This window comes from Coffea eugenioides, unplaced genomic scaffold (assembly GCF_003713205.1).
Source record: "Coffea eugenioides isolate CCC68of unplaced genomic scaffold, Ceug_1.0 ScVebR1_23;HRSCAF=104, whole genome shotgun sequence".
Lineage (NCBI taxonomy): Eukaryota > Viridiplantae > Streptophyta > Magnoliopsida > Gentianales > Rubiaceae > Coffea > Coffea eugenioides.
In genome coordinates, this window is record NW_020862884.1 from 265,158 (window position 1) to 336,246 (window position 71,089).

At 34.7% G+C, this 71,089-nt stretch overlaps 7 protein-coding genes across 7 annotated transcripts in view; 6 read left to right on the forward strand and 1 right to left on the reverse strand.

Moving 5' to 3' along the window:
• Positions 1-875: 875 nt before the first annotated feature.
• LOC113756533 (probable BOI-related E3 ubiquitin-protein ligase 2) lies at positions 876-2,509 on the forward strand. Its single transcript, XM_027300172.1, has 3 exons — positions 876-1,072; positions 1,166-1,556; positions 1,688-2,509. Exons 1-3 carry the CDS (start codon positions 1,014-1,016, stop codon positions 2,336-2,338), a joined length of 1,101 nt encoding a protein of 366 aa, XP_027155973.1. The 5' UTR covers positions 876-1,013; the 3' UTR covers positions 2,339-2,509.
• A 22,390-nt stretch (positions 2,510-24,899) lies between these two features.
• Positions 24,900-26,608, forward strand: LOC113756554 (fe(2+) transport protein 1-like). Its single transcript, XM_027300193.1, has 3 exons — positions 24,900-25,520; positions 26,022-26,171; positions 26,292-26,608. The coding sequence occupies exons 1-3, from the start codon at positions 24,900-24,902 to the stop codon at positions 26,595-26,597; spliced, it is 1,077 nt and encodes a 358-aa protein (XP_027155994.1). The 3' UTR covers positions 26,598-26,608.
• Positions 26,609-32,644: 6,036 nt separating this feature from the next.
• Positions 32,645-36,533, forward strand: LOC113756555 (fe(2+) transport protein 1-like). The gene is made up of 3 exons (XM_027300194.1): positions 32,645-33,259; positions 35,598-35,747; positions 36,255-36,533. Exons 1-3 carry the CDS (start codon positions 32,645-32,647, stop codon positions 36,531-36,533), a joined length of 1,044 nt encoding a protein of 347 aa, XP_027155995.1.
• Positions 36,534-41,996: 5,463 nt separating this feature from the next.
• On the forward strand, positions 41,997-48,596 carry LOC113756534 (probable E3 ubiquitin-protein ligase ARI1). The gene is given in 4 exon segments (XM_027300173.1): positions 41,997-42,257; positions 42,564-43,273; positions 43,940-44,700; positions 47,868-48,596. Coding segments are annotated over 3 exon segments (1,566 nt in total). The 5' UTR covers positions 41,997-42,257; positions 42,564-42,850; the 3' UTR covers positions 48,250-48,596.
• A 2,665-nt stretch (positions 48,597-51,261) lies between these two features.
• LOC113756530 (protein argonaute 2-like) lies at positions 51,262-57,051 on the forward strand. The gene is made up of 3 exons (XM_027300168.1): positions 51,262-51,964; positions 53,044-54,253; positions 55,431-57,051. The coding sequence occupies exons 1-3, from the start codon at positions 51,316-51,318 to the stop codon at positions 56,890-56,892; spliced, it is 3,321 nt and encodes a 1,106-aa protein (XP_027155969.1). The 5' UTR covers positions 51,262-51,315; the 3' UTR covers positions 56,893-57,051.
• A 5,748-nt stretch (positions 57,052-62,799) lies between these two features.
• LOC113756535 (protein argonaute 2-like) lies at positions 62,800-67,528 on the forward strand. The gene is made up of 3 exons (XM_027300174.1): positions 62,800-63,719; positions 63,807-65,004; positions 65,595-67,528. The coding sequence occupies exons 1-3, from the start codon at positions 63,146-63,148 to the stop codon at positions 67,048-67,050; spliced, it is 3,228 nt and encodes a 1,075-aa protein (XP_027155975.1). The 5' UTR covers positions 62,800-63,145; the 3' UTR covers positions 67,051-67,528.
• A 76-nt stretch (positions 67,529-67,604) lies between these two features.
• The window catches only part of LOC113756532 (putative E3 ubiquitin-protein ligase LIN), a 5,077-nt gene continuing 1,592 nt past the window's right edge, over positions 67,605-71,089 (reverse strand). The window contains exons 2-7 of the mRNA XM_027300171.1: positions 71,056-71,089; positions 69,992-70,962; positions 69,731-69,878; positions 69,362-69,646; positions 68,680-68,989; positions 67,605-68,040 (exon numbers count right to left, since the gene is read on the reverse strand). The exon at positions 71,056-71,089 is cut by the window's right edge and continues 102 nt beyond it. Of these exons, the coding sequence (XP_027155972.1) occupies positions 67,910-68,040; positions 68,680-68,989; positions 69,362-69,646; positions 69,731-69,878; positions 69,992-70,962; positions 71,056-71,089 (1,879 nt within the window). The 3' untranslated portion in view covers positions 67,605-67,909. The remainder of the gene's footprint in view (positions 68,041-68,679; positions 68,990-69,361; positions 69,647-69,730; positions 69,879-69,991; positions 70,963-71,055) is intronic.

Sequence of the window (71,089 nt, forward strand, 5' to 3'; positions counted from 1 at the left end):
AAGTTACCATATGTATAGTAACGCTTATGAAATGGATCAGTGTAATAGATGTCCTATAAGTACTTGTTAAAATATAATTTTAGGTGTCATATTTTTTAAAAATGTAAAATTAATTAGGGAAAGTAAATAAATACAAGAGAGGGTAGATAAGATTAAATAGAAAAAATATATAAATATTATGAAAAGTAAATAAATATAAGGGAATGTAAATAACATTATATAAGAAAAAATATATAAATACAAGAGAAATAAATAAATATAACAAAAGGCAGGTAAGATTACATAAGAAAAAATATATAAATTGAAAAAAAAGTAATAATAATTAATAAGTATTAGGTTAAGTGAACGTTAGGCACATTAAAAGTGCACTATGGATACATATTAGAAAAACTTTTATAAAATTCACCTAAGTTACTATATATATGCACACACTTACCAATAATAATTATTTACACTTACATTTATATATTTTTTATTTAATTTTACCTACTCTTTCTTATAGTTATTTACTTTTCATAATTAATATGATGTTTCAAAAAATATAACACCTGAAGAAATATATCCCAACGAGTGTTTAATGACATATCCGAATCCATTTTCATTTATTTTCTCGTTTGGAAATTTCTCTGCCTCCATTTATTACTTTAAACCATAAAATCAGCTATCCTTTCAATTCACGGATATCAAAGCACATTTCTCATTAAATATTCACATTGAAGTTCTCACTCCTCAGTCGTCCAGTCTTCCTCTCTCTAGAATTCATTGACTTTTCCATTTCGCTTTCTCTCTCTTACCTTTTCCTTTTTTCCTCAAAAAAAAAATCCCAAAGGCTTAAATATAAACCAAATCCATTCCATTCCTCACTAGTCGCCACCTCTCTTGCGTTGCATACTCTTCTCTCCTTTCCTCTCTTCATCTCTCTGTTTTTTCCTCTCCAACAAAAACCTTCAAGAATACGAGGCAAATCCAATCTCACAAGAAGCAAAGAATAAATCTCCCACAACCCTCTTTTCATGGCAGTTGATGCAAGTCATCTCAATCTTCTTCCTCCACAACTCATGAATCCGAACAGGTACTTATCTTTTTCTGGGCTCTCTTTCTTTTTTCTTCCCATAAATTTGAGTGAAATGTTGAAAATTTTCTTCTTTGGTTTTTTTTTTTGCAGGGATTTTGCATTTTCCAATCAGGGAAACACTAACACCTTGGCATACAACAATGTTCATCAGATGGGCACAGGCTCCGGAGTCCCTTTGATTCCGGCAATTGCGGAAGGTCTCCTGCCTTTGCATCATCCAACTCTGGCTTGTGATTCTGTCCAGCCAAAAACATCTATGAATACCGATAGTGGACTCACCTATAACATGCCAGCCCCAAGGAAGCGGCCTAGAGATTCATTCGACCAGTTTAACAATGTCCCGGCAAATTTCTTCGTTACCTCCCAGCAGAAAAATAATAGCAATGATGTTGTAGCTCAATTTCCATCCTTCTTTGGAGAGCAGATTTTGCCCTTCATCAATCAACATCAATTGGATATCGATTCCATCATTTCTCAGCATGTAAGTGTTCATTTTATGTGTTTAGAAAATTTTTTTTTCTTCCTTTTTTTGGAGATTCATCTTTGTGGAATTAAGGTCAGGGGATTTTTTAAAAAAAATGTTTGCTCACTTGGGTTTTTTATGATTTGCAGACGAAGAAAATCAGGTTGGAATTGGAAGAGAGACAGAAGCAACATGCGAGAATATTAATGGCGGCAATTGGTGAAGGGGTGGTGAAGAAAATGAAGGAAAAGGACGAGCAGATTCAGAGGATGGGGAAATTGAATTTGGCGCTTCAAGAAAGAGTTAAGAGCCTTTACGTGGAGAATCAGTTATGGAGAGATTTAGCACAAACAAATGAGGCCACGGCCAACTCGCTACGTACCAACCTGGAACAAGTCCTGGCGCACGTTAGCGACGAGCGCCTCTCGGCCGTCGGAAGAGGCGGAGGAGCTGGTGTGGCTGTTGAGGATGACGCCGAGTCCTGCTGCGGGAGCAGCGATCACGGGAATGAAAGGGAGGCGGAGGAGGAGACTTCGGCGGAGCGGCGCATTTTAGCAGGCGGGATGTGCGGTAGGATTGCAGTTGAGGCGCAGGATAAGGAGGCTAACGTGAGCAGTAACAAGAACAACAACAACAACAGCAGGATGTGTAAGATGTGTGGGGAGAGGGAATCGTGTGTGTTGCTGTTGCCATGTAGGCATCTGTGCCTGTGTACAGTCTGTGGGTCCACCCTCCTTCATACTTGCCCTGCATGTAACTCTAACATGAATGCCACAGTGCATGTTAACTTGTCTTCTTGATCAATCATCAATATAGAATGAGAGGGAAAAAGGAAAAGTTAGCAGTGTAGTTTTCTTTTTAGGCCAAAGAGAAAAAGATCATCATATTAGGGGTTCATTTTGAAGATGGAAAAAAATAGTAGATAATGTAAATTTCTTTTGCCATGAGTAAATATATTGTTCATTCTTTAATTTCAAATTTTTTTTTTTACCTTTTATTCCTTCTCACACCCTTGCTATCGTCAACTCGGGTAAATAATATATATTGTTCATTCTTTAATTTCACTTTTTTTTTGTTGTTTTTTACCTTTCATTCTTTCTCGCACCCCTATTGGGAAATTGAATTTGGTCGAGTTGAAGTTGGCTTCAATCTTCTTAAATCTAATGATAAAGAAAATGAAATATCATCTTGATTTGCTTTCAAATTAGGAGAGTAATATGAAATTCAAGGTAAAGGTGGAAGTTGGCTAAAGGGTTTGCCTTAAGGCTAAAGGTGTTAATGTCAACAGCATTCATTCATCCTTTGAAGCCATCCTTTCTTTACTTTGATGGTCACCTGTTGATAGGTCATGAATGTCCAATAAAGTTAGTGTAGATATGTCCAACTTTCGCAAAGAATCCTACTTTTTCAAAATTTTCTTTGTACCTATTTGATTAAGTGGTCCTTAGGGGGGATTTTAAAAAATTAGGTGCCTAGAGGCATATTGGATTGGGGGCATTGATGATTACCCCCATTATGCTCACAGCAGCAGCAGCAGGAGGTGTGTTTTTTCACCAGTCCATTTATACTCTACCTAAAAAGATTAAAAAAGGAACAAAAGGGGAGGGGTGCAGGAATTTTGTGGGCTTGCTTGTAAAAAAATATCAAAACAGACCATGACTGGCCATTCATGGTGGAGGTCCTACAATTTGATGGGGCTGGTACAACTTGATATGATAACATTTTACATTGATTGATAGGTGGGATGTCAAAGCAAGGATGCGGAAAAGTAGAATTGATTTTGGTGTACTAATTCTAATTGGTAGCTCCATTCCAGCACAGCTAATGAAAAGAAAGTGGCCCAAGCAAAGCAAAGTCCCCCAACTCCTCCGGCATATACAGTGATGTGAAAGCAACTAATGGGATGTGCTAATTGTATTTTGATGTCGAAAGTCATGCCCCAGCTTCCTTCTCTTGTCTACTTAGGCTTAGCTAGCTAGGCTCCTTGTTTTTGTCCCCCACCCTTTATGCCATTAAAGTAGGCATCAATTTAATTAATTACGATGAATTTTCCCATGCATCTAATCAAAAGTTTATACGAGTCTAGAAATTTGTTCAACATTAAACTAAAGAGTAGTCATTTACAACTTGGTTAGTATCGTGTTTCTCATTTGCATGACAACTTTTTATAGAAGTCAAGGATTAGGTTTTTTTTTTTTTTTTGTAGAAATTGAGGGATGACAAAACTTGCCAACTGAATCTTGATTTTCGAACTAACTAGTAGCTAGCAATTCTTTTGGCTGTTGAGGCGCTTCTCAAATTATACCTAATTCAAAGCGACTAAATTCGCGTACTTCCCCATCTAAAATCCACACGTCGTCGTACGACAGATTTGGATAGCCATTATTTGACGAAAAAAAATCAGTATAAATTGCGAACGCTGATAATGGTATAAATCATTATCATCGTCATCATCAATGCATTAGGAGAGTGGATTTAGAATCTCAATTGTTTTTATCGTTGAAAGACAACTCTTTAAAATTTAGAATAAATAATGCACAAGCATTTGCTGTTTGTAGTAGTAGTACAAGACATATTTTAGAGTTAATAGGGGGTTATTAGATTCTTTTTGGTTAAAGTTAGTAGCTAGGAATTACATTTGTTGACACAGAAATTAGGGGATTGTGCTTCTAAGAATCTTCCTATAGCAAAAGACAATGTAGATCTCCTCTGGACAAAACAATGTGAGTGGAAAATGGGGGCATGTTCACATTGCCTTCAATAATGATGGCTCTCATTGAATTCCATTGACATGATGGCTAAACTAAAATCTGTAGCCATCTTCCAAGAACTTCCTTCCCCCTTCATTTATGTCCAAACACTAATCCTTTTTTTTTTTTCAAGCTTGTTCTCATTCTCAATGGCACATAGTACATATTGTTACACATGTTCCTTTTTCTTTTTCTTGTTCTTGTTAAGTGGTGAATAGAAGAAATTGGTGATAAGATGCTTGGTAATTCCCACTTGCAAAAGCAATTGTAACAATGACTAGAGCCACCCCTCTTACCTCTTTTGTCTTTCCCTTTTCATTGAAGCAATTATTAAGTATGCTGATTGTCACAATCATATGTTCCAATGTGGTCTAATTTATCCCAAGCACTAATAGAAAAAGTGAAATCATGATCACTCCACTCCCATTTTGTTTAATGTTTTTTTGCCTCTCTTTTCCCCATTTTGAAAAGTTAAGCTGAAGTTCCTGTTTTTTTTTTTTCTTGTTAATTTTTTTTGGAAGGTCTATAGGGAGGAGACAATCTACTTCATGTGCTCATATAGTACCAAAAGACCTGTAAGAGAGAACAGTTTTTACACCAGACAACATTCGTGTTTACTCAACGCAATGATATGAAAATAACTATTACATGAAAGCAATGCTACAGAATTCTTTTTCTTTTAGGGTAAAAACAGGCGGATTCTGGGGTGGTGGAAGAGGGGGGTATTTGAGCAATTCTACAGAATTAACTTTTGGTGAAAACCAGGTTCTGTCAACCTCTTGTTTCAAGTGAATTTATAATTCTTGTCTAATAAACAAAAGGCTTGTGATCATATCACAGCAGATATTTTAAATTAGCTCCACAGAAAATTTTCTAGATTTGCTGTTCAATGTTTGAGGGTCTTACACTTTTCTTTCTTTATAAAAACAATATTCTTCTTTTAACTTTTTCATATTTTTTTTATAACATATAAAATTCGAATCCTGAATTTAACAGCAATAACAGCAGGAAAGAATCAACGTTCAAAACAAGGAAACTTAGTGGATTGATAATGTCAGAAAAAACATATTGCTTGATGACATGACTATACTCGTCGTGACCAATAAATATCTCATCCTAATATTGTGAGCGTACACGCAAAAATTCAGTCTGGGATCACAAGCATTTGTTTAGAACAGCACTAAATGTACCTAAATGCTAGAATATGAGAGTCATTAATATTGCATTGTCAAAATAACTGCATTTTACTGGAAACGGTTAAATTCATCAATCCTATCTTCTATGCATTTATTTATAGGTATTTAAGAACAAAAGAATCCTCAAGCAATAAAAGATGTACATAACCATAATTTAAGTACATATACGTGCGGGTCCCGGCATAATATGGATGAAACAATGGAAGAAATGGTCATATCTATAACTTACATGCATTTCATTTGGTCAATAAATTTAGCACACAAGAAAGTGATCTACCAGTTTTTCCCCTTCCCACCCTGAACTGGATTCGCGTCACGAAGGTTTAAACTTAATAGTGAAGAAGACTCTAAGAGTCGTCCTCTAATAACTGAATCGACCCTAGTGATGAAAATTGATAGGCATATATTAATGTTTGGACTGTAAATTATTTGAGATATTTTTACTGTAGCATTTTTTTGTGATGTGATGTATATGAGATAAAAAAAATAATTGAAAAGATAAAAAGGTGTATTGAAAATTGTAATAATGATACAAACAAATATATTTTGCCAAATAATCTCCTGTCCAAACACACTCATTAATTGCTTTTAGATTGTAATCACCAATTCCATTTAGTCACATCACATACGAGCAGAAAGTGGAATTTCAAATCAAATAGTGAAAGAAGTTTTGGTGCTTTCGAATTCACACGAGGCTTTTTCCTTGTAGATATAATTTATGTAGATAAACTTCTCGCAAATTATTGCGCGTGATTGATTTTTTTTTTTTTTTTCAAATCATCGCCGTAATTGATAAGAAAAAAAAATCAAACATTATTTAATAAATAGCCGATCATTTTCCAAGTACGTTTGTAAATTTAGTTATTTAATTAATATTCATGCTTAATTATATAAATTCAGACAATCTTGATACTGTACTATTGCCACATTTTAGGATCAAAAGATTTGTTGGTCACGTTTTGTATAATAAATATCAGTAGGATTTAATTTGACAGGCACTTAATAAGAACTGAATGATACCCTGTATTCATGTCCAGATTTGAAGGTGGTTCTTGATATTCAGTGTCAGTATATTCATGTGCCAAGTGGCAGCCAAGGTCTGACACCTCAGACTCCACGTACAAATTGATTTGCACGTAGGCCCCACCACGTGTGAACACCATTGCATGGGATTCTAACCCCCTCTCGGGGCACAGGACCATTCCAACGCTAAAACCAAAGACAGGGAGAAAAAAAAAAAGAAGAAGAAGAAGGAAGGGTAAAAAAAAGAAACAAAATGAGTGGGGAGAAAAATGGTTGTCTTCTCTCTTTGTCATTTTTAACAAAACATTCCAACTTTTTGTTAACTTTCATGAACATTTTAACCTTTTTTTGTAGACTAGTCTCTTTCAAAATTTCCACCAATTATGCAAAAATAATTGTAAGAAATACTTTATTACTTCAATTTGTAATTAATAAAGTATGAAAAATGTGGTGGTAACTTGCAGTAAAGCATAAGAAGAGAGCTCTCTAAAGTTAAGAGGAAACATCTAATTGTAACCCAAAACAAAAACGAAAAACTATCAAACACGAAGTGTACGACTCATTAGATTCTCATGCATGCACGTTAGTAATATAAGTTATAATTCTCAACAAATTTTACTGTAACACATTTTATGATGCAATGCAGGCAAAATAACAAAAAACAGTTAGAAAACGAGTTTAAGAAAAATTTAATAATTCTTTTCTAAATAATTTGAAATCCAAACAACGTATTAAGGATAGTAAAATCAATCAGTACAAGTATCATAGTAAAATTTAAAAAGTACTATTCCTTTCTTCCTATTAAAAGTATCATTGCGACGAATAATTTGGAACAATTAAAATGTTGTCACCGTGAAGCCGTTATTCTTAAAAAAATTGGAATCCGAAATGCCACAAATAATTTAGTATTACATTATCTTATCATGGCCCTCTCGAACAATTATCCTAGTGAAACTAAAAATGTTCTCCTAAACTACTAGCATAGCATAGGATTTATCTACACACTAAAGGCTTAAAAAAAAAAAAAAAGAGAGGGCCAAACTAAAAGAAGAAAATCCACTTGTCAGTAGACTGCTGGTGATGATGATGACAGAATATATATATATAGGAAGGAAAGGACGAGCACAGATGTGGAGGGCCGTACATTGAACCACTAAGGCGTACTTTTTTGTTGTTGAATTTGTGCTGCCTCTGCCCCCCTAACCCAGCCCCACCCCAACCGGCATATAATAATAATAATAATAATAATAAATAAATAATAATACTACAACCACCCAAAAAAGAAAGGGGGTTAAAAAGCCTCTCTCTCCTATTAATTTAGTAAAAAAAAAGAAGCCCTTAAAACTCGCCGGTGCAGTTACTGTTACAGGACGAAAGCGACATGATGGGCTTACGTACGCTAGTGGGTGGGGACAGATGGGTTTCGTCAGGTCAGATTTCACAAGGACGTGAAACTCTCGGGTCTTTCTTTCTAACTTTTTCTTTGAAATTGTTTAGCTGCTGCCGCTGCAGCTACTGCTACTGCTGTTATTGTATTGCTTTATTTGCCCCATCTTTGGCAGGAGCGGAGACCTTGCCAAAGTCTCTCTGACCTCTAATGCCGACAAACTTGGGTAGATATCCAACTAAACTTTTTCCCCCCCTCTTTTTTATTTTTATTTTTAATATATAAATATTCATCATCCATTCCCATTATCATTTGTAGGACTATAGTACCTTCATTTTTTATGGGTTCGTGATGTTCTAGGTTACCAAGTTGGATTTTTTTCCCCCCTTCTTTAATGGATTAACCCTATTAAATTTGTGGATGGATCACCCCTAGTTTTTAACCTAAACTAATCTAATTTTTTTTTATTTTTGAGATATCTCGTTAAGTTTATATAATCTGATAAGGTTATTTTTACGATTACAAGGCAGTACTTAATTTAAAGAGTTACAATTTTTTTTTTTTATTCTTTTAGGAACAATGAAATTGAATATAATCAAACGGTTGTTTCGTGCACACTTATATCGTTGAATTTTATTTGAATGCATTTGGATAACAATAAAGTTGTTTCTAATAATCTTTTACTTGCATTACAGATATAATTTTAATTATTTTTAATTTGTCAATCACCTTATTATTTCACGTATAACACATCCCAAAAAATATTACAGTTATTCAAAAGTATTAAAAAAAATGTGTAGTAGATTGAACATAAACATCGAAATCCAATTTGATCTTTTACTTACTAATAAGCATAATTCATTAAAAAGGTGGTATTATTGAAGCATTTCTCAATTTTTCTTTTGTGAATCAGCAAATTTGTATATGATCACTATTTACAAGAGAAATGTTCATAGAAAGTGTCTCTATTTCTATCTCTATCTCATGGAAACAGTTGTGGTTGGATTGAAATACTACTAAATAATAGTAGTGTAATGAAAAACAAAGGCAAAGAAACAACAAATGAATCCAACTTTAATTAAGCTTTTGTCGGAACATAGAGGACCACAGCTGAGTTGGTGATACTGATCCAAAATATTAAAAGCATGTTCATCGCATGTAGGCTGCAGAAGCCAGAAGCAAGCAGCTACCACCACAATATCCCACGAACAAATCCACAGATCATACGCCCACAACATGCCACCACCGCTCCTCTCTTCTCCTCCTCTCCTTAATCAATGCAAACCACATTATTCATTGCTGTTCCCCCTGACGTTTGACTAAACTATGTAAACTTCCAAGATGATATTATCATTTTCACGTGAAAACAAACAATATTTAATATTACTTACTTTCTTTCAAGATTTTCAATCCCAACGCATGATTTCCAGGACACCTCCCCATCGGTCAATACATTTATTTCTTGGCAAACCTTCGATCTTATCAAGTCAAAAAGTGGTTGAAAAAAGAATTTTGATAATGTGTTTGGACGGTAAATTATTTAAGATAATTTTTTTAACATGATGTATGCGAAATAAAAAATAATTAAAAAATGTGTTGATGATGTAAGCAAGTCAGTGTGTGTAAATAAGGTGTAATAATTTACAATCTAAACACATTATTATACGCATTGCTGCGATTTTAATACTTACAGGCACCTATAGATATCTAAATCATTGATTACATTTTGTCGTAGGAGACGTGTAAACATGAGGGTCTAAAGAGATAAGAAAAATAAGATGGTACTAATTATAAGTTTGGAAGAATTGATAATTGGCAAAATTATCTATAATTTTCAAAATCACAGTCTCTGTAATCATCTTAATTTCTTGTATAGAACTTGCTTAGTAATTACGTGTGATATATATATATATATATATACGTGTATATATATATATATATTAACTTTTGTTTGAATTGTGATTTTTTGTAAAAATTTTTTGACATTTTTCATAAATATATTTCTTAGTCACAATATACGTTAAATCGTTATAGTATTTTTTTTTTGACAAAATAAAAAATCTTAAAAATAACAATTCAAAAGAGAAATTTGTTTGATATGCTTTTTGGAGAAGCATCTGGAGTCCTAATTTGTTAGTTTCCCGTCAACGTACAAATGCCCGTGGGGGGGTCCATCGTGTGTAAAAGGAAGAAAAGATGAGAGAATAAAAAGATGCCAGATAGACCCAAATATGTAATGATAATAATCGTTAACTGTATTAAATATATTCGAAAAAAGGAAGCCAAAGAAGATTACTAAATGATGGGGCACATGAAAGCGACATCTGATGACGCAGGAATTAATGGGAGGATCTTGGTACACCGTGGACCCCACTCCCAGATGGGGACTCTTTTGTCCCCTCCTCCATTCTCCATTTATTTGCTTTGCCTTGCCTCCTTGGATAGATATTACATATTTTCTCGTCAATTTTTTTTTAAGAATTAACTTTTTATGCACCGACTATGTTGTGATTTTTTTATATTAGTCATTATAAATATATAATATATGTATATAATTTAAATTTATATTATGTGATATAATCTAATTTTGTTAGTGTTTAAAAAAAATTTGTACGCTGGCTGACAATGTATAAAAAAAACTTACTATTTGCTGATTTGTGGTTAGTGAATCAATCAAGTAAGTGTACAATAATATTGCATGTCAATTGATTAAGTTAATCCCAATTGCAAGGTTCGCTTTCAAGGAAAGCGAAACCACAATAATTCTTCACAGGTGCACGTTTTGTGGTGGCAATAAACTATGTTTGTTTAGTAGTAATCGTATCTCAAGTGCTGATCTTGATTAAAAAGGATTGAACTTAAATATTTTATTCAAAGTCTCCGAGCTTTTTTTTCTGTATTAAATAATTGACTGTATCCAACTCTTAATCCACAATTTTTTTCCTCCTTTAATTGTTCTTTGGCTTGTCATTTTCATGGGGTAGTGGGATGGGCATGCGGGTTTGGTGGCCTAATTACTTTGACACTATCACACAAACACACGGTAGATTACATACTTGTACTGATGCCAAGTAAAACTAATCTACTTTTTATTTGTATTAGAGGCCATTTCAAATGGAAGAGTTAAAAAACTTGTTGATTGTCTTACTCCAAAGTTAACTACAATCTATGCTCGCAAACAAGAAGAGACATTTATGTTTGTCTACGAGGAATATCTTAATGAATTTGTTTTCTTCCTTATTTAATTATGAACATGACAAGTGATAATAGGTTGTTGTCTAATTGTCATTATTAGTGTAATGATGATTGTGAACCTACGTTTTCTCTAAATTGACTATAATATATATATATATATATATACACACACACATACACGTACACTAGACTTATAAGGACAAATTTTTAAACTTGATTCCTAATTATTTATATTCCTTGAAGTTCATTAATGCTTACACGGTTTCTTTTGCAATTTTTTTTTGTTTTCCTTTTTCAAAATTTTTTTAAAATGGTTTTTACCATAGTTTTGAAATATCTAAAACGTAGAATAATCACACTTTAAATCCTAATAACATTTGAAATATGTGAAAAAAAAAATCAACCTTTATGGAAGAAAAAATCATGAAGGCCTAACTCTTGCCAATTGTGATTGTTTAAATTTAATTCTCGATAATCTTGTTTGACCGTATGTAAATTAGGTATCGATGAATCGAGGCTTTGTTTGGATTGTGGCTTTCTGTAGAAAAATTTTTACGTTTTCTGTGAATCAATTTCTCAATCATCTTTTTGCCTCACCATATATCAAATGTATGATCGCGCTGGCTTCTACTTTTCCAAAATAATTAAAGAATGGACATACTAACTAAAAATGGTCATAAACACTCTGCATTGGCAACATTTTGCCGGCCTTAATTCCGGTCAACATGGGGTATCCTATCCTTTGTCCTATACTTTTCTTTGTTTGGAGAAAGGTACGATTCCCACCCTTGCAATAATTCCAAGGTCAACATATAAAAACTCTTGAAAGAGTTTTTGGGAACTGTGATTAATTAGCATAGAATAAGGATGTCGATTGCTTTTGTACAATGCACTAATTAATGACTCTAATCTCGTTGTTAATTATGCCCAAGTAGTCTGATTTCAAGGAGCAATTTTATATTGAAAGCATGCACCTGGCATCATGGTTGGATTGAACAATAATTAAAGGGCAAGAATTATTCAGTAGACAAAATCTGCACAATCCCTTGCTTTGAACCCTTGGGTTACAAGCCAAATGCTGCATAAGATGCTTTATTCCTATGATGAAGCTTGATTTGTCCAACTTTGCATCTAATATAATATGGGCCACTTCTCTTTCTCATTTCATCATATAATTAATTAGTGGGGTCAATTCAAACAGGTAGAAAATTGTCGAGGTTCAACTAATGCATGCTGAATAGGTTAGATGAGATCTAATTCCAAGAATTAATTGATTAGGACTTGAAACTGCATAGAAGTTCATGTACTACTACATTAATTGACACCGCCAATAGTGAAAAATGTTGATTGAAGATATAGACTTTGAAAACCCCCTAAATGTACGTTGTAGTTTCTTTTACGAGTAAATATATTTTTTTATACATTATTAGTGTATACTTTTTTTTTTTATAATAATAGGTTTAGATCATGTCATATAATACCAATTGAAATTTGAAATTCAAATCATGCATATGTGTCATACATTCATAACTATTAGTGTAAAAAAACATTATACTGTTAGCGCATAAAATGTTAATCCTCCTGGTTTAGATTTGAGGGCTACTGTATTTGTGACAAAAATTTATTTAAATGAAGAAGCCTTTTAGTTTCATCTTTACCCCATAAAACAAGCAATAATAAAAATCAAATGGATTAACATTATATATACTGTCAGCGTAAAGATTTTTTATATTAACAAATATAGATATATGACACATGAATAAAAAGTGAATTTAAAATTTGAACAATGATGGGTTGGCATTCATCTAAATTTGCTTGTGTAAAAATTTTTTATAGTGATAGTGTATAAAAATTAATCCGAAATCAAATATCTTTCTTTCATTTTATATTTCACCTTTTAACTAAAGGAAACAAAAGCAACGTATTCCTCCTATGAGGAAACAAAAGAAATACGCTCCTATGATTAACTAGGGTATTCTGCCTCCAAAAGTTCTATTTTTTTTTTTCCTTTTTTCCCCATGAAATTAGCAATGCATATTGTGATATGTTTTTAACCTACTGAAAAATAAATTGTTGATTGAGGTAAGATAAATTATTGAAGCCTAGAAATTCAAAAAAGAAGAAGAAGAAGAAAAGAAAATCTCTTCCTACTAAGAACACGTCAAGGAGGCTTGATCATGATAACACTTTCAAATTCATTGATTGCAATTTTCTTCCTTTCCCCTGTACATGGGCCCAGGCTGACCCAAAGAGTGGATCACAATTCCTTGCCAATAGCCCATGTATGTGTCGTCAACATTTGCTGAAAGTATGTGGGCCCATTAATGAAAAGGAATGGAAAGGTGTGTCACAAAAGTTGTCCACTTTTGTAGATTTTATCCTTTATTCCGAATTTATATTTAGTGGGGTCAAAAAGGATGGTTGGGCAAAACTAAGCATTAAAATGTTTGGATCCGATCAAAAAGATTATGGGGCCCAAGATGTGAAGTCTAACTAGCCCCTATTGTGTCAGTGTGGTTGGGGCACATATCTACTCCTCCATCAACTTTAGAATTGATGTTGCTTCTTTTGTTCTCCTACAATACATATGCCTTCCATGATTATAGGGACCACATTCAATTCATACTCCCAACTTGAGAGACTTCCATCATAGTCTTTCTTCCCCTTGCACGAAACTAATGGGAATGTGTTCAAAAACATATCACTAGTACATTGATTCCATGTGTTTTACATTAGAGGGGGGCTACATCTTATAGTGGCTCCACAACCTTTGGACAAAAATTTTAATTAGACTTTTGAAAAATCAAGAGCCCAATATAGAAAGATGGGTTTGTAGAATTGTGTTATCAAATGGTGGATTATATTTGTACTTGCCTCCTTTACCTATAATTATATTTTACATCAAGCAAAAACATATTATTATTATTCGGCACTCAGAACTTCAGGCTTATATATTTTTTAGCCTTCAAATCGTCACGCGTACCTCCTCAGCCTTCAGGTTTAAAAACATATACTCGTAGCTCTTCTATCAAGAGAATTATATCTTGGTGAAGTAATTATAGTTAGAGTATACGATTGAAATCGACGAAATGGTTAAAATTAGAGGAAAATTAATACAGGGGAGGAAGGGAATAAATCAAGACGAGAAGGGGCATGACCACATATATGTGGACTCAAGAGTAGTCACATGCAATTTTTTCACAAGTGCAGCTCATTATTTTGCCTATAGCAAAAGTTCCATTTTAAAGTGTAGAGAAAGTCTAAATAAGGTGTTAAAAGAGTCTTATCAATTAAATATTGGGGACTTACACATAATAATAAGAAAAGTGGAGTAAATGTAGGTAGTAAAAGTAAAAATCTAATAAGTTGCAGTAGCGTTGCAATTGCTGAATTTGGAATTTCCCCTTACTTTGAGAAATGGAGAGATAACGTGTCTGCCCCACATCTAGAATGATGATGACCCTTCCAAATTGCACTTTCCTTACTCAGAAATTGTGATGAGGCTGCCAACGAGCTCACTTTTGTTGGATTTTGGTAGTAAAAGGTAGGAGTGGAGATAAAGGTTGTGATTCTTTATATTTTGATAAGTTGAATCAAACCCCAATAAAGACCAATTATTAGATACCAAGACTTGGAAAAGGAAAATGGGGAAACAGTTCAAACTACTACTTATTTCCTAAGGCGTGTTGACAGACGACAGATGCTTGATGGACACATCATTTTATCCCACTAACAACATCCCAAAATTCTCCATTTGCTAAGCTTCCAAGATTTGCATGACATTTTAACTTAGGTTGTGGATTTGCACCATCATGACTAGCTACATGGAGCACACAACCAACTCACTATAGATGCTTGCTTTTTTTTTCTTTTTTTTTTTCTAACTATAATAATAACCTTAAATTCCTGCTACATAAAGTCCACTGCAACTCAAAGTCTTGACATGAAACATCATTTTAGTGGATTGGATATTCCCCTTATTGGCTGTGAATGTGTCAAAGAGGCATATATAGAACCTACAACTACAAGTTGCCCACAAAAAAAAAAAAAAAAAAAAAAGAAGAAAAGGGTATAGTGGGCAGCCATACCTTAAGCAGAATGAATGGACTTATTCCATGCATTTTTATAACATCGATGATGGTTCAGAATTATGGGGAACAAGCATCTACTTTTATCTTTGGAGAAACTTCTCTTTTTTTCCCTTTTTTTTGAGAAGCACATAGTTTAAAGAACATGGGTTGAGAGTGACTTATGTCAATTGTTTCCCTTCGTGACACACAACACGACTTTGCAATTGTTTTGGAACAAAAATAAACCAAGGAGAGAAAGAATGGTTGGGAAAAGAATTCATAACAAAAGGAAAAAGGAAAAGCAAAAGTGAGAAAGAGAGAATATGGGTGATGATATCCTTGGTGCAACAACAACCAATAGATCCTATGCCGAAAGATATTGGGAGGTGTTGTAAAAGAGAAAGCACCTCAGAAATCACGCAGTATCTAAGTTCCCAAAGAATCTTTCAACCAGCTAGTGAAAAAGTATATATAACCTCAACCATGAGCACCTCTTTATTCTTGTTCTTTTTCTTTTCTTGAATCACCAAGTAAAACCCTTTTTGAGTTGCTACAAAGTAAGCTATATTTGGCCATGGCTGGAATGCACTTAAGTCCATACACAAGATACCTTATCTGAAACATCCAATCAAAATGGTTCGCAAAGCTCTCAGAAATTATCTTGGTGTGTGTATATATATATATGTATGTATGTATATATGGCCGAACCCACTACAAACTTGTCAAATGAATCATAGCTATAACAGCGCACTATATAATCCTTTACGCTTTTAACTTTAATTACACTTGCAATGATTAATCTTTCACTTAAAGGTTATAGACTCTTTGCTCGGTCACCTAAACTGAACTATTCTTAAACTAGTTGGTTTGGATGCAAACTTGCATTTGTCATGAAAGTTATCCATATCGTATAAAATTTTCAACTTGATCATGATCCATAAAATTAACAATTAATACCACGCATGAAGTTAAACAAGAATCTAAAGTTTATGGCAGTCCCAAGTCATCCAAATTTATCTACACACATCAAGTCTCTCAAATATAAAAGCCTCATCTCTTTCTTTCTTTCTTTCTTTTTTTTTTTTTTAAATTTTGAGTAAGCTTTTTTATGCACTATCAGGGTACACTTTTTTTTTACATTAGAAGGTTCGAATCATAATGTCACATAATATAAATTTAAATCATATATATAAATATATGGCATGCATCTGTAATCGATAGTGTAAAAAAAAATCATTACACTGTTAATGTATAAAAAATTAATCTTTTTTTTATGAAAAAATCCTCATGAATCTTATTTATTTAATTGATATGTGTCATGTATCTAATGATAAAAATATATACAATATTAAGAATCACTCAAAAAAAAAAGAAGGAAAGTTATAAGACGGCTAGAGACGTGTAACTTAACAATACACGTAAACCCGAGAGAAGTTTGATGGGGACGAAACTTTTTTATCTGTTTTAAATAGAAGTGGTCTAAATGATGGCCCCCAATAAGTTGGTCATCCTTTTACTCGGATTGTCCTTTGAACATCAAAAGAGATTTCACGTGAATTGGAGTACAAAAAATAAAATATTTGGTGTAGCGTTAGTTGAAGGGTCAAGTCAAAAAGGCTTCATCCTTCAACTATAAACCGAGTGCAAGAAATTTCCAACAATTTTGTTGTGCTTGCATTTGAAATTCTTCCCAATTCATGAATGCCGTTCTCTCGCTATCAATGCCCACATGACAAGTGATGATAAAAGTTGTCTGCATTTGCTTAAGTCAGTCTTAGCCCAACTTTTACGATACGTGTAGAGAAAATTCACACCCCTTTGTCAAGCAATTCAAGTGTGTGTTGTGCAAGAACTTTTTAACCACCATGAAGTTGTTTTTTTATTTTTGTTTTTTTTTTGGGGTTTGGGGGGGGAAGGACGCAAAAAACAACCACAACAACCAAAATCTCGTTTGGATTGTGATTTTTCGCAGAAAAATTTTCTGCATTTTCTGTAAACACATTTTTTAATTACCTTTTTACCTCACAAAAATTCCTAATAACAGCAATTCAAACGGAGAGTTTGTCAAACCCCGTGTCTTATCTTATGCCAGAAAATATAACAATAATGTTGGTCGATTGATAATACTTGTAAGGAGTGGACTACAATTAATTTGATTTAAGTAATTTTGAGTTAATGGGTTCATGCTCAGAAAATTATTGAGCTAGTTTAAAACCAGGGTTGCTACAGAGTTAAATGGTTTTACTAATAAATCTTAGTGGTCGTTAACACATAAAATTGAAAATTCGAAAAGGAGGAAATAATCTTTGAATCTTCTATTCAATAGTAATTTTTGGTGAATGGCAACAACCCCTGGTAGAAAGCTTTCCAAAATACCGAGCGATGCTTTCATATCCATATTATTGAAGTGCAAGTTTTGGTGTAATGGTTAAAGTTGAAATTAGATTTTTTATTTAATTTTTTCCCTTCCCCTATGAAAAAAAGGAAAAACAAAAGCCAGAGAATATAAGATGATAATTAGCTGTGAGTTCATTATGGTCCTTAATCGTTTTTTATCTGCAAAACATCTGGGCTGTATACTTAACTTTGCTGATGAATACTTACCAATTTGCGATAAAATTTACAATCCAGCCCAAAGGGGAAGTCCAAATGGGTTGATACCCAAAAAAATGTAAGTTGGGCCTAGAAGTCCTGTACAGTGTGCACTCAGAGCTCGAGTTGGATGGATTGGAGCTTCACTGAGACGTCAAAGAATAGCCATTCCCAACCTTTTCTCCACACAGGTTGAACTTAAGAGCCCAAGCCCATCTTTTCTTTTATTTCAAGACTTGGGAAAGGAAATATATTTCCAAGCAGAGTGTGAGAATACTCAACAATCTTTGGAAAGTTTTTCTCTTTCTCCTTTTTTTTTTTTTTTGGGTTTTGCCTAATGAACAAGAAACTAATGCAAAAAGATATCTAGAGTCATTAATTTCTTAATTATTTTGATTTACCATTTGGCTAACGAATATCCTCGATGTTAATTTTTTAACAAGAGCGAAAAACTAATTTGGCGTAACTAAATACAGAAAGTGTAATAAATATGAGCGTGTGCATCTATACAGTAAATTAAATTTAATTCGGGTACGCTAACAAATATCCTTGGAGACATCCGTTAAAAAAATCCTCTGATTTATTAGGCTTTGATTAAATTGAAGACTTGGAACTTCTTAAAGATATGTGAACAAACACAAGTGCTTCTTCTCTCTTTATGATGGGAGAACAATTTTGTTCTATTCTTCAATTTCAGAAATACACTATCAATATCAAGCTAATCAAATGAACTTAAAGAAATTTTCATGTACATTTCTTGGTATTCAAATACCAATTACGAATACAGCCCACAAGAGTTTTGACAACATCAAATAATGGGTTGTAGTTCGGCGAGCAAAATAATAATATGTCTCCCATCTTGCAGGAAAACAAATCTGGATAGATAAAGCCAAGTCTCTAGTCCCTGGTTGTGTGTGCCTTGTGACAATTCAATCTATTAAATTTAACGTCTTAACACAGTCAGTGCCACAATTTCCACTTCTGCCAATTCAAAATAGTTGACAAACATTTTGAACTTGTTAACACTTAACGTCATATATGCATGTATGATGCAGCTATGAACAGCACATCAGAGCACAATAATGGAGGGGGGAAAAAGCTGTGTTAGTCTTGCTTCCAATGTTAGGTTTCCATTCTAACCAAGTCCGATGTGTTTTAGCCTGATTCTTTTGGCTGCTTTACACGGTATGATATAACAACAACATGCAAGTTCTAAAAATATTTGACACTGACTGTAGAAGATGTCAAGTCTAGACATCAGAAGGCAAATTCTTCCAGGGGATCAAGTTTGCTTAAAGACATAGCGACTGGAAACTTGGAAATCTTGTATATTTGGTACCACATACACTTCCACACATTGGTAGTTTGTTGATGTTTTGTTGTGCATATTCCTTGGAGTTGAATACTAATCATATCAACATCCACGCAGGACAAAATATCAAGAGCAAACTCAGCTGTGGATGATGCAAAAATTTAAGTGGCATGTCAGGATCAGCACTTGATTTCATATAAATTGGGTCAGGTTTTTCAAGAGCTCAACTGAGACCAGGATTTCCCTCTGAATTGCAAAAAAATTCAAGAACTCAGTACATGCATCAGGAAAAATGGTAGCATCACAACAATTGAAGCACATTAAGACCATCTAGAAATCATGCATAAAAATTTCAGAAAGTCTCCAACAAGTAACAACTCAATATGTCTAGAAGGGGCCACTTCCTGAGTCTCTGTCGTTTCTATTTCATTTTTCTTGAAGCCAAAAAAAGAGTTACTTGATGTCAGCAGAAACATCTCCCTCCAATCTGGGCAAGTCATGATCTACTTTGATGCAAGCTATGTTTGATAAACGCCGGTGATGCATGCAACATGATCTAGTAGGACGCAGAAAAGAAAATGCAGAAACAATTTAGGAGCAGGGAAAGTTTCTCCAAGCCTGCAGTTGAGAAAGATATTGTGATGATTCGAAAAAACTTGAGAAGCTTTACTACAAGTAATTGAACAAAACAAGTCACTAGAGTGACTCATTTACTCAGTTGACTGTGAGTATCTCAAGTTTCAATGAAGCTGGGAAACTCCATGGAATCACAGATGTGGTGAGTAGCAGGTAAGACGATACACAATAAATAGGGTTTCAATTTCAAGATGTCCCGTGAATTCTTTCTTTAACAATCTAAAATGGGTGCTGCAGATCATCAGATAGATGCAGTGATGAGAACAGAAACACAAGAGGTCAATATTACAAGAAATATGGACATGCTAATTGCTAAGTTTGTGGACAGTGGATATCAAGAAACTTGGACAATGCTCACATCAAGGGAAAAATGTGATAAAAAGTACTAAACAACATTTTAATGATGGTAAGCACAGGGTGATTAAAAATTCTGATTGACTGAAAAAACTGGAAAGGTGCATTAATCAAATGCTTTTAACAACTCAACAGGGTCTGAATCTGGTACCGAATAAGGCCAAATCTTACTCTGACAATGTGAAATCTCAACATTTGAAGTTGAATCAAGTGAGAGAAGCTGTGCAGCTGATATTCCAATCAGACTCATCCCAATGTTTGACACCGTCAATCGAGAATTACCACTGGTTAGTTTACCTGCTTCAACAAAATTTTCTGGTTAAATGGCATCTGCAAGTCATATTGAAAGCAGGAACCTAAGAGGCCAAATATGCATAATAGCATAAATTAATGAAGCATGCAACAAAAAATCACCAGACAGATGAATTAGTTATATAGCTTAGTCAACCGTAGTCCTAACATAAAGGCCATAGCTTATAGATAAGGAACACTTACCCTTTTAATCTAGTGGAAAATATATGCTTCATAATGCTTAAAGCTAGGGAACAAAGATGCTCTAATAACCTTTCTGTGGCCTTGGCATTCCAAAAAAAGGACTAATTTACGTATTTGGTCATTTCAAGAACCCTGACTTGGCTTCTCAAATTTCAAAAAGCAGCAATTTGAATCATTTTTTAGTTTATCTGGAAGGACAGAAGTTCTTTAGGAAACTGTATATTGAGACCTTCATAATACAGAACCTTAAACTGCAGCTGCATTGGCCTATTTTTTAGCCATGATAATACAGAACCTTAAACTTCAGATGCAGAAATTGGACGTTTTGTGGCCATGATGTATATCCATAGTGAGATAGTATGCTTATAACTGAAATTAGCTAGATCACTTTAGACATGTCTCTGAAGAATACTCAAGAAAAGAAAAGGGAAAAAAAGGAAACGGAAAAGGTCAGATAAGAAGGCTACCTTGATCATCAGATTATTCATCAACAAAAATTTTAGCTGTTTCTGGTTGGAGAGACCCAAAATATCAAAATTAAAAATAAAATTCAGAGAAGCGATTCTGATAATGGAGATGGACAATTAATCTTCCTCTTTCTCATCTCTCAGCATTATCTCCGGCATTTCTTTGTTCTTGGAGTTGGAGAGAGAGTTTGAGAGGGTTTGAGGTGTGAAGAGAATAGAGGGCAGAAAAAGTATCTGAGGGGGAAAAAAACGATGTGATCTGATAAACTTTTTCCTTTTTGATCCAGAGGTTAACTGAACCCAAAAAAAAAAAAGACACCGGGAGAAGAATCTATCCAAATCTATTCAACTTTGTTCTTGATACTAGGAAGCATAAACCGCACGATGTGCAGTAGCAACTAAGTGGTACATGCCCAGTTAAACATAAATTATGGAGGCACTTCTCCTTTGTTCCTGTTACTATAGTATATATATGTGTTATGAATGCAAGTCATTGTAGCAAAGCATTCTGAATTTGATACAAACATTATAAACAAAAAGCATAATGGATTAGCATGTTTTGTGAATAAAAGCCTGATCCCTGAAGCAGCTTTTGAAATCAGGGTTAGACAGAAAGCTTTGTCCAATCATCTGAAGATTAATCTATCCCAGCCATCATCCAAATATTATACTTGTTTGTGATATTCTTTTCTACATCACATATCCCATCATGAAACCATCTATTTTTTATTTTCCAATTGAAAAAACCGTTGCACTCTGGCATGTCTGCACAGCTGCAAAGCAACCCCAACCAGTCTCTAAATTCTCCAAAGCAAACACAACTGCAGAATCCATAGTCTAGATGGCTGGCCATATCAAAACCTCTCCTAAACATCTGATGACCAATAGCATAATGGCCATGATCCAAGGTTCTGTGCTTAAATTCTGTAACGCCCCATTTCATGAACCAAAAATCCTAATTCAAGTCATCAGAGGTTCTGCCGCAATAAGAACTTAGAGCAGAATTAGGTGTCTTTGCTCATATCAAGAGTTAAGACAAGCATCCTGCTCAGTGAGCCTAAACAGAAGACAGCAATCTCTTCTTGTACATGGTCAAAAATTAGCGCACAGTTTGAGCATCATTTCAATAAGAATCAAAAGGACACAAATGCAACTATAATGCTGACTTCCAATCTTAATAATGTTGTATTCCAATCTTCCAATCTTTCCTTAGTAAGCAATTCAAAGTTCAACACTATCAGTATGCAGAACCTCATATCTCTGTAATCACTTCCTGGAAATGCAGATCCAATGTCCCCAAACAACCTGTCACGTAGAATGATCAACCAGCATCCTATTGATCAAAACTAAATAAAACTGATACCGACTAAACCATTCGATGGTATGGAGTCAAATGAAGGATGCCTGTTTATGCCACCTAGCTGCTGTATTCAAGTTAAACTTTCTTCACTTTCCGGCTAAAAGAATCAAAAAAATGAACTCGTGAAGAAGTAAAAGTTCAATAACTAAATTTAAGCACAAAAGCTCTGTACCTTTTCAGTGACAAGAAGCATCAAGGATAAATGTTCTGGATTGGCATGTGAAAAATTTTTGGAACTTCAAGTTAGATGTTTAATACATTAGCAAATGATTGGAGCAAAAGTGGGACATAATCAGCGTCACCACTTGCATCAATCAAATCAAATTTCAGGCCTCATGATGAATCTAGAGTCTGCTGTCTAAAAACCTAATGTTACATTCTTCACTTTTAGATTAAAACCCCAAAATAGAATATAAGAGCTATTCACAAGTGTCAGAAAACAACAAAGCTAATTTGCAAAACTTTCATCCTCTGTAGATTTGTCAGTTCCAAAAGTCAGAACACGTCATTCAATTTTGATACTGCTGCACTAGTTAGAAAGAGGAAAATGACAAGAAGAAACAGACCTAAATTAACATTCTTCTGTATGTTGATATCAAAACCATTATGATGCAGCCAACAACCTCAGACACCTTTTTAAGTTCTTAATTGTAATTTTGCATCTCAAAAGATGCCAATGTTAGCAACAAGCTATTAACTTCAGCCAATTAATGTGTTCATATCTGCAGATAAAATGATGCCAGAATTTACCTTCGAGATTGATGAGGAACATTCTGAAGTAGACATCTAGTGCTGTGCAAATCAGCATTAGTCTCCTCATTTAAGGCATCAAGCAACTGTAGTTCCTGAATCTCCTCCTTCCACTTGTCTATCTGTTCCTTGTGGATTCCGTAAACAAACATGCTTCAGAAAAAAAAAATTGATACAACCTGATCTTGAAAACCTAATACCTATTTTTTACATGACTCACACAATTAATCTTTCTTCAAATTCATTAATAAGATCCTTCAGTATTGACTTCCCTGATTCCAGCAGCTCAGACACCTTCATCAAATGAAAATGATACCCAAAATAGAATTTATATTCAGATAAACTGAAACCAAGCCCAGCATAATTACTTGCAATCAAGGAAGGTGATCTTTTCTCCTCAACTGATTTTTTCTTGAAAAGACAGGGTAGAGCAAAGCTGCCAGATGAGTAAGCGATTAATCTTCTCGTGAAATGTGAGCAATCTCCATCAGTATTAGTTCAGAGCCAACAATGGTGTTGCCCTCGCCCTCGCCCTCAGTGTCTTCCCCTGAAATCCTCCTCCCAGTTGCATTCCTATCATCCTCTGCCACGCTATCCGTCTGTTTGGTTAAGTTACAGAAACAAAGATATGGTTTAACTAATCTGATATTAGCATTTTACAGATCAGAATGCCAAAGGTACAGAATCATACTGGAGGCTTCATGCACTTTGGCATCTCACCGTACTCTTCAGTTTCCATTTCACCTTGTAGTTGCAGTTACTGATTTACTATAGAGTATAGCCAAACTAAAACAGGAGGAAAAGAAAGCTAAAAAAAAGCTCAAAAGAACACACACTCAGAAACGTACAAAGAGAAAAAGGAAAGAACGGAATAGCCATTATTTCTGTCACACAAATTACAAAAACACAACTGATAAGGATACAAAAAAAAATTTTGAATAACCATCATAGAAAGAGAAACAGAGAAGGGTAATAATAATGGAAAAAAATTGAGTTCATTTCTCGGATTCGCACAAGAAAGAGAGGAGAAAGGAAAAATTACAGCCAGTATTCGGACAGAAAAATCAAATTAATAACCGGACAAAACAAGGGCCATCAGCCACTCAATCATACTCGTCCAATAAAGGATGCAAATCTGATATGATGCAGAAGAAAATGCAGAGGCCATTGAAAGGGAACTGATCCTGGTGTCAAAGGAGGAAGAAGCGGTGAAATCACTCTCAGTCTCACATCGGTTTTGTTGCCAACCTAGTACTCACGATCACGAGCAGAGCACGTGTTTCGTCGACGACGAATGATTGTGGCTGAATTCCTTTCACAGAACTAAATAAAAGACGAAGGAAAGATTCACAGATGACATGTCATCCCAGGAGTATGTAAAAGTGTGGTCTGACTGAGATATTGACAGATGACATGTCATCCTAGGAGTATGTAAAAGTGCGGTCTGACTGAGATAGGAATGTGTCAAAATCAAGGCAACACATTCCAGGCGCAGCCACTTTTGTAACTTGTCTACGCCCATAGAAAACCCTTAATTCTTGACAATATTTACACATCAAGAAACAGAAAAGAGAAAGAGTTTGAATCCCATTTAGAGGCAAATATGAGATTCTATTCTATGAGAAGTTGAGATCCCATATCTTTGCTTAATCTCTTTCCTACCCTATCTAAAACCCTATAAATGCTCTAGATTTTGCAGCCATTTCTCATAAACATCATAATTCCTCGTCACGTAGAGGTGTAGTACTGTAGTGTAGGACTAGAACAACAAAAAATGAAATGCACAAAATTTCTTGCAATCTCTCTTCTCCTACTCTCCTCATTTGCTATACCAATATTTTGTGCATCAAACACCACCACCACCGCACCGCCGCCTCCTCCACCACAATGCGGTGAGGCGAAAGTGACTGGATGTCACAACAGGGCCGAGGCCTTAAAGCTCAAGTTGGTGGCAATTTTTGCAATACTGGTGACTAGCATGATAGGAATTTGTCTGCCATTATTTTCTCGGTCAGTTCCATCTCTTCAGCCTGATAAAAATATGTTCGTTTTGGTTAAGGCATTTGCATCGGGAGTTATCCTAGCAACTGGCTACATGCATGTCATGCCGGACTCCTTTGATTGTCTAAGATCACAATGTTTACCGGAAAAACCTTGGAGAAAATTCCCTTTTACTACTTTTGTAGCTATGCTTTCAGCTTTAGTGACTCTTATGATTGATTCATTTTCCATGAGTTACTATAAGAAATGCATTGCTGATCAAAGTTCTTCAAAAGATGTCAAGGACGGAGCTTTGGAATCACAACATATTGGGCACGGTCATAGAAATCTTGAAGCTGCCGATGATGATGATTCTGCTGCATCCCAATTGCTACGTTATCGTGTTGTTGCTCAGGTTTGTGACAAAATAATCGACATCACTTGGTCAATATTTTGAGCTTCATCCTTACCAAGATTGTCATAGCATTTTGTCTCTTTTGTTCCTAGTCGATTTCTTCATGCTTATCAGTTCGAAAGTGTAACATTTATTTAAGAAGGGAAATAAAATCGATACACCTCACTAGCTGTTTAAAATTCGATTATAATGCAATGAAATTAAAGTGTTTAGGAGTGGATGGATATCAAATTGGGATGTACGTGTGATTGTATATCACTTTTCTTCAAGAATTGACAAGGGGGGAAAAAACTTGAACAGTGACCTGCATGCCTGAAGAACTTTATTAAGCTCACTGTTTCACTTTTGTAAATTTTCGATTTTCTTGCTGATTTAATGTATGTTAGAAACCATGAAAACCAGAATTTTCATGTCAAGAGCTAGCCTTGCAGTTCCCAGACTTATAATTTCGTCATATTTTTGCCTCTATCTAAACCATGTAATGTAACACGTATATTGTAGGTTTTGGAAGTCGGGATTGTGGTACACTCTGTAGTAATTGGATTGTCAATGGGCGCTACAGATAATCCATGCACAATCAGGCCATTAGTAGCTGCTCTTTGCTTTCATCAGCTCTTTGAGGGAATGGGTCTAGGAGGTTGCATATTGCAGGTAATCATCCCCCGCTGACAAATACCAAACAACAATATGCTATTTTTAGCAATGAATTCAGCTCAACATTTGATTTTTTTTTTCCTTCTAAAGTTTTCTTTTTTAAATCTATTTGGTTAGGCTGAGTATGGAGCTAAAATGAAAGCCATCATGGTGTTCTTTTTCTCGTCTACAACTCCATTTGGGATTGCACTAGGAATTGCTTTGTCCAATGTGTACAGTGATGACAGTCCAACAGCACTAATTGTGGTGGGATTGCTGGATGCATGTTCTGCTGGATTGCTGAATTATATGGCATTGGTGGATCTTTTAGCCTCTGATTTTCTGGGGAAGAAGCTACAAAACAGCATGATGCTTCAAGTCTGGGCTTATGTAGCAGTTTTACTAGGGGCTGGAGGGATGTCTTTGATGGCAAAATGGGCATAGACTTGCCTCGAGAGCTAGTGATTTTGTTTGAAAGCTTCTAATGTTTGTATTCAGGTAATCACTGATGCTATTTGCATCCAAAAAGAGCTCGTTTTGTATTTAGAATAGAGTACTACTTTTTTGCTATTTCAATCAGAAGTCTTCCAATTCTTTAATTTGCAAGCGTCCATAATTCTTAATCCGTATTAACAGAAAATTAGCCACCCACTGCTGTTCATCTTCCAGTGCATAAAAATATCAGCATTATTGCCTTCCACTCAATTCAAACAAAAACCCAAAGCCAGAAGTATCAAAAAGCAAACATAATTGTGATTGCAAAACAATTCAAACAAAAATTCCAAGCAAGAAGTAAGCCTTTTTTTTAATTTTTTTGGATAAATTTCACTAACCTCCTCTCTAATTTTTTGTAATATTTAGAGATGTCTCCTCTTATTCTCATAATAACATGGATCTCGCTTATCAATGCTTCTAACATTTATCATAGTTATGATTTACATTTTTATCTTTTACCTTGTTTAATGTCCTTTACATTTAAGGATGCCAGCGGATCGAGTATCCTAAAAAATTTTCTTATCAAACACTAACCCACTTATCTAAATCTTTTACCAAACTTTATCGGATTCAAACTACCTATCGAGTACCCTCTACCCACTAATCCGAATAGTTCAAAAAAAGAAAATTAACTTTTATCAAACTAAAATTAATTTATACACCATGGTAAATCAACACACTACATTGAGTCTTAAATTTGGACAGTACCATAGAACCTGCATATGAAAAATTAGGAGTTAAATGGACATTCTTCCATCTTTAATCACAATTGTCTCCATTTGAGAATTTTAGTTAAATCATACCTCTGGCTATTAGCAATTTCAGCAAATATTCAAAAGAAGATTTAGACAATTTTTCTCAGGGTCATTTCCAAACAATGAGTTTTATATAAAACATGACAAACAACACTTCACAAGATAAATAGAGGGAACAAAAATACAAACTAAAGAGAATAAGAGGGTTGTGGAATATTTGTAATCCATCAATAAGCTCTTATCAATACCATGCCCTAACAGATAATCCATTGCTCGTCTAATCGAATTAACTATTGGGTCAGGTACGTGTGGGTATGGAATATTACCGTACCTATTGCCATTTTTATTTACATTTAATAGAAGAAATTTAATGCCCTTTACATTTAATAGAAGAAAATTGTCAGTAGCAAGAGTTTTAATTCTCTCCAAAAAGGAAGAATAAATAGGAAAAAGAGTTTTATCATCAAAATTGAAGACCACATATATTTGTGATTTTATTTTAGATCCTTTTATGCTCACCTATCAAAATAAATTAAGAATATGCGCATGTATTTATTTTAATTCACAGTGAATTGGATTACAATGATATTAGGTGTGTCCAATTGTCCATTTATCAAATATCTTATTTCTTGGAAATCCGAATTCATCTATATTTACAACAATATTAGGTAATGGAATCAAGATGTCAACTTATTTAATGCCAAAGTTAAAAAAACATTGTGAATTTGCTTATAAAAATATAAGCATTTCATCTAAAAATAAAAGATAAAGTTGATGGAGGGCAACACTTATAGCTATACCTGGTCAAGTTGAAGGTTTGCTGCCTGGAAGCTCGTACAATTTATGAGACTATAACAGGACACTTTCAACATTCCAACCCTTATATTCTTAGAAATGAAATTCTTAAACAAATATCAGTATGTAGGATGTTAGGCAACTGAAACTACATGGGATTCTTGGGACAAATTCTGTGGGTGAAAAGGCCTGTTCACAAAGCAACAAAAGTTCATAACAAGGTGCAATTCTTTTAAGAAAACGTTGATGGTTATGTAGGTAAGAAAAATACTAAAATAAACAAAAAAGAAAAAGAAAAGAAAAAATTCGGTATGACTTCCAGTAAGACAGTTACCACTGTTGCTGGTGCAATTATTTCTGCTAGCTCTTTCAATCTCAAATCTGATCGTCAAATTGGCTGTGCTCTATAAGGTTGATGTATCAATTTTAGATATTCAATATAGTTGGTCTGAATTTATTAACTTTTTTAGTTTTTTGTGCCTTTTCACTTTCTAAATATCCATTTTTTATCTGTGATCTTCTCTCTCTCTCTCTCTCTCTCTCTCTTTTTTTTGGGGGAGGAAGATCTTCATGATATTCTTGAGATGATTACTTTATTGAGCAATGAGAAAAACTACGAATAAAAATACACAAACATAAACAATATTTTTCACGTTATTGCAGGGAGAGAATGATTTTTCAAAATGGCCTAAATATGACTCGGAAATAAAGAAAAAAATTTGCTTCTTAATCAAATGCTACAAACTCTGGCAATCTAACTTTCATTATGGAATACTAAATTGCTCTAATCTAAATGCAAAAGAGATCTCATCAATGTACTTCATCAACAGATTTGAAATATTGGGACCTCTCAGTTTCAACTCAAGTGAACATATTAGGTCAGAATGCCGTATTTTTCATTAATTGCAAGAAGTCAATTACTAGAAATGATTAACCTTTAACTATAAGGCTCGGAGGAGGGCTATTGGAATATTTTTCACTGTCAGATTCAATGTTCGAATTCTGTATCTAGCAGTTTGAGGCTTAAAAAATAAAATACTATAAGTCTGTAACTTTGACTCCTCTAAATTTTGGAACTTTCCTCCAAAATTAACAACTTTCCAAGTAAAGTAATCATGTTGCATTTTTATTTTTATTCTTATTTTGCGGTCATAGTCATGTACTCATGTTGCATAATTATGCTGCAGTAAATATATAGTTACACAGTTGTAAATGAACCAAGAAATGGCTCTGCCTTCGGTGCATGTGATACCCTTCGAAATTCCTACCATTAGTTCATGTGGAGATTTTTAACAAAGAAAAATTTCCTGAACTTTTTTTTTTTTAATTGTCTCCGAGTTCTTTAACTGATGTCGTTGATTTTAGTGCGTAAATTCGTTGTTCTAATACAATTGTGGCTGTCCTTTATCAGTTAGTCAAAGGCACATAACTTTCCATTGAGTTTAACAAACCTACTGTTGATGGTTCAAAGGCAAAAACAGGAGGAAGAAGAAAAATTTTGTGAGTTTGTCCTACTTATAACATCAATCCTGAGTTGAGAACACAATTTGCAAATAGCCAACAACTTTTTAAAAGAAATTCTAATCCTGTTCTAATTTTGTTTTGGGAAAAAAGTGCAATGAAAAACAACTAATTATGTATTATGTTGAGAAAACACAGATGCAGAGGAATTACATACGATGGGGAGAACCTACTAATCTTCAATCTTCTAAAAGTTGGGTATATGAAGAAGAAGAAGAAGAGCAATCAGATCTGCAAGAATTGTTAATGTGTAAAAAAAAATTGAAACCAATAGTCAGAAACATAAAAGTATAAAAACTACTCACCAAACACCTTTTTAAAAATTTATCTCTAGACATCGTATAAACATGAAAAGAAAACATAAACGTGACTTCAACATAATCCTCATCCAAAAAAGGACAGTTTAAGAATTAATTACAGAAAATTAAATTAATCAATTTACAGAGAAAAAACAAAGAAGGAACAGTATTACTCTTGCCTTTGGATCTAACTTCCTATGAACTTAGGTTTTTACGCATCTTGATAGACTTGGTATATGTGATTTTTCGTTAAAAGCATTATTTTTGGCGCCTTAGAGAGAGAGAGAGACATTACTTAGGGTTTTATGCATCTTGATGGCTTTAGTTTTGCAATTTTTTGAAAGCATTATTTTTGGCAACATAGAGAGAGATTATTTTGGCAGTAGAAAGATGAGTGCTAGTAAAAGATTTGTAATGGCTTTTTTTTTTAGAGAAAATGTGAGTTATATCATTTAACATGTGAATCTCTAATAAGTAACTTTCTAAAATATGAAACAATTAATGTATTAATTAATCAAGTAATTTCTTATCCATATTAACGAGTGCCCAATGGGCATTCATACGAAAATGGAACTTGTGAAGGCCCGTCCATTGTAATAGCAGTAATTAGGTTAGTTAACTAGATTTCAACAACGAAAAGGTTAATTATATATTGATATAAATGAAAATTCTAGGTGATAATTTACATTCCTCATGACTCGTGAGTGTGTAATTACACCTAATCCCGTGATTTTTGCAACAGAAAAGTTATTAAGTGAAATTGAAACCTTTGATTCTTTTGATTTGCCTCAAAAAAAAAAAACAAATTAATTATCCACATCCATACGTATTGGACATCAGCTAAACACGTTCCCTCTCAAGCTTCCCACACTCTCACTTCCGTTCAACCACCATAAACACATTAATGGAACAGCAAGCTCCATGCGCCATATTTTATATAAGCCAGATAAGGGACAAGAGTAGTACAAGCCGTACAAAAGGTACAACTTTCAGGAATCGGAATATAAAACTCAAAATCAAGGGCCATTTTATGCCATTGTCAAGCGTTTACTTTTAGGTTAGTTGTGTTTGATGGGTGAAGCAGTTTTGTTTATTGTCTTGATAATGCTAATGAATTTTTATAAGAGATAGATTCCTGGACGATAAGGGTTTCTTTCAAGAATGTAAAACTCAAACTGAAGGGCCATTTCATGCGATTGTCAAGCATTCCCTTACTTTGACTCGCCTTTGGTACGGCACAATGAAATAAATTCTATTACCCTGAGATGTAGCATAAGAGTATAAGACGTCATATATTTTTAATCTTGTTTTAGTATTTGTTTGTGCTATGCAATTTTTTAACTAATCCAACTTGTGGTGGGCATGCATTAATTACTAGATATGCTTTATGAAAGTTAGCCCTTCCTCATCACATTGACAAAACTTAAGATTTTAGTAATAGACAAGTTACAGTATAAGAGGGATAAGGGTTGGATTGAGTGGTAAGAGGGAAGAATTATAAGTAAAAGATTTTGAATTCGAATCCTCCCATTTAAAAAATTACAGTACAAGAATGACAAATACTTCTGACTTTAGGTCATCAACTTGTATGGAAATTCATTGCTAAGGAAACTTCAAATCAAAAGAAATTGAGAAAAATGTCAATTTAGTCCCTTACATTTTCAGAGAAATTTTTTTAATCCCCCACATTTAATATAAAAATTTTACCAATTTGGTCTTTGCCCAATTTTCTGGCCAAAAAATGCATGCCTACTTTATATGCTTATAATTCCCAAGGCAAAATGAAATACTCAAATTTCATTTTAGTTGTAGGTCTAACAAACCTACTACTAAGAATATGGCATAAAGAAATAGTAGGAAAAGAGTTTCAGTATTAAGGTCTTCATTGGTGTGTGAACTGATTGTATACCACTACTAATAAACACCAAAATATGCGATATTCATTAGGCTAAGAGCAACCCTCAAATAAAAGCTTTAACAATTGATTGATCAAAATGAGATTCCAAATTGCATGAGCAATATGTCTTACGTGTAAAGAGTTTAGTGGATGAAAATTGAATCAAAGGAGAGGTCCTTTTTTTTGGGTGAAAAGAAACGAATTATTTTCCCATTTTGACCTTGAAATTATGGTACTTGAGATAGGCATGTACTTTGTGGCTGGAAAAGTAAGCAAAAAATGAGCTCTAGGACTAAATGGAAAGGATTTTATATTTGTGGGATTATTTGAGTTGATTTTAAATATAAGGTACTAAAAAAGTTTTTCTCGAAAATTTGAGGGACCAATTTGGTAAATTTTCCTTAGAAATTCAAATACAGAGACAGCATACTAGTTGCTACAAGACTTTTTGTAAAAATATTTTTTGGACAAAAGTTGGTACAAGATTTTTAAATACTGGATTGGTAGTCAGACAGCTTATATGCTTGAATTACCAACTTCTAGTTTTCTTTAATCCATCAATGTGTACTTGAAATTTCAGAAACAAGATAGATTCAACTCATCTTATCATTGTATTATTTAAATGTACCAAATCAAGCGTCCAAATTCTGTATATATACAGCAGCTCGAAGAACCGCTGAGTACAACCAAGCAGAATTAATTCTTCCACAGTAATCAATTCTAGAGTCAATGGCCACTAAGCTCTCTAAGCTCATCTCCATTTTCTTCATCCTCCTCTCTTTCTCAACAACACAAGTCCTTTCAGTCGTCTCAGAAGAATGCGAAGCAGACTCAGAAGACTCATGTAACAATAAATCGAAGGCATTGCCCCTAAAAATCATAGCCATTGTTTCCATCCTTGTCACTAGCATGATAGGAGTCTGCTTGCCCCTTGTTACACGTTCAGTTCCAGCTCTAAGCCCTGATAAAAGCTTATTTGTGATCGTAAAATCTTTCGCGGCTGGAATTATTCTTGCAACTGGATTCATGCATGTTTTGCCTGATTCATTCGACATGTTAAGTTCCAGCTGCTTGAAAGAAAATCCGTGGCACAAATTTCCCTTTTCCGGATTTGTTGCAATGCTTTCTGCTATTCTAACTCTTATGGTGGATTCATTGGCTACTAGTTTCTATAGTAAGCAAAATAAAGGTGGAATTGTGATTCCTGAGGGTGCTGCTGCTGCTGCTGCTCAAGGAGACCAAGAGATGGCCGTGGGGAATCTCCATGGCCACCACCATGGATCTATTAGTATGAAAGATGGAGTTGAAGGAGCTCAGCTTCTGCGTTATAGAGTGATTGCCATGGTTAGCTTTTCAATCCACCAAGCCTTTTCTTAATTTCTTTCAATTTTGTTGTTCAAAACTTTTATATGCATAGAAAACATTCAATTTTTCATCCCAAAAAACAAATTCTATTTCTATTTCATCGAATAGCTCTTTTTGATTTTTTTTTTTAATTTTTAACAAGAGAGAGTTAAAATGAGTTGAGATTTAAGAAACGATTAATAGAAAATAGGAAAAGATCTGAACCCAAGAATTGAATAGCTTGTTATTTTGACAAATAAATTGAGAGCAGATGCCATTAGTATTCTTGCACCATAAATACCTTAGTTAAAGATCTTAAATGGCAATGCAAGAAAAAAAATAGAATGATTGAATTTTTGGGGTAGGTTTTGGACTTTATGATTGTATAATAAGTGCTTGCATTATTATTAGATACTACTACAAAAGTGAGAAGTATCCAAAGTCAACTAGCTTAGATTGGACTAGAAACGTACGGTGTGAATGTTGATAAGTACTTATCACCATTGAACTTGCGCGTTGACTCGCCCGCTGTATGATAATTGCATGAAATTCATCGCTTTAGTTGTTTGTGGGATGCTTGGACAAGTATTACGTATATTTGACCGGTAGCATAGATGGAATCAGAAAATTCATCTTGATGGGGCGAATTTGAATATACCTAAAATTTAATGTATAACATAAAATATTTTTAAATTTTTATGGGGTGGGAGGCAGAATTTTAAATTTATAAAGAATGTTCTGTCAATTTCTAATTTTGAAAGAAATGAAAACTGAATTTCCTAAAACTTTGGGAGTCTTGCCCCCAGTTCAACACCCACCACCCCCCGCCCCCAAATTCTGTCATATTTATTATTGGGATAATTTCAGAAACCTCCCCTGAGATTTCTGACAGTCTCACTCTCTTCCCCTGTGGTTTCAAAAATATCACAAACCTCTCCTGAGGTTTAGGATTTTGTAACAAAATCAGTCCATGATGTCAAAAGTGAACATAAAAAAGTGTTTTCAGGAAAGAGAGGGAATTTTGTTTCCATAAATTCCCCTGAGGTAAATGTACAAGTTATATTAGTGAAATAATGAAAACTAATAAAAACCAAAAATAAATTAGAGAAAAAGGATAATTTTAGATACAATTCATCAATAATATTATATCAAAAGCTTTTACTAGATGGTTATTTATTCCAATTGCATATTAAATCAACCATTAGTGCTTATGATAGTGCATTAACACCTTACAAGTTGTAGTGGGTATGTAATTTTATTTATATGACCAATACTAATTTGCCTATAAACACCTTACATGGGGTGATCTATGAGGTACACTCAGTTTACAAATATATACATTATGTTAGATGTTAGTTATTTGACTGTGTATATCTATAAAAGATAGTGTAATGGTGCGCATAAATTTGAAATGGTTAGGTGTTAAAAAAATGTACATCATGTTAGATGTTAGTTATTTGACAATGTATACATGTAAAAGGGAGATTAGATATAGCGTAGAAAAAATAATTACGTGAGTTGGAATGTATTTGTCATGATAATCATGAAATATTAGCTTACTTGTGAGGGTATTTAAGTCTTTTTGGCCATGATGATGTAAGAAATGGGACCTAAATTCTGACAAGAAAGGTTTGTGATATTTTTGAAACCACAAAGAAGGAGAGTGAGACTGTCAGAAACCTCAGGGGAGGTATCTGAAATTATCCCTTTAGTATATTCCACAGATCTTTGTTTCGGTATGTATATTATGGGATTGAAACGCTAATGTTGAAATTGTGATCGACTGTTGCCTTTGATTTTTTTTTTTCTTTTAAAATTTAGATGCATTGGTGTACAAGAACACATTTTTTGTGTACAATATAATTATATGCATATGCATAAAATCATGCAAAATATATATATATAAAAGAGTTATATAACGGGATGAAAATTTCAACCTTGCCTACCCCAAGTGCAAGTCTACTAGAGGTGATTTAACAAAATTTGGAAGGGGAATGTGCCCTCAACAAATACAATTGTCTCAAAGAATTGCTTGTAACAATTAGCAACAGCCTTTTTAGACAAAAAAAAAAAAAAAAAACCTCTTTTTTGATTCTATACCCTGCCCTTTTGTACGTGTTAATCATTAGATCTGATCAAATTATAGACACAAAAAAAAAAAAATATTCTACCAAATATCAATGTGGACTATCTTTCTCAAATGGCCTAATAGCTTGTAACATATATTTGCTTGGAAGCAAGTAAGATTGTTGTGTGGGGAATAATGGTTATATCAAAGCATCTAAAAGCCTAATAGCTTGTATATGTCTAAAACTCTTCATGTGGAAACTTTTGACAGGTTTTAGAGCTCGGAATCATAGTTCATTCTATTGTGATTGGTATTTCTCTTGGAGCCTCCAACAACACTTGCTCAATAAAAGGACTAGTGGCAGCCCTTTGCTTTCATCAAATGTTTGAAGGCATGGGACTTGGTGGCTGTATTCTGCAGGTACATAGATACTAAATTAAAGATAATGAATTATTTTTTTTTCTACACCCTCAATATAACACTTTTTACACTTGCAGAGCTGAATACATATTGTATAATCTCCATTTATCTTTGAATTTTATTTGCTGTGCATATGACATTCATCCAAACATGTTAGTATATTAAAACAAAATTTTTACAGTAACAGTGTAAGAAAAATTGGTCTTATTCTTTAACCTTATCCATTTTTATGAACTTCAACATTTTACATTTAATAGCTAAAATTTGAAAAAAAAAAAAAGGAACGTTTAAATGCTCGCTCCAATAGAGGGCCTGTTTGATTTGTAGTTTTTCAATAAAAAATTTTTATATTTTTCGCGAATAACATTTTTTAATTATTTTTTTACCTCACATATATCAAATTGTTATGATATATTTTTCTACAAAAACTCTAAAAAAATAGTAAATTATCTTTTTATCTCATATACATCAAATCAAATCGCTCGCTCAAAAAAAATTCTTCTGCAGGCTGAATATAAGCTTCTGAAGAAGGCCGTGATGGCATTCTTTTTCTCTGTAACGACTCCATTCGGAATTGCACTAGGAATAGGTCTAGCAAGCACCTACAAAGAAAACAGCCCCCGTGCATTAATCACAGTGGGGCTGCTGAATGCCTCGTCTGCTGGGCTTTTGATATATATGGCATTGGTGGATTTGTTGGCATCAGATTTCATGGGCCCAAAGCTGCAAGGCAGCGTCAAGCTACAGGTCAAGTCCTACATGGCTGTGCTTTTCTCTCATGGCTAAATGGGCCTAAGATTTGTAACAGTTTAAAACCCACGATTTCGGAAAGAATAAGCGTTTCTTTTTTTCTTTTCCTAGTAATCCGTGAAAAATGTTAAGAGAGTAATGGTTTTTTTTTTTTTTTTTTAAATTTTCAAGGTGAAGTTGTACGTGAACCCAAACAATTATTCCTTGTTCGGATTTGAGTTTTGTATTAAAAAAATTTTACTTTTTCTATAAACACATTTCCGAATCACTTTTTTAAATCACATATTTCAAATCACTGCAGTACATTTTTCTACAAAAACTTCAAAAAAAAAACACAATACTTTGCAAAAAAAATTCTAATAGAAGTTGTACATTTTTCACATTAAAGGGAGATTTCAAACGAGACAAAAATTAATATACCAATTTACTAGAAATTCTACTATTTTTTTTTTAATGAAAAAACACAACGCTTTGCTCTGTCATTAACAAATTGAATCAATTAGCATCCTATAATTTTCAGATTTGCTTAATGTGAAACGATCGACCGACCAACTCCAAATTAAATCGAAGTTTGCAGATGCATAAATTACAATAAACCAAGCTGGCAAATTTGAATATGCAACCTACACAGAAACATAATTACTTAGGGTACCTGAAAAAAAAAAGAATTTAATTCTGTTGAACACAAATTCTGGCCAAAGCAAATATATATTTACAAAATTTGCTTGAACATTTCTATTAGTTGGGTCAAGGAGTCACTAATGAGGACATGAAAATAAAAGACAAAATGTAAACATAAACTTTTGGTCAAGACACAGCATTGACTAATCAATAGGGAAGCTTAGAAAGATTAAATGCTACCATGTGAAATGTTGGGGAAAGATTTCAAAGAGGAAGACATTTTGGTCCAACTTTTTTGAACAAATTCAATCCCTTTACTGACATACATAATTAAATTATGCTGACTGATAATCTAGCAACTGATGAAGGGCTAAATCATTATTGTCGTTTGCTGTGACTTCTAATACTGCAGTATTTTAATCTTCTTTAGGTTTCCATAGTACTGCAGTAGATGGAGTTCAGACTAAGCAACTCCTAAATAATTAAAGAAACAACTTTCTTATTCTTTTGTGATTAGTCAATTAGACAAATTCTGCAGTTTTGCAGTCTCACAAGGCTCAAAATAATCAGTTTATTTAGCTAATCTAAATCATTATGATCATTTTTTTTTTCAATCTATACTTTTTTATTGCTCCCAAATTGCTTTGAACCGGCAACTACGTAGGTCTAGATTATTGCGCAATTACAACAAGCTTCGATTTATTTAAGATTGAGATATGGGAGCTTTACACCAAATAAATTGTAGCATGAGTTCAAAAAAAAAAAAAAAAGCTAGTATAATTTGGATTTCTAAAGACTCTAACAAAGTTACGCATAGTTTAGCTTTACAAAATCAAGTATTGAATCTTTTTGAAACTCTCTTTCAAACTTTATCAAATAAACGAAATGGTGCTAAACGAATTCCAACAATCTCATTGATAAAATCATTTTTGTTTTCTATCGGAAAAAAATAAAAAAGAGAGAGACATAATGCATTTCTACCATGAATAAATTCTAAAATAAGACATATCCACGAAATTATGATAACTCAAAAGTGAGTGTAGATTCGCCCTAATAAGACATGTGAAGGGTATGTGCCTCAGATAATCTCGTCGAATCTCTTTGAAACTTCCCTCCAAACTTTATCAAATAAATGGGACGGCGGTAAATGAATTTCAACAATCTTGTTGATAAAATCATTTTTGTTTTCTATCAGAAAAAAAAAAAAGAAGACAAAGACATAAAGCATTTCTACCATGAATAAATTATAAAATAATACATATCCACGGGATTATGATAACTCAAAAGCGACGATAGATTTGCCCTGGCAAGACGTGAAGGCCATGTGCCGTCGCCATTGCCTCTTCTGTAAATGCTCTTTCAAGAATTGTGACGATTAATAAAATTATGACAAACTGGAGCTGTCAAGGGTAAGAATCTTTCTTCTCCAATCATCACCGACATACATTTCATATAGTTCGATTCCTACGCAAAAGCCCACCACAATTCTCGTGCCGCCACTAACCCTTTTTTTCGCAGAATTTTCTCCAAATTTAGGTCCCACAAAAGTATTCTGTTATTTCCTTATTTGTTTTCAGGATTTATCCATTAACCCAACAATAATGGAGCTAAGTTGATATTTAGGAAAAACAAAAAAGCAAAATTATTTTTGAAATTAAACGACCAGTAACTCAACTTTGAAAAAGTGTAGGCAGTTTTTAAAAAAAAAAAAGGAATTCCAAGATTTAAGAAGCGAGTAAGAGACAGGGGATTAGAACTCAGAACCTCTGAAGGTAGTTTGGGTTGTGGTAATTTATTAAAAAATTCTTCACATAATTGGGTTTTTAATGAAGAACTTCTTAAGTGTTCAAGCCCTTTTTAGGATATTGTTTGAATATATAATCCAATAAGTACTTATTGTGTTGGATAATGTGTAATTTTAAAATATATTTATCTCTTTATTTAGTTCATAATATAGGATAAAATGGTTAAATTTAATTTTTTTATTTTTTAAAACACGAAATCTATTCTAAAAGCAACAAATTTTAGCGTTTATTAAACATGTTTTTAACACCAAAAAACTCAATTTCTAATTATGGGATTATGTTTACTAAACACCTCAAAAGTGCTTTTTTTTTTATCAAAAGTACTGTAATCCCAGACGGGGCCTAATTCTCCTACATTATGTGCCCGAAGGTTGAAACCAAAAAAAAAGAAAAAAAGAAAGACATTATCTTTTGAAGCCATTTCAAGCAAATTGTTACACATATTTACAATTGTTCTGCGGAGTAAATTGCATGATGTTGGGCAAGAAAAGGTTGCTGAAATTATCCTGATTTATGTTGACATACCAATGCAATCTTAATTGTCCAATCTTCAATTTCTGTTAATTGTCAAAATTTAATCATAAATAATCGAACTCCGGAGCTATTTTCATTTTTCATACAACTGAATGTAGATTTAGGATAAAAAAAAAAGATGTTGATCTCATAAACTATTGTTTATGATAAAAAAAATTGGTATAAATAGAAAACTCTAAAGCCTCTTTTTTTTTTTAAAAAAAATTGTTTTAAAAAATAAAGCATTGAATTAGCCCAGCCGTCACACCTACTCGGTCGGTCAGTCCTACCTATCGTGATTGTCATATTAACCCACCGACCCACCTGCTCGAGAATCTTGATCCTAATCACTCGCAACTAAAGTCACGGCCATTCTCCAAATTCCTCCTGTCTGCTGTATGCAAGAGCGAAAGTCTTAACAATCAAACGGTGAATCAAAAATCCTATCCGATCATTTGTAATACAAACTAGGGTTCGTCTAACCACGCCCATTAAACACCCGTTAAAAAGTATTTCAAATGTTAAATTTTTAAAAATGTAAAATTAATTAAAGAAAGTGCATGAATGCAAGAAGGTACAATAGTTGTTCGTGTGTACATATATAATAGATTGGATGAAATTTATGTGTGTTAACGAGTGTTCATTGGGCACCTGTTAAAAAAAATCTTATAAAAACTAATGCAAGTAATAAATGTTCACAAGTAATTAATTGGTTAAAAATCACTTTGAAGGTGTTTCTGTTGCCTAGGTTAGGAGTTCAAATTCTAATACTTAGTAAATCGATATATATTTATCCCACTATATATATTTATTCCACCGTGACGATGGTACTTTCATTTGTAATCTTATACTCTTATCTTGGAAGATGTGAAGAGCTAAAAACTACTCAAGCCATCAAACTTAACAGTAATGGACAGGGTAAAACTCAATATTGTGGGTATTCGATTTGATATTTAAATAGTTAGCCCGGTTAGATGATAATGAGTTATTCATTAAGATTTGATGTTAATAAGTGGTCATCGACGGACAACTTGATGGAGTTTAGTAAGAAGATCCTAAAAACATGATACCTAATGTGTGCGCATGCGCGCCCTTTGTTAGGTTTCAATTTTAGTGTTCGATAACACGTTTCTTATATTTATAGCCCAATAACATATAACTCTAACCCAATACAAATTAAAACAATAATGATTATAAATAGAAGAAGGCTGATTTAACCCTTCATTAGATGTTGAAATTTTCTCGTGCAAGCTCTATGGTGTTACCCAAGTTTAAAACTCAATGTAGAGTGTTAATTTAATATAATGTATATATTGATTTTAGTTTGATAATTAATTTTCTTTTTTTGAACCATTCGGTTTAGCCAGTAGAGGATACCCGATAAGTAATCCGAACTGTGAGTAAGAGAATTTAATAATGTGTATTAAAACTCGTAGAGTTGCCCAATAGGGTTTGATAAAATACTTAAATATATGGGTTAGGGTTTGATAAGAGGAGTTTTCAAGAGTGCTTGCCATCTCTAAATGTATCCAGCACACTCAAATCTAACTAAATGTATCAAGTGATCGGTGATTTCCGTCCATAAAAATTTAAGAAATTACTTTGGTTTGCAAAATGAATAATGTTGAGCTAATAATGGGTTTGTTTGGATAGGGTATTATTTGGAATAATTACTGTAGCACTTTTTGTGATGTGATGAATGTGAGATAAAAAGGTGGTTGACAATATAAAAAAGTAGATTGAAAAATATGTTTATGATGCAAGCGAAATATTATTTGAAATAAATTCACTATCTATGATCCAAATTACCTTCTAACATACAACAAGTTTACATTTTAGAATTGTTCCAATTATTGTCATTAGATGCTAATGCATTTCAAGGACAAATCAGTCATTTGGAATTTTCTTGCTTGTACATAATACATGTGACATCAAGTCACTGTGTACTTGCATGCTTGTATGCTAAAAGAACTTTGAAGTTTAAACTATATCCAAAAATTAACCACATTACATAAAAACTCAAGTAATCAAATCTTCTCCAAACCATTAACTAAATCCCTTTGTTCTTCTTTCTCCTTTTTTTTAGAAAATAATATAAAAACTTCTTATATAAATTATTAGAAAAATAAACATAAATTATTGTTACAAAACCAAGATATACTTTTAGGGAAGTTCTATAATTCCTTTGAATATTATGTTGATGAGATTAAATTCACCGTTGAATATAAATAAAAATTATCAACTCTTAGATTATATAAGAATTATCAACGTTTAAATTATTTTAAGAGTTGAAATTACTAAAATGTCGTGAAAATATAATGAGTGGATTAAAATCATGAATAGCGTACTCCAATGAGTCCAAACCCAAAGAGGCGGTAAGCATTTTCCGAACTTCCATTGGTGAGATTGCAAAAGAAATTTTAGGTAGAATCCTAGCTAGATACCAAATTTAGGTAAAAACCCCGCTCCGTGTTCACACCAACAAGCAACCACTGTAACTGAACTGAACTAACTTAAATCGTTCAAAAAAAGGAAAAAAAAAAAAAGGAAGGTGCTAGCAAACAAAATATCACCAAGTAGAAACTGATATGATTCTCTTCTCCCTTTTTCTCGTTCCCACAGAACAAACAAACAAACAAAAAATGGTATGGTAAAGCTGTGTGGAGACACAAATAAACACTTGTCAGGTCAGGGTTCCAATAATCACATATAAAAATATATAGATTTATTAGTATAATTGAGTAAACAGCTTCTGAGAATTCTGAGCAAAGTTTCGGATCAAATTCTTGTTTGTTGAGGTGAAGCCCAGCAGACCCTCCTGGTATGGAACTTTCACTTCTTTGATTTTGATTTATTCTTCTTCTGTTATGGATAGTTATCCACAGAAATACTATTATATTCCTGATTTCATGCTGATGCATTTGTTTTTTTTAATATCAATTCCAGTTTTTTAATAGGAAATAAGTAAAGGGTCTGAGTGAAATTGACTTATGGTTGTGGGTTTGACTTTGATCAAGATAAAGTACTGAATTTGAAGGAAAGTTAATGTCTTCAGATTGTTTGCGTTCCTGATTTGTGATTTTTCTGGATCTTGTTAATGGGATGCTGCTTAATTTTTTTCATGCAGAACCAGAGGTGACAGATCAGATTTTGATGGAGATTGGTGGTCTGGTCTGGGAGGAAGATTCCTGAATTTTAGAGCTTCAGGATAATCTAATAATGGGTTGTTGTCAGAATACTGATGCAAGATTTCGTGTTTTCTCTTCGCTTTTTTTTAAGTGATGAAGTATATAAAGATATTTTTTTTTTGCATCAATTGGTTAGTGGAATTTGATTAAATTTTGAGGTTTCTTATTGTTTGAAGCAGTTAACAAGTAAATAAGTTGTGGATATTTGATAAATTTTTACTTAGTGATGGAGGAACAAAGAGTTTATAGCAAAAGGGCACCTGAAAATTTAGCTAACAATTTGAAGGTAGAAGAGGATGAAGAAGAGTTTCGAAGCTGTTGTGAAGATGAAGATGAATTGAGGGAGAGGGAGAACTCGGTAAAGGAGGTTTCTGAAACCATTGATCTTGATGAATATTCTGTGAGAATGTATTTCAAGGGTATATCAGTTGCTGCTCCTGGAGAATCTGGTTCTGGATTTTCTGGAATTGGGGTGGTTATGGAGAGGTCTGCAAATGCTGCTCCTATTCAAGTGCAGAAAAAGCTTGATTTTTATGTTGCAGAATCTGTGGCCAATTATTTAGCTTTAATGGATGGTTTAGTAGAAGCTAAAGAGAACAAGATTAGGAAGGTATTTGCCTTCACAGATTCCAAGATTCTTCATGATCAGGTCAGAGATTTCTCCTTGAAAATGTCATTCATAAATTCAGTGTTTCATGATTTTTTCACTTTTGATAACTCCTACATTGATTGATTGTTTGGTGACAATAGTGCTGAAAGATGTACTTTTTAATCTGCTGGAATTTGGGAATGTGTCATACAATGCGTTCTGAATAAATGTGCCTTGACAAAATTCTTTTTCTGTTCAATATATTTTAACATGGTGCTTTCCATGAATGCTCTTTCCAATTACTCCTTTTTTACTTCAACAGAGTGCTAAAGGACCTTTCTTTTTCCTTCTGTGTTAGTTTTCTTGCTAAATTTGAAGTCAGTGGTAATTACCGCTTCCCATCCTTTGATTTTGGTATTTAATCTCACTAAATCGAGTAGAAAAAGCATGTATTTAGAACTGTAGGAACTTTGTTATGCAGAAAAACAGTTCCTATGTTTCGTTTTTTACTTATATGCAACCAGATACAGATTCCTAGTAAAGAAAAGCACTTTCATCAGAAAGGTACTTTTCTGCTTCATAACATGTAACAAGATGGGTGATTCCTATTTGCTTATCTGCTAACCATACACATAGAGGTCTAGTCATTCGTATTTGGGCCTCATAGATCAGAACTGCTTATTGTTTGACTTCTCATTTTCTGAAAGTAATATAACTTTCTGTCAGGTTATGCATGGTGAGAGACTTGAGGATCCACTTCTAATGGCACTGAAGCAAAGGATCCTGGAACACACCTGTGATTTGGAAGCATTCACACTTGATTTTGTTCCCAGAATTAACATTAATGCTTTAGGATTAGCCCAAGTAGCTGTTGGTGTTATTGCTTTTCCTGCTGAGGGTAACCAATCGACACAGAGTTGCTCAATATGTTGTGACGAGAAGCTTGCTTCGATGATGATGACAATGAAATGTTCCCACAAATTCTGTTCTCACTGCATGAAACAATATGTTGAGGATAAGATACAATTTAGTCAAGTCCCAGTTAGATGTCCTCAACTGAAATGCAAATACTACCTTTCTGCTACTGAATGTAAAACTTTTCTGCCTGTCATCTCCTATCAATCTTTGGAGAAAGCTCTTGCAGATGCAAATATTCTGAACTCCGATAGCATGTATTGCCCTTATCCTAATTGTTCAGTCCTACTTGATCCTAATGAATGCTCGTCATCTAGGGCAAGTTCATCAAGTAACTCAGAGAACAGTTGTGTGGAATGCCCCGTTTGTCAGAGGTTTATCTGTGTGGATTGTGGGGTCCCTTGGCATTCGTCAACAACCTGTGAAGAGTATCAGAGTCTTCCACTGGAAGAGAGGGATGCAAGTGATATCACTTTATGTCATCCGGCTCAGAATAAGAGGTGGAGACGCTGCGGACAGTGTCATAGGATGATTGAGCTCACCGTATGAGGGCGCTACCGTATGAGATGTTGGTAAGACCCTTTTCTTTGATACAAATTAGCTGTTTAATTTGTTTGATATCTATTGCTCTCTCATGAAGTTACACCGTCAGTAGATGATGAGTTGTTGAGAAATGGTATAGTCGTGCCTTTTTGAATTGAAAGGGCAATAAAATTATATCAAGGCATTTCTCTGGCTCTGTAGTCGGAGCCATTGTACTAGTGATACTGATGATAAAGCTTTGCCTTTGCATGAGAAAAGAATGCTCATGGCAGCTGTAGCCATTATGAGTATATAAGTTGAGTGAGATTCTCCACTCATAGCGATGAATGGAATCAAAGATTGATAAGATAAGATGAAAAGAAAAATGTGTGGCTTATACAGAAAATGTCAGCTCACTTGCAATCCATTCGCCAAAAGTATGTTAAACTGAATTTTAGGTTTTCTTATGATTTATAAGTGTTTCATTTGTCAGGATGATGATGCTAATCTGGATATCTCATAGTGATGATTGGGTTTCTTGTAAATAATGAGAATTTAAAACTTCCATTGTGGTTTTTTGTCTACCTGATCGAGGAACTTCATTTTTAGGTTTTCTCCTTGAGATAACTAAAAAGGTGGCCTCGCTTGATACACTTGGTGATGCTTAACTCGTATTTGTTGACTTCCAAGAGTTGGTTACCAAATGCTTTGCATATCAGTCAACGTATAGAACAACTAAGTTATATTATTGGTTGTCAAATCTCTTTACCTATCATATGGACATGAGCAGACCTCCTAGAAATGTGTTTTTCACTCTAGATTCTTAGATAACACAGTCAACTTTGCCTACAGTTGTTGCATGTTTGTACCATCATTACCACATGAACTGTTGGAAAATAGAATTGGCATGGAAATGCAATCAAACATCCTACTCTTAATAACCAATCAAACATCCTACTCTTAAAACCAAAACTCCCCTCACATTTGGTGGCCCTGAACACCCAAGTATTTGAGCTCTAACTTAATAACATATACCCAAAAACCAAGCTAGAGTCCTTGATTTAGCTGCGAGCCATATAATTCAGATCTACACATATATTAGGACAGTCTGACCTCAATGAAACTTGAAGTAGTTGAACAGCTGAAGTATTAGTTTCTGATGAACTTGAATTACTACTTAAACTGCTTGAGCTCAAGCTTAAGCTCAATTTGGTACTTCTAAGTAGCTGTGCTGGAATCCAGCAAGAAATAGTGAAGACGTAGCTGGAGCATACTTTCCTTAACTCTTCTGTTGGTGTTAGAATATTCATTATAATTGTATTATAGGGGTAGATACACATATCAAGCTGTATAGAACTCATATAGGTAGATACTTATGTGAGTCTATTGATCTAGATGTTCGTTTTAGTCTCTGCTCCATTAGGCTTTGAACTGGTTGAGTGGAAAATTTTTGTTTTGCTATGAACTTCAATTATAAATTAAGCCACTTGGGATTTGAGCTCGACAAAACGTCACCCAAGCAATGAGCTTCTTATTCTATAAATTTAACTCATGAATAATAAGTTCTGAATTCTTTTTTTGTTGGAAAAAATTAGTCATGCTTCTTGATAGACATGATATTAGATAGTATTTTCCAAATTCATCTCTGAAATTTTTGCGTCTTGTAAATTATGCGTTTGTTAGTATGCACTTAGAAACTGACAATGACATAATTCTGACACTGAAACGAAATTAAAATATCATTCCTTGGGACTATTGGTTCCGATACCAGCATATACCATTTTTAGTCCTATCTGTCAATATATTGGCAAAGGGAACAAGCTTCCACTTAGGCAAGTTTGAAATATCATAAGCTAGTTGAATATAATGTGGGCTTTTGATCTTAGGAGTCCACATGGCATTTTCTACCTCATAAATCATCTTTTTGAGAAATTGAAACAAACAAGCACATATGTGCTGGAATCTTTAAAAGTTGTTCTTCTTCTAATCCCAGGACTCGTGTTGTAGTGCTGTTTAGTCTTTCCATTTCTATCATACAAGTCAAAAGTTGTAAATTTTTCTTGCATATTCTCATTGCTTTTCTTTTTATTGTGTAATATTGTTTCTAATGGCAATCTCCCTCTTAACAGTAGAAAAACAACATCCATAAACATTTATAGTACAAATAGACAATCACTCTACTTCATTATTCTAAAGAGGTTTATTGCTCCATAATGTATCTTCATTAAAAAAAAATACAAATCTTTAACAAACAAACAATTCTTTCTCATGTGATGCACAAGTTTGTAAGCTAGTTCCGGGGGAAAAAAATTCTCTCTATTTGCATGGTCCATCCGTCTCACCTGATTGTTATGAATATTACTGGCCATCAGATACCAATTTAGGGAGTTAATTTCCGCATGTGACATAAAATTTCGACTTACACATGTATGAGGCTGTCACAATATCATTTCACTGATTTGCCCACATGTTGTCAATACAATACACGCTTTTGCCTCTGTTGCTCCATTAAGATTATTTCGATGCTGTGAATCCAGAATTACTTTCAGTTAAATTTATATTTCCATTAGTTGAGATTAGAATTTAGTCATGTTATGTATGGTACCTTTTCTCATTGCTGTCTTATAGCTTTAACTAAACATAATTAACTAACTAAATTTACAACAGAATCGATTTATGAACTGCAGATGCCAAAAAAAAAAGAAAAAGAAAGTAGTGTGTTTAACTATTTTATTTGCACTGGGCAATGTGTAGATGCACTTAAATTTGTAGTTCCCCAGCTTGGTAGACCTAGCTAGTGTTAGTGCATGTTTGGGATAACATACTTTGTTGGGAAGGTTCTTGGAACTGTTTCACTTGTGGAGGACAAGTATCTCCTTTGAAGTTTGTACTGGGATCACATTAGCACTTTTGAAATTCAAATATGCACTAGTTGTCGCATTGTAAAGTGTAGGAGTAAATCAGGAGCAGAATAACTGTATGTCTTTATGGGATCTTATTATCTGCTTGCTTGTTTAGTGCAAATTATTTCTACCGTTTCTGGGAACTTGAATGTAACTGAGGGGTTGTGCAGGAAAGTTCACACGATGAGGCCTTCAAGACAGGTTCATGGTGCCCTGTGGCCCATGCACAACCTGCACCTCTTACATGTAGTCTAATTGAACTTTGGATGTGAATTTTGGTCACAGAAATGACACAATTTGTCTTTGATCTGCAGGTGTGGGCATGAGTTCTGTTATTCATGTGGTTCCAATTACTGTCATGGACAGCAAACATGTCAATGTACATTTTGGGATGAAGATTATTCTGAAGATTTGGTAAATCATCCACCACAAGAATTCGAACAATGGGCTTGGGACTCATTTGAGCCACTGCCATTGATGATGGATGCATACTCAGATCAAGAGAGATCACAGCTGGCACTGATTCAGAGGTTTCTCGCTGGAGGTTTTAGTCTAACTGATTCCCAACCTGACCAATCCCCACCGCGCTGTACAGATACCTATGCTGAAACCATGAAGAATCTCCATCAGCTTCCATGGCTTGAAAGATTTGTTTCTGTCATAAGTGATGATTTCTATGAAGACTATTTCCAATGAAATATTGGAATATAGCATATTAAACTGCTCTGCATGAAGTTGCTAGGATGCAAAGAAAATCAATACGAGGTGTGAAGAGTATCTCGCTCTCAGACTCTGCAAGAGTTTTCAGCAGATAATGACGTTGTTGTTTAGTTATCAGTTAACATCCTGAGCTGAATTACCTGACCCTGAATTTCGAATATAAGGGTTGTGGATCCATCCATTAGCATGATGAGTTGCTTTCCTTCTGGGAAGTCGAAGGTGAAAGCTAAAGGACAAGTAGATGACATATTCTTAACAATTGAAAGCGATGAAATATACATAATTACTTTTATTTAACTTGTGTTGGCTTCTGTTCTCTCATATTCTCTCATAGTTATTCGTTTATGTTTAATATCCTTAATGCTTGATATTTCTGGTTAAAATCCATTTGGTTAAAGTGATCTGCTGATTCTTTAGGTGTTTGTGGTTTCTTTTGTTACAGTCTAAAGGCAGAGGAATATGTGTTAAATTCAAGAAAACTGTGCACTTCGCATGATAGTCCTCTGAAGTAAACTTCCAAATCATTCTAGTTTTTGACATGAGCAAGATCTGTTCTGCAGTCTTTTGTTGCTTCTCTAATGGTACATCCTCTTCATTTCTATTTGTGCTTTCTATCTATTTTGTAATTTTATTCTTTTGTAGAAACAAGCACATTCAATTATCCTTTAAGCAGCACAGGCCTTAGCAGTGTCTTGAGTAGCATTATGCCTAAGTAAAGTTTCCTTCTGAAGATGGAGGATCAAATATACAAGTTTGGTCAAATTAAGTTGGATAAATTCTTACTTAGTTTTGAGTGTCAAGTAAATGGTGCTGTAAGTGAGTGATCTGATACCATAATACACTCTTTTTATGAACCGAGTTGTCTTAGATTGGTTATAAATTGATAGTCAGGCGTGTCACCTGATTGGAAAACTCTACAATGTACTGATTTTGGAAAAATTTTTCATTTTCTATTAATATATTTTTCAATTATCTTTTTACTTAAAATACATTAAATTGTTACAGCATATTTTTCTATAAAATTCTAAAAAATAGCCGGGCAAGCCCGTTTGGATTGCATTTTTGGGAAAGTTTTTAGGAAAAGATTAATGTAGCAATGTTTTAGGATGTGATTTATGTAAAATAAAAAAAGTGATTGAAAATTGTATAAAAGAAATATTTATAGAAAATGTAAAAACTTTTCTCCAAAAAATCACAATCCAAACAAGGTTTAATTACAATACATATGCTATAGGTGTAACATATATGGTCTTTAGGAAATTCCGTTGGCTGAAAAATGAAGAGTTAGTACTGAGCTATTATATTAAAACTTGAATATATATATATATATATATATATATACACTAAACAGTATGTCACGGTCAGATGTATTAATAATTCTCCAAACGGAAACGAAAATGAATGTAAAAGAAAAAGAACTATTAAATCTCGACACATTTTACTAGGCATGTAACTCGAGTATTTTGAGGTTTGTGAAGTATTCAAGTGAGCATCTCCTACTTTTTACGTGGATCAAGTATTTTGAGGTTCGCGTTGACCAATAAAAAAAAAAGGAATTTAGGGTTTGTTGTATTATATAGGGATGAAAAATGTAAGTAAAAAAGGAACCAAATTACTAGTACTCAATTTGAGTAGGATTGAAAAATAAATCAAGTTATTTGATACTCGAACTTAGTTCAACTTGATAAGAGTTTGTTTGGTCTTGGTTTATCAACTAGTCAAGCGAAATTTGAATAACATTTTATATTCGATAATATTTAAATTCGATAAAAAAAATTTATTCAAATTCATTTCGACAAATAAATAAGTTAAATTCGAACAAAATTTTAATTTCGTTAAAATAATCAAATAAGTGTGAAAACTAGTGCATTCGATTTGATTAGGTTCGTTTACACTCCTAAATTTGAATCTGTGACTAATTTAAACTTGATTTATCAATTAATAAAATCAAACATAAAAAGTATTTTTAATTCTATAAAATAGTCAGTTAAGTTCGGATTTGGCATGATTAGCATACTATTTGAAATTTATACATATAATATTCAAATTATTTGATCCTCACATCGGTTCATCTTAAAATGTTCAACAAATAAACAAAATAAATTTTAAGACAATTTCAAACTCCGTTATGTAAAAAGCAAAAAAAAAAATTAAACGGTATTATTTTGTGTTGTTCGTCTCGATTACACTTTCAATATTCAGTTATCTATTTTCAAATTTTAGACACATATCCCTAGGGATGACAACGGGGGCGGGCATCCGCGGGGAGTCATCGGGGCGGGGGGAATTTTTTCCTCCCGTTTAGAAACGGGGCAGGAGGTGGGGGGTATAACCCCACCCAGCCACCCGTTTGAATAACTATATATATATGTATATAATTATATATATAATGATATTTTTAATTATACTACTAATTATACATGTCTATTAATAAAAATTATTAATTATTTATACTAAATTTATTAATACATTTATGTTAAATTCCTAACTACACTTAATGCAATAACACTTTTTCTAAAAAAAATACAATAATAATTTAGTGATTGTATTTGTATCAAAAGTGAAAACTTGATTATTTTAGTTATATTTATTTTATCATTTTAGATTGCATTCAAATAACCTTTGTTTAATTATTTTTATGAGTTTCAATTGTGAAATTATAATGAATAATAATTTGATGATGTTTTAATATTTTAGTATTTGATTATTTGTGCAAATTTAATTATAATAAAATTATATAATAAAATATAATGAAATTTAATTTTAGTACTACCCGCGAGGGAGGCGGGGCGGGGCGGCGGGGAATTAAAATGCAACGGGATGGGGGTTGGGGAGGTGTCTCCCGCCCCACCCCCGGCCCATTGCCACCCTTACATATCTCTTCTTGTGTGACAAAATTTGAAAAAGATAACCACAAGAAACTGAAAAATTTTTGAGGTCATTGCCTTGACTTTGACTGCCTTGTTGAATTACTGGCCCCAAAAAATATCTGTTTACTCTGGCCTGGTCGGGGAAGTGTCTTTAGATATTGAATATTTCTTAATGGAAGAAGGTCGGAGAAGTTACCACCGCCAAGGTGGTGGCGATCGTCGTGATAGTGGTGACAGTTATGAAGATTACCAGCAAGGCCAGACTTCTCATAGAGGTTTTCACGGAAGGTACAATCGTGGTCCGGAGGATGCGGCTGCTTCCGACAACTGGTGGGGTGCTAGCGGCTCCCACCACAGAAGGCCGCAGCAGCAGCAGAGTGGTGGTGTTGGTGGTTCAATTGGAAGAGAGTCTAGGCGGCAGCAACCGATGGAAAGAGGGTTTTGGCCGCATCAGAGTGGTAGTAGTGGATCAAGTGATGGAGGATCTTGGCGTCGGCAGCAGAGTGGCAGTGATGGTATTACTACGGAAACAGCGTCCTGGCGGCGGCAGCAGAGTGGCGGTGGTGGAACTACGGAGACAGGGTCATGGCGCCAGCAGAGACCTGGTGGCAGTGGTGAACCAGCGGAAACGGGGTCTTGGCGGCAGCAGAGCCTTGCTGGTGGTGGTGAACCAACAGAAACGCGGCAGCAGAGTAGTGGTGGTGGAGGACTGATGGGAAGAGAGGCTTCGGCGGATAGAAATTGGGGCCCATCTTCTTGGGGCCCATCTTCTTCTTCGACAACTTCATATCAGAATCAAAAGCCTTGTCGATCATTCCCAGGTATTTTTTTGTTAGTCTCTGGAATGCTATATCCAAGATATAGAATTTGAATTTAATTTACTTTCACCTATTCATTTGCATTTATGATAATTTGTTTTACTTTTCTTCGTGGGTTGGGCGAGCGGTTGGATTGGCTGGATAGTAATTAGTATAGGACTTGTATTGGAGGCATTTGTTTCTTTATATGAATATTCTGGATTTAATCGTGTGGATGTTTTCTCCATATTCGGTTGGTGTTATTGGGTAATTTGGTATTGTAGCATATAAAACTTAATACTAAAATTAATCAATTTTTAAATTTATGTCATACTCTAGCAGTTTGTACTGGGACATATGCCTGTTGTCTTAGGAGATGGCAAGGGGGAGAAGTTCATTATTTGAATTGCACCGGACTTGCTTTTCCCATGGGGGTCATGGCGGCTTTCACCATATTACTCTATTTAATTTTCGTTCTGGATTTTCCCCTTTCTGTGAAGAATTACTATTGTGCTTTTGCATGTTAAACTGAAAATTGCCCCAAATCAGAAGTTTACCATTCATATTTATCAATGTGCTATAGCTAATAAAGTGAAAATGTAAAATGATTGTATAATGCACTAGATAGTATGGTCTTAATTTCATGATTCTTAGGGCTCAAGTCCAGTGGTTATTTAGCAATTTCGTGGGGTTTTTATCTAGGTGAAGGATAATGGATTTTCCTGCTGAATAATTACACAAATGGCTTAATAGGAGAGAAGTACAACAATGACAAGAGTCTCTAGTTATTCTTTTGAATTCTAGCAGCCTTGAACTACGTACTTTTATTTGAAAGCATGTGCTTGTACTGAGTTCTCTTCCACTTTTCTTTTCCCAGCATTTCTTTCTTCTTCTTCTTCTTTTTTTTTGTTGTGGATTCAAGTGAAAAATCTTTTGTAGGAACTTGTGTTATGTGTATTTATATCATTTTAGAGTATCCATGATTGTCTTCGCATATTATCATATGTGCTTTGATGTTATATCTGAATTAATTTGTATTGAGCTTGCAGCTGCAATGCCTTTGTTTCTAAAAGTAAACTTTTTTTTTTGTCATTTTCTTTCAGATCCTGTTCAACTGGATGTTCCATTACTGAGGATTTCAGATCAGAAACCTCTGTCATATCATCTAGAGAAAACAGAAAACATAATTGTGCCTTTGAGAAGGCCTGATAGCAGAACTTTTGCTACCAGATCAATCAGTCTTGTTGCTAATCATTTTCCAGTCAAGTTCAATCCGAGTGGTATTATCATGCATTATGCGGTCCATGCCAAACTGGTTAGTTCTATTGGACATAAGCCACTGAAAAGATCAATTCCCAAGTCTCTTATGGGCTTGCTTAAAGAACAGTTATTCTTTAATGACCCGAAGAGTTTCCCAAGCGATTTGGTTGCTTATGATGGGGAAAGGAATATCTTCAGTGCTGTTCCACTGCCTAGTGGGGATTTCAAGGTGGAAATATCTCATGGGGAGGATGTAACTTCTTGCTCATACATAGTCACAATCAAGAAAATGAATGAGTTAAAGTTGTCTAGGTTAAAAGAGTACTTAAATGGAGACCTCTTGTATATTCCTCGTGATATACTACATGGTATGGACTTGGTAATGAAGGAAAACCCTTCCAAGTATAGGATACGTTTAGGTCGAAACTTTTTTTGCAAGAATTATCGAGAAGGAGATGACCTTAAACATGGGGTTGCAGCATATAGAGGCTTCCAACAGAGCCTAAAGCCTACATCTCAGGGTCTTTCCTTGTGTTTAGATTACTCAGTTTTGTCATTTCTCAAGCCTTTGCCAGTTTTAGAATTCTTAAAGGAGAATATCGAAGGGTTTCGAGAAGCTGATGATGCTACAAGGATGAGAAGACAGGTTTTGAATGCTTTAAAAGGGTTGAAAGTAAGAGTAACTCATCGTATTACCAAACAGAAATTCACTATATCTGGTCTCACTGAAAAAGTGGCAGGTGAACTTTGGTTTGACCTTGTAGACGCAGATCCCCTAGCTCCTCCAAAGAAAATTAAGATTGTTGACTTTTTCTGGCAAAAATATGAGAAGGCAATTAGGCATCTGAATATCCCTTGCTTGGATCTTGGGAACGCCAACAAAATACATTATGTTCCTATGGAATTCTGTGTCTTGGTTGTGGGGCAGAGGTATCCAAAAGAACGTTTGGATAGAAAAACAGCATCATTCTTGAAAAAATTATCATTGGCTCCCCCAGAAGAAAGAAGGAGAACAATTTGTGACATGGTACAGGCTAAGGATGGACCTGATGGGTATGTACTATTTATAACAAAGTCTTTATGTGTGTTCACTTTACATTTATCTTTCTTGTTTCATTGCTTCGGCTTAGGATAAGATCCAGATTTATTAGCATGGTGGTAAGTTAGTTGCATGATTGTGATGAGCTGAGTCAGCAGCTTGATTAGTTTCAAGACTTTTGTTACAATCCAATATCTATGTTTTTGGGTTTTCAAATACATACTTTTGTTCTGTTTCTTTTGCATAATTGTTCTGACCTTTGGCATTGGGCATCTTTTTCCTTTTAGCGTTATTTTTGGTGCTCTCAACTAGTCTACTTCTTCAGGCAAAAAGTAGAAATTCAATGGTTTTATGTTCTTTTTCATTTTTCCCCTTTCCCGAGTTTGTAATGTAAATGGATGTAGCAGAAATGCCTATTTGGGATCTAGGCTGTTAAAATGTGGGCATAAGCGTTTAGAATATGAAATATTATGGTTTAGAATTGTTGCAATTGTTCATTGGTAGTTTCACTTTTTAACTGCCTGGTATATAGAATAGAATGATGAATTATATACAGAGGAAGTGTTTGAATCTCAGGGACTGAAGCCCTGATCTAAGTGAAGTTCTTGATGTTACCTGTAAAAGCAGTTTTCTAACAATGCCTGATTGAATTCATTATTTGAAGGAAATTACATTAACTGACCCGAAATTAAATAAGAATGGGGCTTGATCTCTGACGATCAAGTTAGTATATGTTGGGAATTAAAGAGGAATTGGAAGGAGAAACAATGGAGAATTTTCTGGTCTTTCTTAGATTTCCTTGGTAATGAACCTCCCGCATTTATATAAGAACTTTCCCTTTTGTTAGTCCTCCACCTGGCTATAGTGAATAGTACTACCTGCAAATCTCTGCTCTGAACAGTATAGCATGCAGACTCATTATTCTGGTCTTTATACATTGAATTATGGATGAGTTTGCATGATACGCATGCTGCATCCGTATGAAGCAAGCTAAGCTGCACCCTTTGATGGTGTGGATGCCAGTTGTTCTTTTATGGAATCTCCATGTGTCATCCATCTACACAACTGTTAACCATTCAACTTTGCTAGTGTAGTTGGGGACTCATGATGTAACATTTGTTAATATTACTTTTATTGTATTATTTGCTGGATGACCTGATTCATTGAAGTTTCATCTATTAAATGGAGCAGAACTGTTGCTAAAAACTTTCAGATGGAAATGGATTATAATATGACATCTCTTGAAGGTCGAGTCCTTGGTGCTCCTGTACTAAGGTTGGGTGCTGCTAATGGCAATGTATATCCTGTAAGAGTTGACCAGGAGAAATGCAACTGGAACCTTGATGGGAAATCTGTGGTGGAAGGAAAACCAATTGAGCGCTGGGCCTTGATTGATTTTACCTTGTCTAGCCGATGTAAACTGCAGGCAGAAGAGTTTATTAAGAATTTGAGGCATCATTCTGCAATACTTGGAATCCACATGGAAGATCCTCTTGTCTGTCACTTCACTGGAATGCATGAATTTTCTTCCATTGTTAAGATTGAAGGACTTCTCAGAATGGTTATTTCTGATGCCAGACACAGGAGTGGTTCACAAGGTACACAATTGCAACTTATTATCTGCGTGATGGCTGGAAAGGATCCTGGATATAAGTATCTTAAATGGGTCTCTGAGACAAAAATTGGTGTAGTGACTCAGTGTTGCTTGTCCCTTCATGCGAACAAAGGAGAAGACAAATTTATGGTAAATCTGTGTCTCAAGTTGAACGCCAAGCTGGGAGGCAGCAATGTTGAGCTCAATGAAAGGTTTCCTCATTTTGCAGATGACGATTACGTTATGTTCATTGGGGCTGATGTGAATCATCCTGCAGCACGGAACTCTACAAGTCCATCAATAGCCGCAGTTGTGGGCACAATAAATTGGCCTGCGGCCAATCACTATGCTGCAAGGGTTCAACCCCAAGATCACCGCAAGGAAAAAATTATGAACTTTGGAAGCATTTGTCGGGATCTAGTCAGTACTTATGCCCAGCGCAACATGGTCAGACCAAAGAAAATTATAGTGTTCAGAGATGGTGTTAGTGAGGGACAGTTTGATATGGTGCTGAATGAAGAGTTGCTTGATTTGAAACAAGCGATATGCGATGTTCATTATCAACCAACAATTACCCTTGTTGTGGCCCAAAAGAGACACCAAACTCGACTTTTTCTTGACGGCAGGAACAATGAAGGTGTTACCGGAAATGTTCCTCCAGGAACTGTTGTGGACACAAAAATTATCCATCCCTTTGAGTTTGACTTCTATCTCTGTAGTCATTATGGAAGCCTTGGGACCAGCAAGCCGACTCACTACAATGTCCTGTGGGATGAAAATGCTTTTGAAACGGACAAGTTGCAGAAGCTCATATACCATTTGTGTTTCACTTTCGCTCGATGTACTAAACCTGTTTCATTAGTACCGCCTGTCTATTATGCTGATCTTGTCGCCTACAGGGGACGACTCTTCCAAGAGGTGGTAACAAAGCAATCTTCTGCGTCTTTATGGTCATCTTCTTCAATATCATCAGCATCTTTGTCATCTGCTGCTGCTTCATTTAACCAGAACTTTTACACTCTGCATCCAGACCTCCAAAACATTATGTATTTTGTTTAGGCAGCTTCATCAAAGCTGTAATATCCTCCATTAAGCAGTGAACGCCCAGAGAGAAACGTTTATTGTAGAAATACCCCAAATTGCAGATCTAATTGCCTTGTCTAAGATGTTGACAAGGCAGTTTGTGCGTGAATCTAAGTCTTATAGTATTTTTCATTATATGTTTCGACTCTGATGCTCATGGAATTGTCGTACATTGCTTTGACACTAGACCACTAATTGTTTTTCGAAACTACGGGTACAAACGAGTCGAATCGAGTCAAGTTTCGGCCTAATGAAAGCGAATTTCAACTTAATTTTATAAAACTCATACTTCAAGAAAAAATTCAACTTTCAAGTTCGAGCACGAGCTCGAGCTAAAAAAAATAATAAAAAATAATTATTTATTTTTAAAAAATAAATAAAATAATAATTTTTAAATAAATAATAAAATATTATGATGATGCTTCATCTTGAATTTATGCAAGTTGAGCTCAGATTTGGACCGTTCGCGAGTGGCTCAATTCTTTTATAACCCCATCCGAAGCTATGCCCTCTGCCGCCACTTACTTTGGGTAAGTGTTGCAGTAGTTGGATATGCATCTATTTTGTTTCTCTTTTTGTCTGAAATGTTTCTTGAAACTTACGAGTTTTGGGTGCTTGATTTGTAGACATGTTAATCAGATGATGCTTCATCTTGAATTTATGCATTTGGCAAATTGTTTTAGAAAAATTTTCAGGTCTTTTAACGTGTCCAAATTTTAAGCCCAACAATTACTTAATGTTGGTCCATTTGTGAATAGCCTCTCCCTGTGTTATGCTGATCCATTTGTGATGTTGATGTTGTGAACCGGAAAATGATGCGAAACATAGCACAAATATGATGGTTCTTAAACATCGAATCATAAATGTTTTTTTCCCTCATTTGAAAGATACCTACTATTAACCAACTGATAGCTACATATCAAACCATGATGCCTTTTACTTTGCAATTCTCTTCTAAATTTCCTACCTCGACAATTAATTTAATTTGAATTTAAAACCTAATTTTGTACATGTGACATATGTGCAAATATGATAGTAAATATGATAGTGTACGTACCGTCAATGCATATAAGATTAATCTTTTTTTTTAATTTTAACTTTTTTAGATTTGAGTTAAGATTATCTTTGAGATTTAGAGAAAATTACAGTATTGGTATCAAATGTTTGAGGTATCAGCAGTTTTAACTCCTAAAGTTTGGACGAAAGCAAATCTAATACCTAATGTTTCAATTTCTAAGTACATTTATTCCAATTGATTGATTTTGGCAAATTATACAAGAATCTGGCCACATGAGTAGCACTTGCCAACGGCTAATTTTTTAGAAAAAAAAAGTGTTTCTAATTTCTCAACAAATTTAGTCCAATTGACTAGTTTTAGCAGATTGTTACCGAAATTTGATCACATGATTAGTACATGTCGGTGGCTAAATTTTGAAAAAAGTATAGAAATGAAAGGGGAAAAAATAAGTATCTTTTTTAATTATAGATTATGGCCACAAACTTTGTTCTTTTTTTTAAAATATTTTTTTCTAAACTTAGCCGCTGGCATGCGCTGCTCACGTTTTCGGATTTTGGTCACAATTTCTCAAAATCGATCAATTAAATTAAATGTGCTTAGAAATTGAAACATTTGGTACTATATTTACTTTTGTCCAAACTTTAGAGATTAAAACCACCGATGTTCCAAAAATTTGATGCCAAAACTGCAATTTTCTCTTGAGATTCTTGGGCTTCAAGAACCCTTGAGGTGGAGAAAAACCAAAGAAATTCCTTCGTGACTCTTGAGAAAGAAGGCAGCAGATGATGCATTACAACAGGTGTGGAAAGGATAATGGCTTGAGCCTTGAGATCCCTGAATTGATGCTTATAGGCTTCCACGAAAAAAGTTAACTAAAAGAACCCAAACTACTTTCCGACTTCTTTTCTATAGCTTTAACTCCCTCCACCGGCCCAACATGGACACTTTTGTTCTTTTCGGCGAGTCGCGTTTTCCTACAGCTATAGTGCTTTATTGCCTTATCTGTAAAGGTCATATTCTTCTTCAGATTTTTGGATCTTGGAAGAGGGGGAAAACCAAAGAGATTGCTTGGCGACGAAGAAAGCAAAAGAATTATATATAGGTGAGGGAAAGACATTGAAAAGTCTTTGAGAATGACTTGCACCAAATTGATTTCATTCTCATGGATGGACTCGGATGAAAAATTTTATTTAAAAAAATTCAATTATTATATAATAAATTTTATATACATTCACAGTGTATAGATTATCACCGTTAAATATATGAAATATTACTATAATTCATCTAACGCTGACAATATATATTTTATCAGTATAAAAAAATTAATCCATTCTTATAAAATAGACATAGCCTAATGATTTTTTTTTTTTTTTTTTTTATCATGGTGTTCAATTCTTCCCAGTTAAGGCCAAGTCAATCCAATAATCAAATCACAAAATTTCTAACAGCCCTTTTTTAAATTCCACGACAATGACGTGATCCACCCACCAAAAACAAAAATGATAAAAGTATACGATATCCTAGGCCATAGAATCCTCGTAGAATGCAAAAAAGGGTACAGGACGTCCACCAATCAGCACACGTCACCTAAGCAATTCGTATGACAACTAACGTCATACGTAACCCACCATAAACATACATTCTTACGTCATGCCGCGTTACTTTTTGATAAGGTTTGTTTTCGTGTTCGTTATTTTTTCTCGAATGCATTAATATTGAGAAAAAGACCCATTGACCTTTTTTTTTTTTTTTCTCTTTTATCAATAGTCACTTATCTACCCCAGAGGCAAGGTTAAGGTTTGTATGGATTTAAAGGAAATCATTTAAAATGACAAGCTACATGTAGTAGCCAATGATGAGAGGTAAGATTTGAACTGTTGATTTCTACCAAATCTTAAAAACTTTGGTGATTTTTTTATGCAACTAAGGTCTTATTTGATAACTCAATTCAGTATTTAAATTTAATGGATTCAGATCTTAATATGTTTAGACGCGTTTGATAATGAAAACTTAAATATCTGAATTAACTAATTGATACTAAATTTCGTAGGTAAAACTTACTCTCAAAAATAAGTGATACACTATTCACTTATTACTTAATGTGATATACACTCAAAATGTACCACATTTAAGGCTTAACAATTCAATAACTTAATAATTCAGATTTTAGATTTTAGATTTTAATCTTCAAATTTCAATTTTATCAAACGCACGTGTTTATTATAAGTTTCGTAGACATGAACTAATTTATTCAGTATTATAACAATAAAAATTAGAAAATCATCTATAGCTTGTTATTTATTACTTCCTATGTTTTATTGAAAGTGTTCTATTTTCTATTCTGGGATGTCCCAAAATATATCTCATTGAGAAAATTAAAATACATTTTAGTATTTTTCCAATATAGCCCTTTCTTCTAATCATATGCATATTACCATTCAAATCCAAAATTTGAATTTATGGGGGTAAAATTAGAAAGAGAAGTATCAATATCATAATTAAACCATTATTCCTAAAAAATTGAATTATCGAAACAGAACCAAGTATTTGGGACGGAGAAAATATGTGCTAAGTTACTAGGTCATCTAATAGTATAAAATATAGAATTGTTAATATTATGTATATGTGTAGATATGATGTAGATAATGTGTATACAATCAAATTGCCAAATGAACATTTGGATCATTTCTAATTCATATGATTGGACATATATGTAAAGTTCAAATTTAAGTAAATAAAGTTTTTTGATAGAAAATAGAAAAAGAAATCATGTTTTAATTCAAACTTCCATAGCAGAAATGGTAAGGGAAACAATAAAATGTCAAAACTTTTGGGGGCAATTTTAAATCTAGATAGAATATTTTGAAAATTCAAGAGGAGCAAAAGTGAGACAATAATAAAAATAAATAAATTTTTTGTAAGTTATTTTATAATTTTTGAAAAATTGAGATAGTGCAATTGCACCCGTGAAATGACTATAGCTACGTCCTTGATGCATCTACCATAATGACATATGATGTCATTTTAAATTTATTCCTCTTACTTTCTTCTCAAAACTCATCTCTCTCTCTCTTTAAAGCTCAAAACTCTTCTTAATCTTTAGGAGATCTGATAATTAGAAACATGAGCAGATGTCCATGAAATTATAATTATTTTATCTCATTTTTCATTTTGGAACTTTATAATATAATTTTTATTATTCTTCAAATATGGAGTATCCTTTCTGCATATCTGTTTTTTGATATTTATTTATGTTTGATGATATATAATTTCTGCCATTAATGCAGATTTTAATGAAATTATGATATTTGATCAAAAAAATTTTGTTACCAAAAAAAAAGAGAGTAACTCCTATCACCAACATGAAAATTTTTCGCTTCTTCAACCTTTATAGACATAAAATATAAGATATATTTCCTACATTAACAGTGTATATACTGTCATCCCTGAATGAATGATAACTATGCAAATTTTGAATTCAAAATCTAACTTTTGCTTATGTGACATAGATTTACTGGTAGTAATGTATGCGCTCTCAGTGTATATAAGAATTATTCTACAATATATACTATTTCTTATTCTTTTCTTATTAGAGTGAAAATTTTCGTTTATCTATCTTTCTAGCATAAGAGACATAAATTACTCTAACGTCTTGACTGTCAATAATCTCAACTTTAATAAAGCACATAGAGTTATTATTATTATTATTTTTTTATTCTCTGGCGAAGGTTCAAAAGTACTTTCTCCGACACATTGACGTCATTTGAACAAATTCACCAAACAATTTGTTTTAGGGAATAAGGCAGTGGGAGTGAAAGGCATCAAGTCTTAGAAGTGTGAGTTTCATCTAACTATATGTTATCGTATTTATTCACTATTTGTGAGCAAGTTGTAATCTTGTAAAAAAATAACTTAATGCTGTTGATCCCATCATCGTGGGATAGTTATAGTTATTTGAAAAATAACCAGAAAAAAAATAATTAGGTTTTAATTATGAGTAAATTTTTTATACACTATCAGTGTTAGTGCATGACTTTTTTTCTAATTATTAGTGACATACATCTATGATTGCTAGTGTCAAAAAAAAAAAAAATCAGTACACTATTAATCCATAAAAAATTAATACTTTAATTATATAACACCATCTCTCTCTTACAGATAAATGTTCTAATGACCCTTAAAATAATTTGTAACAATATTGGTCCCAAGGTTGACTCTTAGAAAAATGGTTATGATTGTTTGGTTTGCAATTTATTTACACGTACAAATTTACTTGTATCATATTAACACGTTTTTTAACTATTTTTTTAATTTTACGTACATCATATTAAAAAGTGCTTAAGTTAAAAAGTTATTTTTAACTTAAGCACAAGTAAAACATTCTATCATGCAAATTATTGTGTTTGGATAGCAAATTATTCCAAATAATATATTTTTTGCATCATAAACACATTTTTCAATCCACCTTTTTATATTTTCAACCACATTTTTATCTCATATAAATCACATTACAAAATGTGCTATAATAATTATTCCAAATAATACTCTATCCAAACAAACCCAAATTTATTTGTTCATTTCAACAAATTTAAAATATTTTTTTTTAAAAATCAAATCCGAAACATTTTGCTTATACTTCCTTCCCTCCGCCTTTAAACTTAACTTGATAATTTGTGAAACCTTTAATCATCTATTTTAATGAGAATTTCTTGCATGTTGGGTCAAGACAACCCAAGTCAAATGATAGCTCGTCCAAGCGAAGTAGCAAAATCAACACGAAGATTCCCTTTTTCTCCAGGATCACCATCCCACCACTGTCACTTTCTCACGAAATCTTGCATCATTTGCTCCGTCTCTTCCTCCCGCTTTCCCCTACCCTTACACTCATTCCAATTCCCTTTCCCTCGGTTTTCATCGACCTCTCCGGAACCTTCTTGATCCTTCCCGTTTTCCCTCTTTTTACCTTTCCCTCCCCATCACTTTTTCCATTTCCTCCTTTCTACTTTTGTTCTTTCATGATTCTTGCCCACGAAGTAAAACCCTTTCCCGTCATTTCAGTTCTTGAACTCATCTTCTTGACTCTAAGTCACCTGCTACTCAGTCTACTCCTACTAGTATTTAAATTGGAAACAACCCATTTGCTTAATCCTCGCAGATTCTCTCAAACTTTTGTTTTTTAGCACTCTGATTTTATTGCATTTTTAAGCAAGAATGGAAGGAAAAAACTACGGCCGCGGAGGAACTGGTGGTGGCTCCTCTGGTCGTGGTCGGGGTGGTGGTGGTGCTGGTCGTGGTCGTGGTCGTGGTCGTAGCAGTGGAGGTGACGACCAGAGTTATGGAGGTAGACGGGGAAGGGGTCGTGGGACCCACATGGGTGGTGGTTACGATAGCAGGTTTCCAGGCGGTGGCGAGTCGGATCGGAGTTATAGGGGTCAGTACGACCAGCGTCAAGGGGACAGCGGTGGTCGTGGAGCTTGGGGTCGTGGGGCCCACGAGGGTGGCTATGCTCCGGCTGTCAGTGGTGGTGGGAGTGAAATGGATCAGCGTTACCGGGGTCAGTACCCCCAGCTGGAGGGTGGTAGAGGAGCTAGGGGTCCTGGGACCCAAGTGGCTGGCGGCGTCGGCGGCGGTGAGTTCATCCAGAAACTGCAGCAGCCAAGTGGCGGTGGTGTGGGACCCAGTGGCAGAGGGGCTTGGACTGGTAGGCCGTGGGGTCCATCTGCTTCTTCATCAAGTGCTCCGGCTCAGTATCAGCCCCGGCCTCAGCATCCTCAACCTACTCCTGGTATTGAGCTACCTTTTTTTTTTTTTGGAAGTTTCATTCGTTCTATAACTTGTACACGTTATAATTTTCCTATTTGTGCACATGAAGCTCTGCCGGACGTTCAGTCACTAAGGATTTCAGAGGAGAAGCCACTATCAGCTGAGGGGAAACCAGATAACAAACTTCTGCCTATCAAAAGGCCTGACAGGGGAATTCTTGCTGTCAGGACTGTCAAGCTTCTTGCTAATCATTTTCCAGTGAAATTCAACTCTGAGGGAATTATTACCCATTATGATGTCGATATTCAACAAGTTATGCCCGGTGGAAATCAGCCTCACAGGAGATCAATTCCCAAGGCTCTTTTGTCCTTGATTAAAGACAAGCTGTTTTCTGACGAGGGGTTCCCGGTAGATATGGTTACCTATGATGGGGAGAAGAATATTTTCAGTGCTGTTTCACTCCCCACTGGGGAATTCAAAGTTGAATTATCTGATGGGGAAGAGAATGTTCGCACTTATAAATTCGTCATCCAAAAAGTGAATCAGCTTAAGCTCTCTAACTTGAAAGACTACCTGTGTGGAAACCTCCCACATATTCCTCGTGATATACTGCAGGCCATGGACTTGGTCATGAAGCATAACCCGTCTATGCATAGGATCCCCGTAGGGCGAAGCTTTTTCTCCAAGAACGAACGCGGGGATGATCTTGGTCATGGGATTGCCGCATATAGAGGCTTCTACCAGAGCTTGAAGCCTACCTCGAACGGTCTAGCGCTGTGTTTGGACTACTCAGTTTTGGCATTCCGAAAGCCTCTGCCAGTTATCGACTTCCTGAAAGAGAATGTTGAAGGATTTCGAGGAGTGAATGATGTTATGAGGATGAGACGACAGGTTGAAAGTGCTTTGAAAGGGTTGAAAGTAAGAGTAACACATCGTAAAACCAAACAAAAGTATACCATATCAGGGCTCACCCGAGACATTACACGTTTGATTAAATTTTCACTTGTAGATCCAGATGGCCAGGTGCCACCAAGAGAAGTCAGCCTTGTTGACTACTTCAGGCAGAAATATGAGGAGAAAATTGCCCATCTCGATATTCCTTGCTTAGACCTTGGGAGAAAAGACAAGAAAAATGATGTACCAATGGAATTTTGTGTCTTGGTCGAAGGTCAGAGGTATTCCAAGGAATACTTGGAAAGAAATGAGAAAGATGCAGCCGTGTTATTAAAGCAAATATCGTTGGCTCCACCGGCAGTAAGAAAACGTACAATCTGTGACATGGTGCAGGCTGAGGATGGACCTGATGGGTATGTACCACTCAAAAAATCTCTTATGCATGGTCACTTTATCATTTATATCTTTTTGGTCTTTGCATAATGCAGCTTAGAAGATAATTTAAAATTTTAGGATAGTTCACTTTGGTGGAGGTAGAATCCCTGTGTCTGTGATTATAAAGACCGACTGTTCTTGAACTTGCTTGGTGAGCCAATCTTTAGATTGGTTGTACTATATATATATTCTTCAAATATTTTTTGGTCAAGCCCTTTGTTCCTCAAGTCTAGCGTTGAACAATGTGCTATAGGTACTGTTGCATTTGTCTATTGATAATTTCACTAGTGATTTTACGTTTTTCATGGAATGATCTATATGTAAGGCAAACAATTAGTCCATTATGATGGTGCTTGGATCATGAGGGATTGGAGTCCTGATATAATTAAAACCCCTATATGACCTTATATGGTGAAACATGTGCATCTGGTAAACCTACAGCAGTTTTGATGCGTGTGAACTTACCTGGTGGGCACTATGTATCATTTTGCATAGGACATGTGATTGCTGCCGTATGTTTGTTGCATATGACCCAGCTCATTGAGATTTTACCTTTGAAATGATGCAGAATTGTTGCTAAAGGCTTCAATATGCAACTTGAAAAATGTATGACATCTGTTGGAGGTCGAGTCCTCGGTGCACCTGAGTTGAAGCTAGGTGGTAAAAATGGCAATGTATATCCTGTAAGAGTTGACCAGGAGAAATGCCAGTGGAACCTTGTTGACAAATGTGTAGTACAAGGAAAACCAGTTGAGCGGTGGGCTTTGATAGATTTTACTTCATCAAGCCGTTACAGACTGCGAAAAGAAGACTTCATCAGGAACCTAATACAGCGTGCACGGAGACTGGGAATGCATATGCAGGAGCCTCTTGTTTGTCACTCGACTGGAATGGATGAATTCTATTCCGTTGATAGAATTGATGCCCTTCTTAGAAAGGTTATTGCTGATGCTAGACCTAGAAGTGGTTCACAGGGTACGCTGCAAATCATTGTCTGTGTAATGGCTGGAAAGGATCCTGGATATAAGTATCTTAAATGGGTCTCTGAGACACGAATTGGTGTGGTGACTCAGTGTTGTTTGTGCTCTCAAGCAAACAGGGGACAAGACCAGTATTTGGCAAATCTTTGTCTCAAGATTAATGCAAAGCTTGGAGGCAGCAATGTGGAGCTCAATGATAGGCTTCCTAATTTTGCTGATCAAGATTATGTTATGTTCATTGGGGCTGATGTGAATCATCCGGCTGCACGAAACTCTACATGTCCATCAATAGCAGCAGTTGTGGGCACAATTAACTGGCCTGCTGCCAATCGATATGCTGCAAGGGTTCAGCCCCAAGAGCACCGCAAGGAAAAGATCGTTAATTTTGGAAGTATTTGTCGTGATCTAGTTAGTACTTATGCCAAGCTCAACAAGATCAGACCAAAAAGAATTGTCGTATTCCGAGATGGTGTTAGTGAGGGGCAGTTTGATATGGTGCTAAATGAGGAGTTACTTGATCTAAAACGGGCCATCTGTGATGAGAATTATCAACCAACAATCACCCTTGTTGTGGCACAAAAGAGACACCACACTCGACTTTTCCTTGAAGGTGGGAGGGATAATAGAGTGGGAAATGTTCCTCCAGGAACCGTTGTGGACACAACAATTGTTCATCCCTTTGAGTTCGACTTCTACCTTTGTAGCCATTACGGAACCCTTGGGACGAGCAAGCCTACGCACTATTATGTTCTTTGGGATGAAAATGCGTTCACATCCGACAGGTTGCATCAGCTCATATACAATATGTGCTTCACTTATGCTCGATGCACTAAGCCTGTTTCACTAGTTCCGCCAGTCTATTATGCTGACCTTGTCGCCTACCGCGGACGAATGTTCCAAGAGGTAGTAATGGAGCAACCTCCAGCATCGTCTCCATCATCATCTTCTGCAACACCATCTGTATCATTGTCATCTTCTGCTTCGTTTGATCACAATTTCTATACTCTGCATCCAGACCTCCAAAATGTCATGTTTTTCGTCTAGGCAGCCTCATCAAGGCTGTCAGTCTCCTCCACTCTGGAGTAACGGAGATTGTTCACTCAAAGGAATACCCCGAAAACGCCGATCCAATCTCCTTTTCTAATCAACTAGCAAAGGAGTTTGTACGTGAATCTAATGGGTTTTCATGCCTTCTGCCCTCTGATGCTCGTCAGAGGATTTGTGCACCTCTTTTTTTATCACTTAAGCGTTGAGTTAGCTATATAAATAAGGACATTTCATGTTTTCAGATGATGGTTGGCTAGTCCATATCTTCATTGTCGTTAGGTGTGAGTGTGTTAGTTCTGAGAATTTGAGTCATGTTTTCCTTTAGGAACTACTGTCTTGTAAAATTCGGTTTGTGGCTTTAAATTGTTCTGAGTATCTGTTGTCCTGTGGTCATGCACGAGTTATAGTGCAGCAGGAATGTAAAATGTTGGAACCCTGTTAGTTTATGACCTGTTCTGCGATCCTTCTTTTTGTTTCTGACCTGTTTCTATCAAGTGAAAAATAACTGAGAATAATTAATAATAAAAAATCCTCGAATTTAATAACAAAAATAGCCAGAATTCCAAAATTTTCACCCTTCACCTATATAATAAGCAAATTTACACTACTAAATTATGGTCTTGTACAGGAGTTCCTTCTCAATCTGGAAATGAGAGTAGGGAATATATGGATTTTCATTCAAGTAGGCTTCAAATAAGGCCGAAAGAAAAAAAGTGAGGAAAAAAATTTACAGTTTATTTATATATTACACGCTCAATAAACAAATAATTGCCGTGGAAAAGAGGGGGAAACAAAAATTGTACAAGGCCTGCCTATGATCAGTCAAATGGACTAATTTTTCAGTGAAAACTGTCATCTACGCACCAGAATTTGAACTACTTGTGATGACTGAAATGAGCTCCTTTGCTGTCCATGTCACTTGGGAGAGATTGTCAAGCTCATTTACCAACTCTTTAGTCATCAATCTCTGTAATCTATCCACTCCATCTGTGTTAAAAGTGACAAAAAGGCAAAAAAAAAGAGGAGGGCAAATAATGTTAATGTAACCTTTTGTCAGTATCTTCGATTTTATTCCACTCCCTCCGTCCCATTTTAATACTCCTAGTTTTTTTTTATACAATTTAAGAAAAAGTAGTTAACTTTGTTGAAAAAATAAATGTAGGTTGATATTTTTCTAAAATACCCTTATATTAAATAGAGTACAACTTTATATTAATTATTCATGAAAACTTGAATTGATGGTTTATGGGAACTTGAATTGATGGTCAAGAAAGAATCAATTTTCATTCACATATCAAAATGTTTTGAAAAATCTAAATGTATTAAATGGCGTAGGTTATATTCAATAACAACCTATATTAAATAAGGTAGTCTATACTAATAACAACTTACCTTGAATAAGGGTATTTCAGATAAATTAAAAGATAACTACATTCTTCAATTAGAAAGTGGACTACAATTTGGGACAGACGAAAAAGGAAAACAGGACTATCAAAGTGGGACGGAGGAAGTATTATTTTTCTCATTCTGAAACTTTTTCTTGTTCCTTGTTTTTCTGCACAGCTTAGTAATCAGGTCATAAAACATGTCCTTTGATGTTATCATTGATTGATTATTATCTCATACCTGAACCCTTCAGGAGATTGAGCAGTGAAAAAGAAGCAAGAATTCTTTCCTCCATACTATTCTCATAGTTCAGAGCTTCTATTAGCTGTGGCGCAAGAATTGAGCATGCTAAAGTCTGAAGACTTCTTTCTCCAGACGAATGGAGAAAACTGCTTATCCAGGTAACAGTAACTAGGCTTGCTCTTGCTAACCGAGGTATGCCATTGGCCATGGAATCTGATAGAGCAACAAGTAAATTCCTTCCGCCACTTTTAAGCAGAATCATTGCTGTTCTCCTTCGCCAGTTTTCTGCTGCTGCATCCTCTCTCACCTGTAAAGTGTTGGCATAAAACGAATCCCACAGTGACAAGGAATTTAATGAGATGAAACAGACCAGCATACGAGGTAATTAAGGTAGGACCATATATAATATATAGTTCTTGCCGCTTGACTACATCTAAAATAGAGACATTGAAAGTCCAAGATTTGTTGCAGCATTATCAAAATCATCAACATTTAAATCCCATAACAGCACCCGAAGGGATTTATGGGGAGAGATTTGGAACTAGTAAAACTTCATTTTCATGCGCCTCGTCTTCTATTATTTCGCTTCATATCAAACCATTGAACACCTCACTGGAGTTGAAGCTGAAGAACATAAAAGTTGCTTTTGTGACCATTTTGGAAGCATGAAGCGACATACCAGGTTTGTGAAGTCATTGAATGCAACCTTGTTGCAGCTGAATGCGCCCAATGAGTTTTCATCAAAGCCTGCTTGTTTTAAGAGCCATTTTTCAGCAACTGGCTCTCCTGTATATGAAAAGTGACCTGCTAATATCAAGAGAGTCCTGGCTGACTGCTCCTGGACTTGCTCATTAAGCACTTGACAGTCCATTGCTTTTACAATTTCCTCTACAGCTTCACATCTATAAACACTACACTCAGAAGAATCTCCTGACAATTCAAGTCCAAGTACGCTAGGATCTCCCTGCAGAAGTTGATGTATGTGTCAGACGCATGCTGGATATCTAACGATGGAAAATCCAAGTGAAGGACTAGCTTTCCATCTTACCAAAATATCAAGCTGTAACAATATTGCTGCAACCAGAGGACGTTCTTCTGGTTGAGCCTTCTGAAGGTAGACCAACAAAATGTGTAAGGCATTCATTCTGCCCCATCCTTTGATCAGTTTACTTAGCAATTCAATTCTTTCATGATGCCTGGATTTGACAAATATGCAATATGAGTTTGATAAAATGCATTCCATTTACTAGTCCTTTCTCAATTTTCCCTATCTTCATGGAAGAAATATGCACAAGATAAAGGATCTTACCTATGAAGGCAGAAGAGCTCTGTTAGCAAAGCAAATGCTCGATTTTGAGTTTTCTTGTCTTTGAGGGCAAGGAGGGAAATGAAGGCTTGATTGTTGAAATTTTGGGCAAGATAGTGGCGACAACTTCCATCAGCCTGAATACAATAATAGATGATTGATGCAGCTTTGTTCTTTTCAACTATGTCCCCTATCTCCACCCTTCTCAGCAGCAAGTTCAATCCGCCAACAGCAACAACATATCTAGCATTCTCCATATTTTTATCTTCATCAAAACAATTAAGAAGTTGATCTAAGAAATAATATGCCGCCACTTGAGGACTGCAATGGATGGTAAATAAGGTTTGCAAATGATCCCCAAATTCTAATATCCGGAGGACCAGTGGAATCCATTCCATTGCTATCATCTGTTTTGCCTTTGGCTTGACTAGATAGAGGAGAATCGAAGCTTTCAGAAATAGACTGTTGTCCCTCAACAGTCTTGCAAAGATATCAAGCTGGGGGTCAAAATTCATTATGATATTTGCATTCAACTCTTGTTTCGTCACAATTTGTGCTAATAGTGAGATTGCAAGTTCTAAGATTTCATCATCGCTGGATGCAGACAAAACATCCATTATTGCTTCAATAACTTGTGCCTTAGATATTGCTGTTTCAACCGTAGGATCGCCATGAGAATTGAGCCAAGCATTGGCCATCAAACGGATTGCTGTTTCACAATCAGCAAGGCTATCAGAGGTGCAAATCGTTCTAACAGCTGTACTCAGGTCATTTGACAGAGATATTCGTCTTTTTCGATCCTTCTCTACTGAGGCATTGGGCAGTGTATTGTCTTTGCATACTCCATGTTGTGCCATGTCACTCCTGCAATTGAAAAGGCGGAAGTAGTCTGATTTTTTGTTGTCCGGCCAAAGTTTAGCGTGTACTTTTCTGTCACTTAAGGTTGATGATCTTTGGCTGCCAAAAGATCTTGACTGCAGCAAAATTAAAACAAATATCAGGGAGGAGGAATCCTTTGAAGAACGTAAGCTAAATTTAGAACTTTTCTGGAGGTTCAAGTTACCTACTTCCATGTCAATTTTATCTTCCTTTCTGAAAAAC

What these genes read in the sequence shown, in the direction of transcription:
- LOC113756530 (XM_027300168.1), top strand. Translation starts at nt 51,316, where the DNA reads ATGGAAGAAGGTCGGAGAAGTTACCACCGCCAAGGTGGTGGCGATCGT. An exon ending in GCCTTGTCGATCATTCCCAG is followed by an intron (nt 51,965 to 53,043) that starts GTATTTTTTTGT and finishes ATTTTCTTTCAG; the next exon opens with ATCCTGTTCAACTGGATGTT. An exon ending in GCTAAGGATGGACCTGATGG is followed by an intron (nt 54,254 to 55,430) that starts GTATGTACTATT and finishes TAAATGGAGCAG; the next exon opens with AACTGTTGCTAAAAACTTTC.
- LOC113756535 (XM_027300174.1), top strand. Translation starts at nt 63,146, where the DNA reads ATGGAAGGAAAAAACTACGGCCGCGGAGGAACTGGTGGTGGCTCCTCT. An exon ending in GCATCCTCAACCTACTCCTG is followed by an intron (nt 63,720 to 63,806) that starts GTATTGAGCTAC and finishes GTGCACATGAAG; the next exon opens with CTCTGCCGGACGTTCAGTCA. An exon ending in GCTGAGGATGGACCTGATGG is followed by an intron (nt 65,005 to 65,594) that starts GTATGTACCACT and finishes GAAATGATGCAG; the next exon opens with AATTGTTGCTAAAGGCTTCA.
- LOC113756554 (XM_027300193.1), top strand. Translation starts at nt 24,900, where the DNA reads ATGAAATGCACAAAATTTCTTGCAATCTCTCTTCTCCTACTCTCCTCA. An exon ending in GTTATCGTGTTGTTGCTCAG is followed by an intron (nt 25,521 to 26,021) that starts GTTTGTGACAAA and finishes CGTATATTGTAG; the next exon opens with GTTTTGGAAGTCGGGATTGT. An exon ending in TAGGAGGTTGCATATTGCAG is followed by an intron (nt 26,172 to 26,291) that starts GTAATCATCCCC and finishes CTATTTGGTTAG; the next exon opens with GCTGAGTATGGAGCTAAAAT.
- LOC113756555 (XM_027300194.1), top strand. Translation starts at nt 32,645, where the DNA reads ATGGCCACTAAGCTCTCTAAGCTCATCTCCATTTTCTTCATCCTCCTC. An exon ending in GTTATAGAGTGATTGCCATG is followed by an intron (nt 33,260 to 35,597) that starts GTTAGCTTTTCA and finishes AACTTTTGACAG; the next exon opens with GTTTTAGAGCTCGGAATCAT. An exon ending in TTGGTGGCTGTATTCTGCAG is followed by an intron (nt 35,748 to 36,254) that starts GTACATAGATAC and finishes ATTCTTCTGCAG; the next exon opens with GCTGAATATAAGCTTCTGAA.
- LOC113756533 (XM_027300172.1), top strand. Translation starts at nt 1,014, where the DNA reads ATGGCAGTTGATGCAAGTCATCTCAATCTTCTTCCTCCACAACTCATG. An exon ending in CAACTCATGAATCCGAACAG is followed by an intron (nt 1,073 to 1,165) that starts GTACTTATCTTT and finishes TTTTTTTTGCAG; the next exon opens with GGATTTTGCATTTTCCAATC. An exon ending in ATTCCATCATTTCTCAGCAT is followed by an intron (nt 1,557 to 1,687) that starts GTAAGTGTTCAT and finishes TATGATTTGCAG; the next exon opens with ACGAAGAAAATCAGGTTGGA.